The 60948-nt window shown below is 56.5% G+C and overlaps 3 protein-coding genes across 5 annotated transcripts in view; all 3 read left to right on the top strand.

Moving 5' to 3' along the window:
* Window positions 1-226, top strand: part of COQ4 (coenzyme Q4) — an 8341-nt gene extending 8115 nt beyond the window's left edge. The window contains exon 7 of the mRNA XM_080820508.1: window positions 1-226. This exon is cut by the window's left edge and continues 355 nt beyond it. The gene's annotated coding sequence lies outside the window, so the exon portion shown is untranslated.
* A 5396-nt stretch (window positions 227-5622) lies between these two features.
* On the top strand, window positions 5623-19251 carry SLC27A4 (solute carrier family 27 member 4). 2 transcript variants are annotated; one of them, XM_080820595.1, is made up of 13 exons: window positions 5623-5774; window positions 7097-7263; window positions 9422-9816; window positions 11043-11201; window positions 12292-12361; window positions 12452-12543; window positions 13572-13681; window positions 13891-14100; window positions 14416-14542; window positions 15192-15329; window positions 15496-15660; window positions 15755-15901; window positions 18418-19251. In XM_080820595.1, the coding sequence occupies exons 2-13, from the start codon at window positions 7103-7105 to the stop codon at window positions 18573-18575; spliced, it is 1932 nt and encodes a 643-aa protein (XP_080676721.1). In that variant the 5' UTR covers window positions 5623-5774; window positions 7097-7102; the 3' UTR covers window positions 18576-19251. The 2 variants fall into 2 exon arrangements, with proteins under 2 accessions (XP_080676721.1, XP_080676720.1); XM_080820594.1 differs by having other exon boundaries at window positions 5711-5793.
* Window positions 19252-26549: 7298 nt separating this feature from the next.
* On the top strand, window positions 26550-42382 carry URM1 (ubiquitin related modifier 1). 2 transcript variants are annotated; one of them, XR_013967728.1, is made up of 6 exons: window positions 26550-26633; window positions 30995-31065; window positions 39309-39390; window positions 40925-40973; window positions 41308-42047; window positions 42096-42382. XR_013967728.1 is itself a non-coding variant. In XM_080819620.1 (5 exons), exons 1-5 carry the CDS (start codon window positions 26599-26601, stop codon window positions 41374-41376), a joined length of 306 nt encoding a protein of 101 aa, XP_080675746.1. In that variant the 5' UTR covers window positions 26573-26598; the 3' UTR covers window positions 41377-42382. The 2 variants fall into 2 exon arrangements, 1 of the variants encoding a protein (XP_080675746.1); XM_080819620.1 differs by having other exon boundaries at window positions 26573-26633; window positions 41308-42382.
* The last annotated feature ends 18566 nt before the right edge of the window (window positions 42383-60948 follow it).

Here is a 60948-nt window from a genome sequence, read left to right on the forward strand (position 1 = left end):
AGGAGAGCCAGAAGCTGCCCAAAGAGCACCGGGTGTGAGCGAGAATCTATCATCCAGCCTGATGCTGGGGTGTCTCAGGTCCACTGCTCCTCTTCTGGACCCGTCCTTGCCAACGAGGGTTTTCTGAGCACCAGGCTTGGTGTCCTCCAGGAGGAAGGGCTCTACCAGTTCCAAAGACCTGAGACGGGCAGGTCTCCACTGTCTGAATAAAGTCTGCCATCAGACCAAGTGTCCGCTTCTCCTGCCTTTGCCCCGTGCTGCCCATGGCTCGAGCCCCGGGGCACACATCCCCTCCAGCCTGAGCTTCAGCAACGTGTCCTCTTTCCTTTGGTCTGAAGTCAGCCAGACTGGGATTCCGATTCCTAATTCCTCCATCGTTTTCCAGCAGAGGGACTTAGGGCAAGTTTGTTCCCTTTCTCTCAGCCCATTTCATCATCAGTAAAAGGGGAAGAGAACCAACACCCACTTCCTAGCGTTCCTGCGAGGATTTTGGAAGGGCTTCAGAGAAAGGGCCCCCCAGGCAGAAAGCGATTATCGCAACTGTGTTCACAGGTGAGGAGGCACCTGTGAGGCTGCTGGTTCATTCTGGAATGGCACCTGGGCATTTTCTCTGGGGCAGGGCCAAGAAGTGGGGACAGGCAGGGTGAAAGGATCATGGCAGGAGCAGCTAGCCCTGTCTGGGGATTTAGAACCAGACACAGTCTCAGGATGGCAGAGCCTTTAGCGTTTGGGGGGGGCCAGCTCCCCACTGTATGGATAGGACAACTAAGGCCTAGAGATGGGCAAGGAATTGCCTGAACTAACTAGAACACGGGCCACAAGACTTCCTGGTTGGGCTTCCTGTGCCTCAGTTTCCCTATTCATAATAGGGGCTACGGTTTTATAGCTGTACTATGTGCCTAAGCAGTTGAGATACGTTATTGCATTGATGCCTCCAACAACCCAAAGAGATGTATTACTACTTGTGAGGCAATAGGAGCAGAGCTGGGACTAGAACCAGGGACTGTCTGAGACCTGCCCCACACTGCCAGCCCCGTGCCTCAGCCTACCTTGTGCCAGCCACATCCCAATGGGGGCTCCAGTGACGGAGGTGGGAGGCTGGAGGCCTACCTCGGATCCAGAGCTTTTTTAAGAGGGAAGCCTTGTCCTGAGCTCTTTGAATTTCTGCAGAAAGAGGAGGGATGAGCTTTCCAGACCTAATCCATCTTTGCACTATGGACCACCTTTCCAGATCTGCCATGTTTCCACAGCTTTCCAGAGTCCAGGCACCTCTACCCCCATATCAGTTAAAGTCAACCGTGCCAGATGCGGGGGGGAAAAGTCAGACTCACAGCATGCCTTCTCTGCCCAGCTGGGGAGTTCACCTGCTCCGGCCATTTAGTGCCTGAATAACCCTGAGACTTTACAGCATCGGCGAGATGGGCACTGGGCATCATGGTTAGCTGGGAATGGATGGAGTCTGGTCTCCAGATCTGAAGGTGGCATTTTTGCCACAGACTCATGACTGGCAAAAAGTTCTACTGGCAGTAGCTACCGCTTCCTTAGTTGTTACCACAGCCCATAAGTCTCTGCCAACCTCTACCTAGAAACTTCCATTCTTCATCTCCATAAACTATATTGGTCTTCTTCCTATCTTTGGGAATAGTGTTCTGTCCCCTGGTCATCACACGGCCAACGACCTGTCATTCACAGTTGTGCTCAAACGTCACCTCCTGGGAGAGGCCTTCCCTGGCCAGTCACTTGAAGAAGTGCCCTGCCCCTTGCTGCACACACCATGTCACCTCGTTTTCTCTCTGGCACTTACCACTCTGAAATGATCTTCCTTATTCATTTATTCCTGAGTTCTGTGTCAGCCCCAGGAGGGCAGGGAACCTGGTTCTTTCTGCTCACTGCTGGGAATAGTGCTTGGCCCACAGTAGGGGCTCACTGCTTCTTTAGTTGAAAGAGTGCACGCTGAGCCCGGAGCAGAGAACCCCACAAGAACCTCACTTCGTGGTAAAGACCGTGGGTCTCAGGTTTGGGGCGTGGACTCTCAAGTGACACAGCTGGGCTGTGGTGGAGCTTGTCCCTGGGACCCACGCGTCTTGAGTCCTCTCCTGGTAGCTCAGAGAAAGCTCCCTTTCCCTCTGCCTGATAATAGCCATTGGTAGCTGGCCTCAGAGCAACGTTTGGGGGCACAGGCTCTGAGGACAGACAGACCTGGCCCTGGCCCTGCCCAGCACTGCACCCTTGCGGTAGTCCCGTCACCCCTTTGAGCCCCTGGCTCCCCACCTGAAACGCGGGGAGAGTATATACCTATCCCACAGCAGGGCCATTATGCGTGTGTAGTGACTGACCACATAGTACGTGTTCAGGAAGTAGAAGCTGTCATTTGCCAGGAAGTTCCTTCGCGGCCTCTGAAGTCACCATGTACGCAATGAGGCCAGAGGTGTTTGTTTTGCACACACCCAGAGTGGGAGGACTTCTGTAGTTCAGAGGTCCCAATGCCAAGTGTGACCCCGGATCTACAGGGTAAACATTCACTGCGTGCCAGGGGCCAAACCACTTCTGTCCCCTGGGGAACTCAAGCGCCTTCAAAGTGAGTCCAAATGGCGTTCTCTCATCTGGCAAGTCTGGAGGTTCGAGTGCTGGTGCTAATTCTCCAATGCAGGGCAGATGGGGGTCATGTCAGTGGAAAGGAGCCCACAGTGAGGTCAGCCTAAGCTCAGCCTGTCCCACAGACGATAGCACCCAACACCTGGCCTTCTCAGGAGCCCTCAGTGGCTCTTCACTGCCTGGCACGCAGAGGCATTTCCAGTCACGTTTCCCACCACACGGCCCTCCCCCGTCCATGTGTCCTGCTGCACAACGCCCCTGGTCTCCGGTTATTTCACAAATACCTCCTGAGTGTCAGCCAAACGGGAGGGGTCCCGTGGTGATGGAGACAGCGGCATCCCCGCCCTCTTGGAGTCGAGCAGTTACAACAGCCAACAGCCAACGGCCTTCGACGTGCCCGCCCTGTGCCGAGAGCCTGCCACGCGCCATCTCATTGAGTCCATACCCAGCGCAAGGAGGCAGGAACCATGATGACTGTATTCCCATTCTGTAATGAGGACACTGAGGGGGCACCTGGCTGGCTCAGTCTGTAGAGCACGGGACTCTTGGTCTTGGGGTTGTGAGTTCAAACCCCACACCGGGTGTAGAGATTACTTAAAAATAAAATCTTAAAAAAAGAAATGAGGACACCGAGCCTCCACAAGGAGAGGTGATTTGCCCAGTGCCTCAGGTGCACCTAGGAGTGAAAACCAGATGCACCTAACTGGGAAGGCAAAGAAGACAAGTCGTAATAGTGTGCGGTGGGTGTTGACAGAAGTACGGTGGGCACTTGCTGAAGGGCAACCTATTTAGTGATCTAACCTCCACTTGCCTCTCTCTGCGTCCATCTAGATTGTAAGCAATTTGAAGACAGACTGTTCTGTTACCTCTGTGTCACACCCCCCTCAGGCCAGGTCTAGGGGCTGGGTGGAGTACTGCTTTGGCTTCACCTTTGTGACCAGGCTGGGTGGAGGAGAGCAGCAGGGCTGCACACCAGCACCATCTTCCATCTCCTTTGCCCACATTACACGTGACCTCAGCAGACAATGTGGAAATGATCATGTTTATTATATCCATGGATCCTGGCCTGGATCAAGTCAGAGCCTTCAAGCCTGTCATTCATTCAACAAATATTTATCAAGCTAAGCCCTGTGGACATAATCAGAGATAATCTTCATATCTAGATTTTGAATGTGCTTTGTGGTCAGTACGCTTATAAATTACGATAGTAAATAAAATATGTCATACGCCAACTCAAACTCTGTAAGGTTTGAGCACTCGTAGTATGTCCTCATTTTCATACGTAAGAAGTAGAGACTTTCAGCTGAGAAGCTGTTCCGTATCTGTTGGACGCCAACGCAGAGGCCCATCACCACTGCACCACACTGCCTCTTGAATGTAATAGCGATGGGGTGGGCCAGAGCTTTAATTTACCTGGGTTCCCCAAATGGATGCACTCTATACTCTGAAAAGAATAAATCCAAGTACTTCTCAGACCAAAATTTCATTTTTCATTTCTATGAGGAGACTCTGAAAACTGCCCTTCCCCCCTTTACGGATTTCTTCCCGGATTAAGGAATTAGGGGATGTATTTAAGGATAAGTGGTGGGGGGGGCACCTGGGTGGCTCAGTGGGTTGAGCTTCTGTCTTCGGCTCAGGTCATGATCTCAGGGTCCTGGGATCGAGCCCCACATCCAGTTCTCTGCTCAGGAGGGAGCCTGCTATCCCCCACAACTCGCTATCCCCCACAACTCGCTATCCCCCCATCTGCCTCTCTGCCTACTTGTAATCTCTCTGCCAAATAAATAAATAAAATCTTTAAAAAAAAAAAAAAAGGGTAAGCGGTGGGGCGCCTGGGTGGCTCAGTAAGTTGAGCGACAGACTCTTGATTTCCGCTCAGGTCATGAACTCAGGGTTGTGAGCTCAAGCCCCATATTGGGCTCCAGGATCAGTGTGGAGTGTCGGCTTGCCCCTCTCCCTCTTCTCCTCCCCGACTTGCATACTCTCTCTTAAACAAACAAATAAAATATTTTAAAAAATAAAATAAAAGGATAAGTGGAAATTGTGCATGCCCAACATGTTTGATTATCAAGGAACCAAGTTTTCAGAGGCCCAGAACGACACAGCACTGGGAAGCTGGCCAATGTCCCGGGGCTTGGCAGGTGGGATGGCAAATCCAGTCCTAGGCTTGGAAGTTAGCTGATTTCCGGGTAAGGTCCAGAGCGATCAGAGGCCGGTTAGGTACAAGTCTACAGATCCGTACCCTTTGTACCACCAGGTGCACCTGCGTGCTTGCAAGATACCAAGGATGGGAAAGAATGCTGAGGTAATAGCCCTGACGTCCTGTTTATTGCTGTCGCAGATACAGAGGTCCCCGCCTCAACTCTGCACATCTTCTGAATCATGTGAAGGTACTAGAGTCCCTAAAATATCCACATGAAAGTGAGGGAGGAGCTATCAAAATTCGACTCTGGTGGGACTCGAACCCACAACCTTTGAATCACCACACCAGGATCGGCTAGAAGTCCAATGCGCTATCCATTGCGCCACAGAGCCAGCTACTTAACCTCTCTCTCAGCTCACTTCTCTGCCTACACCGCCCTTTCAGCGTTCTTTTGGCGTGGCGTCGGCCTTGGTGGAACCCTGCCCGTCTCTGCGCGCACACTCCGGATTCTCCGCCCACGCTGCGGGTGGGGGTGCTCCCCACAACGTGCCAACGCCAGGGGCTTGCCGGCTCCGGGCCCAGACCCAGCCCGCGCGTCTCCTTCCCTCCCGGGGGGCGGGGCGGGGCTGCACGGCGCGGACTACAACTCCCAGCGTACCGCGCGGGGCGCCGCCCGGGGCCGTCGCGCGCGCAGGGCGGGCTGGGCCGGGCGGCGTCGGGCGCGTTGGGGCTGCGCGGCGCCGAGGTCTCTGCGGCTCACGGGCCGCGGGGAAGGCGCGGGAGGCGGTGCTGCGGGCCGGCGCAGCCGGTTTGGGTTGCAGGAGGCGGGCGGGGGAGGAGCGTCGCGGACGGGCGGGGCCGGGCTGCGGGCGGGGCTGGCTGGGCGGCCGGGCCATGCAGGGCGCAGAGCCGGTGGAGCTCCGCTGAGACCCGGCTCTGCGCGCCCAGGGGCGGCTCATGCCCCCCGCGCTACCCACTACGCTGCCGCAGCCAGGCCGCATCTGGACGGGGCGCCGCGCGGCGGGGCCGACTCCGGGTGAGCATAGGCCAAGTCGGTGGGTCCCGGGCGGGGAATGTGCCCGGCTGAGGCGTGGGGAGGTGGTGGGGCTGGCTGGGGTGAGGGGGGCGCCCTGCTGCTCCGTCTCCTTGCCGGGCGCTATGCTGCCCTGGCTGCTTAGGAGCGAGGGCGGTTCACAGTGACACGGGACGGGGGCCCGAGGGATGTCGGCATCCCCTTCCCTTCTCGTCCCATCCCCCAGCCTTCCGGGACGGGTTCCTGTTCTCTGCCCTGGCCGGCTTTGGGAACCCAGGGGTCTGAAGACCTTAGAGACCTTGGCATTGGATACGGGAGCGCTGGTTTGGTCCTCCTCCCGGCTTTTGCTTTTTGTGTGAAGCGGGGAGATGGTCTGTAAGGACTCCCTGGGGTCCAGACCATGTCTTCATCCTGGCTTGGAGACCGTGAGGCTACATCATAGTCATGACCTTCAGCTCCTCCCCAGGAATAGGAGAACCCTGAGAGAAAACTGAGTCCCATCTGCTGGCTCTTGAGTCAGTCCCTAAAGCGCCAGGAGTAGAGACCAAGAGTCCTAATGTCAGTCCAGTCAGCCGTTCCCCTTCCTCTTTAGCCCAATCCCCAAAGAGTCATCGGAGTGCCTTGCCGAGTGTGTTTGTAGGGGGTGACTTCAGGGCCCTCCAGTGCTCCCTCAAACACCTTTCCCTTCTAGGCAGTCACCTCTCAGGCACCTCCAGGCTCTAACCCATTTGCTCTGTCGCCCTCTGTGGGCCAGCAGAGACATGACACTGTCTGAGTTTGCGAGCTGGGTGGGAGCCAGGCCCCTTCCCAGGGAGCTGCCCCTTTGGGTATTGTGGCTTGCCCTGTTCATCCAAAGACCCAAGGAGGTTCTTTGGATGAGGAATCAAGCCAGAGACACTTAAGTTAATACCACCCCCCAAGCCATTTTGGTTAGAGATCCTGGATGTTAGGAGAGTGGACTGTCCTGTTTTGGCTGGAAGGGCTTCCAAGAGCAATTCTCACTATACCCGTAATGTAGAGGGGGAGGCTAAGGCCTAAAGTAGGAGAGAACTAACTTATCCAAGGTCACAGGGACAGTTGGAGGAGGAGATGGGACTAAGGGGCTAGAACTCAGCCTCTGCCTCTTAGTCATGACACTCCTCTTCTCAAGGCCCATGCTTCTAGCCTGTCCCTTCAAGGCAGCCCTGGAAAGGGACCCCATCCTCAGCTACCTACTTGTATGACTAAGCCTCACTACAGGTTGACCCTTAGGAACATAGTGGCTGCCTGGACCTGGAGGTAGGGGACGTAGACATTTGGCTCCACTGACTGTTCTGTGCCCACAGGCCACAATGCTGCTCGGGGCATCTCTGGTGGGGGTGCTGCTGTTCTCCAAGCTGGTGCTGAAACTGCCTTGGACCCAAGTGGGGTTCTCCCTGCTGTTCCTCTACTTGGGGTCCGGAGGTTGGCGCTTTGTCCGAATCTTCGTCAAGACCATAAGGCGTGATATCTTGTGAGTATCTGGTCTGGTCCGTCCAGCCCTGGATGCTCCTATAACACAATGGGCTCCTAGTTCCCAAAATCTCTACAGACCGGGTCTCTACGAGCACAGGCCCCCTGGGCCCCAGAGGAGCAGCCTCTGCTTTACCCCCTTCCCCAGGCGCTGGTACCTGGTATCTCCATTGCCAAGGTGAAAGTTTTCTCCTAGGAGATCTCCCTAACTTGGTGCCGTTTAGCCTAGGGCAGATTTAGGGGCCCAGGACATACACTGAATACCAGGTGTGTCAAGAAGACATCTGCAAAGGGTCCTAAGGCTAAGCAGTAGCTTGTGAGAAAATGAAGAGGAACCCCGTGGGAAGGTCTGTGTCCGTAAGTCCGAGAGGGCACAGGGTTGAGATCAGGGCCCCATATCAGATGTCTGGGGAAACCTGCTCCCCAGAGAAAGTCAGGTACTGTCCACAGGGCTCTCCTGTACCAGAAACACCTGCTGCTACCTGCTGTGTGCCAGGCATTAGGCTGCCTCTGGGACTCAGGGAGGGGAAAGCCGACCTAGTCTTGGGCCCAGCTCAGACTGGTCAGGGAGATAAGGAGATCCAGTAAATCCCTAAACTAACAGTACTGTGTGGGCAGAGACCCTGGCAGCCTTGCTCACAGTGGTGTCCTAGTGCTCAGCACAGTGACCCGCACTCAGAACAGGCAGCTCAGCACCTGTCATCTGAATTAATTGTAAAAGGAAGTACTGAGTGGCCACTGCCGGAAGGGTGCTAGCAGAGAGCTGTGGGAGTGTAGGGCAGGGAGAGATGGCTTCAGGCCAGGGCCTTGGGGAATCAGAGAAGGCTGCCTGGAGACAAAAAGGTGTAGTTGAGTGGCATCTCCAGGTGATGGGAGCTGGGGATTCCAGCCAGAGGGCGCAGCATCTGAATAGGCATAGAAGTCAGGGAACTGGAAGATTTCAAAGGTCAGAGGAGGCCAGAGGCAGGGCAGGAAAGGGGATATTGCCAAGTGATTCTTTTTTTTTTTTTTTTAATTACTTATTTATTTGTTTTTAAATTTAAATTCCATTAATTAACATAATGTATTACTTGTTTCAGCAGTATAGATCTGTGATTTATCAGTCTTATATAATACCCACTGCTCATTACAACATGTACCCTCCTAGTGTCCCCCACCCAGTCATCCGATCCCCCATTCCTCTCCCCTCCAGCAGCCTTCAGCTTGTTTCCTTAGATTAAGAGTCTCTTACGGCTTGTTTCCCTCTCTGGTTTCATCTTGTTTCATTTTTTCCTCTCTTCCCCTATGATCCTCTGCCTTGTTTCTCAAATTCCACATATTAGTGAGATCATATGATAATTATCTTTCTCTAATTGACTTATTTTCCTTAGCATAGTATCCTCTAGTTCCATCCACATCATTGCCAATGGCAAGGTTTCCCTTTTTTGATGGCTGTGTAATATTCCATTGTGTGTGTGTGTGTGTGTGTGTGTGTGTGTGTGTGTATATATATATATATATATATGTATCCCCCATTTTCTTTATCCTTTCCTCTGTCGATGGGCATCTGGACCCTTTCCGTAGTTTTTGCCCAGTGATTCTACATTTGGTGAAGCTCTAGGCCTGGCACTGAGTTGGGGGTGCAGGGGACAAGGTGGTGAACAGGATGGAGCCTTGGCCTTGGTGGGTTCACAGAGAAGGAGACTGAACAAGTCTCAAACTTACCCTTTGTTTACTGTGGCAGGGGCCTGGAAAGGTGCAGTACAGGGCGGTCCCAAATGAGTTGGGACTTTGACTTGGACCCTGGAGTTCAGGAAGACTCTGACTTTGCAGCAGACTCAGAGCAGAGCTTCGAGGGTCGTAGGTGTTGAACTCTGGAGCCAGAGAGGACCGGGGTCCTCATCTCAGCCTGTGAAGCCTAGGCAAGCTGTGGTGCTGCAGACCCTCATTTCCTCCTCTGCACTGGGGGCGGAGTCATTGCCCAGGTGCCTGGTGTTACTGTGCAGCATTGGTGGGCCAGCACCTACAATAGTGCCCAGCACACCAGTGCTGGGAAAGGGGAGTGTTGCAAGTGATTGGGCTCAGGAGCCTCAGGCTTGTGGGACAGCCACCTGGGCCGGGGTATCGGGACCCCACTCCCAACCCCAGTAGTCATGGCTCCCTTGCTTGCTCCCACCTAGCGGCGGCATGGTACTCCTCAAGGTGAAGGCAAAGGTCCGGCGGTACCTGCGGGAGCAGCGGACAGTGCCCATTTTGTTTGCCTCTACGGTACAGCGCCACCCCGACAAGACAGCCTTGATCTTTGAGGGCACGGACACCCACTGGACCTTCCGCCAGCTGGATGATTACTCCAGCAGCGTGGCCAACTTCCTGCAGGCTCGGGGCCTGGCCTCCGGCGATGTGGCTGCTCTCTTCATGGAGAATCGCAACGAGTTTGTGGGCCTGTGGCTAGGCATGGCCAAGCTGGGCGTGGAGGCAGCACTGATCAACACCAACCTCCGGCGGGACGCCCTGCGCCACTGCCTGACCACCTCCCAGGCCCGCGTCCTCGTCTTCGGCAGTGAGATGGCCTCAGGTGAGTCCCGGGCTGTGGGGTCAGTGTAGGAGGCCCACAGGGTCTTGCACATACCACAGCCCCCCACACCGACTCCAGGCCTGGGGGAGGCTGTATGGCTCAGAAGCGAAGGCCATGAGCCCTGGTGTCAGACAGCCTGGGCCCTGCCACTGTAAGCTGGAGATCCTGAGTAAGAGACTGGAAATGTCTGTGACTCAGTTTCCTCACTGTAGTACCTGCCCCATATCATTTTCAAGAAGAGCCTTCGCCTGAAGCACTAACAAAGTGGCCGCTACTAGGTGAGCCCGCAGAGATAATGGTAACCATTCCTGGTGGCTAATTAGGCCTCATTTGCCTCATCTATAAAATGAGAGCAAGAACGTATTCTCTGGTCTCTGGCAAAGCTAATGTTTTCTTTGCTGCCACGTTGAGCACTGACTGAGTACTGAGCTCGGTGCTTTACAAAAGCAGCTCTCCTCTCTACAAAGCCTGGTGAGGTAGGGATGGCTCTCTTGGCTTTACAGATGAGGAGACAGACGTTCAGAGTGGCGACAGGAGCTCACATAGGGTCACACTGAAGCAGGATTTCATCCTGGGCTTGACTGCTGTGGTGGGGGATGATGGCGGGGAAGGTTACTGACGTCCCGAGAAGGGGAGAGGAAGGATGCTGCAAGGAGAAGGCGGAGGGTTGGACAAATCTAGAGGGAGGCAGAAGTGGAGCCGAGGGGCCACGAGTGGTCTGTGTCCAGTGCAGGTGAGTATCTAGACTGCTGCAGTGCACCAGGGAGCCTGAGGGAAGGTTCCCACCTTCTGAAGAGGCTGGAGGCTGCTGACCTCTGACCCTCCACACCTCCCTTCTAACCGGCGCCCGCAGAGGAGCGTGGTACAGCGTGTAAGGGTGTAGATGTCAGCATGCGGTAGAGCTGGTTTGGCATCCCAGCTCCAGCACATTCTAGCTGAGAGCAGACCCTCCCATTCTCGGATCCTTGTCTTCTCACCTAGGGGCTGCTGTTGGTGCCTACCTCCTGGGCTGTGTGAGCAGGAGCGCGCACGTAAGGAGCCCGCTGGGCAGCTAGGGAGCTCTTGCTCCTGTCAGCATCTAATAACCAGGACCCAGGTGCTTCACGCATCCTCCTCCCTGCACACAGCCCGTCCCCCCTGACAACACGCCAGCCCTGACACGAGCAGAGGTTCTGGGGACGTGAGGTTCTCAGCCTGCCTGCTGATCGCCCCTGTCTCCCCTGCAGCCATTTTTGAAATCCAAGGCAGCCTGGACCCCTCGCTCAGCCTCCTCTGCTCCGGCCCCTGGGAGCCAAGCACAGTGCCCGCCGGCACAGAGCACCTAGACCCCCTGCTGGAGGAAGCCCCCAAGCACCTGCCCAGTCGTCCCAACAAGGGCTTCACAGGTGGGTTCCCCACCCCATGGAGGGGTTCTCGGATGGGCCCAGGACAGAGTGCTGGCCCCACAGCCAGAGGCCTGGGTTCTTCTGCAAACTTGCTGTGTGACCTGGAGTGAGTCCTGTCACCTCCCTTTCTCCATCTGGGAAGATGAGGACAGTGACCATGGGGTCACTCTGAGGGCTAAAGAGCATGTGTGTGTAAAGATGCCAGGCACGGTGCCAAGTACTCAGGAGCTCACAAAACCCGATCCTTTGACTTGTTGAACAAGCCTTCGTGGCTGCCTGTCACATGCAGCAGGATCATGTGGAGCCCAGCAGACTGCTCGGTCTGAATTTCGGCTGGGGTCGGGCCAGAGGCTAGACCTCCTAAATATTCACCCAGCACCTGTCAGCCTGGAGTCCTCTCCGTGCATGGGCTGCCTTGCCGCCCCACCCCCTCCTCCAGGCAGCCTCTGACCCTGCAGCCTCTCCTGCGCTCCACCAGGCCCTGTGGAGCCCCCAGTTCACTGCAGTGCCCGGAGGATCAGAGCTGGCACTGAGTTCATGCCTCAGTCCCACCACTTCACTGGTGTCCTGAGCCCCTGAGCTCGCCTCTCTCTGAGCCTCGGTTCCCACAGCTGTGACAGCGGGGCCGGTAACAGAATCGATTTTATGGAGCAGCTTTGGGGTTTGAAAAAGGTAGAGTGGAAAGCTGGGGTGTGACAGAAAGTGCTCAGGAACTGGTCTTTGTTGGCATCGTGGTCATTTTATCTCTGTCATGTGTGAATTTTGTCTCCCTGGTGCTTTTGTAAGCAGCTCGAGGGCAGGGTCTCTGCCAGGGTCAGCCTGGTGTCCTCAGGCCCAGCCACACATAACATGCAGTCATCCCAGGGCGTACCTGGCTTCCTAGAACCTCCCACCCATTGGGGTGGGCGGCGGGGAGGTGGCTGAGCCTCTGCCTAACCGAACGTGACAGTCCCCGAGCTGGGCCACTGGGTGGTGTAGAGACAAGATCTGCGGTGCAGGAGCTCCGTGGATACAGCTCCCAGCAGCCAGTGTCTCCCCAGCCCTGAGTGGTCTCTTCTCACAGCCCCTCATGTGTCTCTCTCTTCTTCAGATAAGCTCTTCTACATCTACACGTCGGGCACCACGGGGCTGCCCAAAGCCGCCATCGTGGTGCACAGCAGGTAAGGGGCACGTGCTGGGGGATGGAGCCCGGGAGCCCCTCCTCCTGCCTCCCCAGGGGCTTGCGAAGTGCCCTGTCTGTGCCCTCCCAGGTATTACCGCATGGCCGCCCTGGTGTACTACGGATTCCGGATGCGGCCCGACGACATTGTCTACGATTGCCTGCCCCTCTACCACTCCGCAGGTAACCGGGGCCGCCCTCCCAGCCTCCCGCGCTCTGGGGCCTTGGGAAGCCCACCCCCTCTTGGCAGGCAGCATCTTGTGGGTAGAAGTACGTGAGCTTTGGAGTCAAATCTAGGTTCAGATTCAGATATGGCCATTGACTGGGCCTCTGAACGAAAGACGGCCACACCAGTTTCACAGTGTGTGTGGCTACGTCCCGCAGGATGCTAGGGCTGGTCCAGCCCGGCAGTTCGTTTCCTCAGGTGTACACAGCCTTGCGGCTTGGGAAGGGCAGCACAGAGGTAGAATAGTTTATTCTTGCCCTCAGGGTGCTTAAAGTCCCGTATGGATTTAGGGCAGGATGAAAATGGGAACTCACCTGACTTTATACAAGAAATGGCATGGTGGGGAACCTGGGTGGCTCAGTGGGTTAAAGCCTCTGCTTTTGGCTCAGGTCTTGATCCCAGGGTCCTGGGATCGAGTCCCGTATCGGGCTCTCTGCTCAACAGGGAGCCTGCTTCCTCCTCTCTCTCTGCCTGCCTCTCTGCCTACTTGTGATCTCTGTCTGTCAAATAAATAAATAAAACCTTTAAAAAAAAAAAAAAAAGAAATGGCATGGTGAATGTGGAGACAGGCAGGGAGCAGGAGCTCAGCTCAAGAGAAGAGCCCAGTGATGGTCAGGAAGGCTTCCTGGAGGAGGTGCTCCCTAGTCAGGCAGATGTGAGTTGCGGAAGTGAGGAGAGCTAGCTTGGTCCCCCTCTGCTGAATGGCAGCTTTCTAGGTACAAGAGCAGGAGCTTAGGGCCAGCTCCGGGGCCCCCGCGACCGTCTAAGGAGCATGCCCTCGATCCCATACTGGGGAGGCACTGGGGAACCATGGGAGGTATCTGACGAGGGGAGAGGTGTGATTAGTTAGTGCTGGAGGAACAGGACAGGAGAGAGGGCCTGGGAAAGGGCTTTTGAGGAGACGGGCTGGGCCAGAGGAGACTCTGGAAGGAGGGGTGTCCTGGCTCCCTGACCTCCATGTGCCCCTCTCTGCCCCCGCCTTTAGGAAACATCGTGGGCATGGGGCAGTGCCTACTGCACGGCATGACAGTGGTCATCCGGAAGAAGTTCTCAGCCTCCCGGTTCTGGGACGACTGTATCAAGTACAACTGCACGGTGAGTGAGGAAGCCAGAGGACGAGTATCCCTGTGTCCGCGTGACCTGTCGGCCTTGTTTGGGGACATCTGCCTTGCCACTGAGGCCAATCGTTCACCAGGGGCACCATTTCTGGTGTTCCAGTGGGGAGACTGAGGCCCAGGGCCCATGGGGTTAGGAGGTGAAGGGAGAGCGATTGCGGGCCAGCCTTACACCCGCTCCACCCCTAGATTGTGCAGTACATCGGTGAGCTGTGCCGCTACCTCCTGAACCAGCCGCCCCGGGAGGCGGAGCACCAGCACCGGGTGCGCATGGCACTCGGCAACGGCCTCCGCCAGTCCATCTGGACCGACTTTTCTAGCCGTTTCCACATCCCCCAGGTGGCAGAGTTCTATGGGGCCACAGAATGTAACTGCAGTTTGGGCAACTTTGACAGCCAGGTGGGCAGTGGGACAGTGGAGGGCGGGTGGGGTGCAGCGCGGAATGTGGGCGCTGGAGCCTCCCACTGTCTGGTCGGGGCAGCAGGGATGCAGCATGGAGTGTGGGTGCTCTAGCCCCCCGCGGTCTGGTCAGGGCAGCGTGGGTGCAGTGTGGAGTGTGGGCACCGGAGCGTCCTGCTGTCTGGTCAGGGCAGGAGGGGTGCAGCGCAGAGTGTGGGCGCCAAGCCCCCCACTGTCTGGTTGGGGCACTGTCTGGTGTGGGCACCAGGCCTCCTAATGCTGTCCAGTCTCAGGCCCAAGTCTTGGCCTTTGCAGGTGGGAGCCTGTGGTTTCAACAGCCGCATCCTGTCCTTTGTGTACCCTATCCGGCTGGTACGAGTCAACGAGGACACCATGGAACTGATCCGGGGGCCCGATGGCGTCTGCCTTCCCTGCCAGCCAGGTCTGCCCCAGGGTTGGAAGTAGGGTCAGAGCAGGAGAGGTTAAGCCGGGAGGGAGATGGCACTGGGCTGGGTGAGTGGGAAGCCCTTTTCTGACCAGTGGCCATCACTCCGCTCTACTCTTAGGACGACACATCATTTATTTTTTCTCCACCTGTCCTTCCATTCCTCATCCCTTCTACCCATCAGTCCGTTGATTCATTGTTGTGTGGAGGACCCCCGAGTGGACCCTGGCTTAGCCTCTAAGCTCTGTGGCCGAGTTCCCTCATGTGCCATTGAGGCTGATGGCAGCGCCACCTCCCGGAGTTGCCCTGGGGGTCGTGTGTGCTAAGGAACGTACAGCTCTTTGAGCAGAGCCAGGGGCCCAAAGGGGCGCTGGCTCTGGTCAGGCTGTCCACGTAGAGCTCGGCCACCCTTTCGTGTCATTCGTCTTGCCATCCGCTCCGTGACCAGACGTTACTGAGGGCCCCCGTGCACTGGACCCGCCAGGAGCAGCTCCCTGCCCTCGGGGCTCCCACCCCAGAGCTAGATAGGGTTTCTGTGGAAAGCGGTGTGACCAGAAGTCAGATCAAAATGCAGGGCACATTTGGGGGTGGGGAACGGGGAGTGGAAGCCACCAGGGTAGAGCTGCGCTGCCCTCTCTACCCCCAGGGGAGCCAGGCCAGCTGGTGGGCCGTATCATCCAGCAGGACCCCTTGCGCCGCTTCGACGGCTATCTGAACCAGGGTGCCAGCAACAAGAAGATCGCCAAGGACGTGTTCCAAAAGGGGGACCAGGCCTACCTCACTGGTGGGTGGGCACCAGCCCCTTTGTGGGGGGGAGGCAGGCTGGAGAGAAATGAAGGGCCCTCCCCCACCTTCCGAGAATACGGCCCCAGTCCCAACCCTCCCCGTCAAACAGATCCCGGGGTCCTGTGCGGCTGGCCCCCACCCTGCCTCATACTCCGCCCCTGCAGGCGACGTGCTGGTGATGGACGAACTGGGCTACCTGTACTTCCGAGACCGCACGGGAGACACATTCCGCTGGAAAGGGGAGAACGTGTCCACCACTGAGGTGGAGGGCACGCTCAGCCGCCTGCTGGCCATGGCCGACGTGGCCGTGTACGGTGTAGAAGTGCCAGGTACCCGCGGGCTGGTGGGAGGCACCAGGCATGTGCGGGGAGGCACCTCCAGGGGGCACGACCGGCCCCTCACGGTGCCCGCTGCCGCCCCCAGGAACCGAGGGCCGGGCCGGAATGGCTGCTGTGGCCAGCCCCGCCAGCGACTGTGACCTGGGGCACTTCGCACAGCTGCTGGAGAAGGAGCTGCCCCTGTACGCCCGCCCCATCTTTCTGCGCTTCCTGCCGGAGCTACACAAAACGGGTACGTCCCCTCCCCTGCTCCAGGTCCAGGAGGGTTCCAGGCCTGTGCCCCTAACTGGCTCCTTTTTGGGACCTGGGGGACTGTCATTTGTCCTTCAGCCACAGCATTGCTGTGTCATTGTACACAGACCTCCTTGCGTACAAGTGAGCGGACTGAGCCCTCAGACAGAGAAGGCTCACGTACACACGAGTGGAACAAACATTCACTGAGTACCTACTGGGTGCCTGCCAGGCTCCGTGCTAGGCCTTGGTGATTGAGGTGACTAATTCTGATGGGACCTTTGCCGTCTAGGGGGAGGTAGCACAGGACAAGGACTTCCAAGGGCAAAGAAGAGAATACAGATCGAACTGACAGAAAAGCAAATGAAGTGGGGTGCAGTGCCTGGGAGGCTCCCCGGAGGAGGTGACCTTTGAGCTGAGACCTGAATGGAGTGGGAGGCATTCTGGGCTGGTCCCTAAGACCAGAGGGCACTTGGGCAGGAGAGGAAGGAAAGGAGGTCCCTGAAGCCGGAGCCAAGAGAGCTGTGGGCAGCGGCATCAGGTGGGGCAGAGAGGCCAGCGGGGACCAGAAGACTCTGGGCTGGGGAGGGCCTGGGCTATGTCAGGGCAGCAGGGAGCCACAAGTGTTTGAGTAGAGCAGTAACCTGTGTCAGGTGCATGTTCCACACGGCCCTCTGGCTGCTGTGTGGAGCGCGGGAGAGGGCTACGGGCCCTGGGGGAGCAGGGAGACTAGCAAGGGGCTGTTACTGTTGTCAGCAGAGAGGTGAGTGGTGGGTCCACAGTCACATAGCTGGGTAGTGCCAGCCTTCTGTCTGTTGGACCACTGACGGGTCCCCTGATGGGCAGAAGTCAGTCCTTGCTGCCCTGTCCTGACCACCGCCCCCCGCCCCCAGCCTCTCACCAGCTGCTCATCCTTGGGCCACCTCCCTTGTGCTCATCATGTCAACCCCTGCCTTACTGAAATGTCTTCCCTGACCCATGTCACCCTTGCCAGGTGGTAGGCTCATAGGAGCACCTAAAGCAGTGTAGAGGGTCTAATGGGGACACTGGTGCTGGGCTCTTGCTCAAGGCTGGGAGCTCCTGAGGTTTGGGTGACACTGACTGTGCAGGAGAGAGGCAGGGAAGAGACCTCAGGTGTCAGAGGCTTTGCTGCAGAACAAACGTCCCTAAACTCCCTGCAGTGCTTAAAACAGCCGTTTTTTTGCTCTCGATTGTGGGTCAGCAGTTTGGGGTTAAGTTCTACCGAGCGGTTCTTCCGTCCGCCCCACCTGGTGTGGAAGAGCGGCCATTGCTCGTGATTTAGCTGGGGGCTGGAAAGGGTAGGATGTCCTTACTTTCCCGTCTGGCTCCCAGCAGGCTGCTCCAGCAGCGCCCACCTGCAGAGCCGTCTGCAATGAGGACGATGTCTGGTGTGTGCACTGAGCAACACTGCGGCCACTAGCCCCGAGCAGCCACTGAGCACTCCCCCTGGGGCCTGTGAGCCGGGGGAGCAGAATTTTACATTTGCCTTCATTTTAATTAAATGTATAGAGCCCCATATGGCCAGTGGCTATCCTACTGGATAGGGCCAGTCCAGGGGGGACATCCCTGGGCTGTCTCACCTCTGCTTTCTGCAGCTCCTCTCCCTTCGGAGACTACACTGGCGACAGGCACCCCACCTGGAGTGGAAGCTGCAGGGCCCCTCAAGGCCTGGGCTCTCCAAACACTCATGTTCTGTGGGTCAAAGCAAGTCACAAGGTCGCTTTGGATTCAGGTGGCGGGTGAGAAAGACCCCAGCTCTGGCTGGGAGAAGTGGCCAGGCCACCAGGCGGCAGAGTGTGCGTCCAGGGAAGGAAGGAATCTGGCCATTTCTGGCCATCTGTCGCACCCGGGTCCAGATCCCAGCTCCAGCGCTTACTAGCTGTGTGGTGTTGGCCCCGGGGTGTGCCTCGCCGCGCCAGTCTTATTCCTCTGTCCAGTGGGCTGATGCCAGTGACTGAGACGTGTGCAGTTTCCGTGAGCTACAACTGAGAAAACAGGGCTGCTGTTGAAACTGTTGCTCTAAACTATAGAGATGTTAAAAGCTGAAAACACGTGCAGTGTAGCAGACTCCATAAAATATGGTGGATACCGGCCCCTGGGATTTATGTGCAGCTGACGTGAGCTCACGCCTGTACCTGGGAGGTGCCCAAAGCACAGAGGGCCCGGGCTCTGGCCCTCCCTCTGCTGTCACGCAGGGCGTGTGGCCTTAGAGGGATAGTTTCCCCTCTTTGGTGCTCAGTTTCCCCAGCTGCAAGCAGAAGGCAGGTAGCGTGGCCCCCACCACAGCGCCAGGGCCGCTCTGAGCAGCGGTGCGTGATCTAATTAGCGGGAGTCACCTTTGCAAAGTGTCCAGGGCTGTGCACTGCTGTGCTCCGTGCCCCATTCCCAGGTTTTCCCCCACCCTCCTCCTCTGCCCCTCTTCAGCTTTGGTATGCGGCTTCCCAGGGCTCAGGCCCCTGCCCTGCATCCTCTGACCCATCTTCCCTGCTCCCTCAGGGACCTTCAAGTTACAGAAGACAGAACTTCGGAAGGAAGGCTTTGACCCAGCGGTTGTGAAAGACCCGCTGTTCTACCTGGATGCCCGGAAGGGACGCTACGTCCCGCTGGACCAAGAGGCCTACACCCGCATCCAGGCAGGCGAGGAGAAGCTGTGATTTGCCCCGAGTCCCTCTAAGGGCCAGCGGGTGCTGGATCCAGAGCCCCAGCTCCCACCCCAGAGGGGTCCAGGGCAATGCCAGACCAAAGCAAGCAGGGCCCGGCACCTCCACCCCGAGGTGCTGGCCCCCTCCCCCTCAAAACTGCCAAGTGACTCACTGCCGCCTCCCCCTGTCCCCCAGGAGGCTTTCTGTGAAAGCCTCAAGTCCATGTTCTGTCTTCAAGGCCAGGTGGGGCCTCTGGGCCCCTTATGATGATGTCTTGGGTAGGGCAGGGGCAGGTGGAAGGTTGCCAAGCACTCTCCAGAGCGCAGGGAGCTTGTAAATGGGACCAGGGCAGAAACCCCCAGACTCAGGAAGCCAGCAGAGTGGGCAGGGGCGGCAGGAGAAGGATCCTGGCCCCGGAGCTGTTCCAGTGTCATTCAGCACTGCCTGTGCCTCCAGGAGGATCGGAGGAGGACCCCGACCTGCAGCAGGCGGCCTGGATTGAGTGCCCTCCCCCGCCCCCCGCCATCCTCCTCTCCTGGGTGGCAGCCTGGCTGCCCCTCAGGCAGGACCTTTCTCCTTGTAGGTCTGTCCCCATCACTTTCTCCGTCGCAGTCCCGGGCTGGCTATGAGAGGAGGAGGGGTTGGGGGGGGGTCTTTCACGGGCCAATAAACTGCCTTGACTCCCCCTAGCCTGTGTGCGCTGCCTGAGCTCACTGCTCCTGCTCAGGCTCCACCTCCTGCCCGTCCACCCCATTCACTCACTCAGACTTAGGGACACAGCAGGTAAGACGCCCTCCACAAGTTGGCAGTGTATTTATTTATTTATTTATTTATTTATTTTTTAAGATTTTATTTACTTATTTGACAGCCAGAAATCACAAGTAGGCAGAGAGGCAGGCAGAGAGAGAGAGGAAGGGAAGCAGACTCCCTGCTGAGCAGAGAGCCCAATGCAGGGCTCGATCCTAGGACCCTGGGATCATGACCCGAGCTGAAGGCAGAGGCTTTAACGCACTGAGCCACCCAGGCGCCCCCCAGTTGGCAGTGTATTTAATAGCATGAACTTGAAAGTCCAGACCAGCTGTGTCACTTTGGAGTTTGCGCTCTAGGGCAAGTGACTCGTCTCCGCATCTGTGAAAGGGGGAATGATCAGGAGGATTCAGAGAGCACAGGTACCCATTTCAAGGAAAGGGCTGTTTAGAGCCTTTGAGGGAGAAAACCTTAACCCGGGGTCTGATCCCATCTCCAGACCCTTGCTCGTGCATTTCCCAGGGGTCTGGGGGCTGTGCCAGCCAGAGCTGAGCTGCCTGACCAGCTGTGGCAGAGTCCAGGAAAGCTTCCGGGGCTGCGGCGCCAGCTGTACCAGTGGAGAGGCAGCTGTCTCCGAGGCCCCATCGCTGGAGTCACACCCAGGCTGGAAACGCAGGGCGCGCTGGGCACGAGTCGGTCCCAGCCCCAAGCAGTAGGCAATGCGTGCCCCTGGGCCTGGCCTTCGCTCTTCAAGCTTCACCGCAGGCTGTCAGTCATTGGCTGAGGTCACACAGCAGTAGGGGGTGGGGGTTGGGGGCTGGAATGCAAACCCAAGCCCCTGTGGCTTCCTGCTCCCCCACCCCCCCTCCTGGTGTAAAAGGCCAGGGGAAAGCCCAAAGAGCTTCCATTCCACCCGTGCCTGCGGAGCCAACTGTGGGCCCCGCCCAAGACCTGCAGCAGATGGCCAGGGCGAGATCCGGGATGCCTCCTGGGGGAGTGACTCTGAAAGATAGAGGAATCTGATGCTGCCCTTGGGGGTAAATGGGGGGCAGAGCTGGAGTCCTTGGAGAGTGGTGCTGAGGGAGTTGTGGAGGGGGTTGGCAGTCACGGCTGCGGTGTCCCAGTGTGACCAGCAGAGGGCAGGCAGAGCCTGGAGAATGCCATCTTGGTCCTTCCCACTCAGCCTCCAGAAGTCGAAGGAGGGGCTGTGAATCCCACCTCAGGCCCAGGCAGGTACCCAGCCCAGAGCACCCTGTGTCAAGGCTTTGTTTCTTTTATCCTTAGCCCTGAGTGCTTCCCAATGGGATAGCGCGCCCCACTCAGGGGGCCCCATTCCTTCGTTGAGGTTGAGCACAGTCCCCAAAAGGCAGCATAGAGTGGCGGTTAAAAGCTCCAGCTTGAACAGGCATATGTTCAAGCTGCCAGGCTAAGCCTCAGTTCTTCCCCTGGACGGAGGTCTAGGATAACGGTGAGCTTGCATTGTGCCTGGAGGTCTCTTAACATGCGGTCTGGTGCTGATGTCTGCTCAGTACATAGCAGTTACAAGATTTTAAAAAGATCTATATTCAGGTGTTAAGACCCCAGACTAGGCCTGAGTTGACCACTTCCACACCGATCCCCCGAACCCCCTTGAAGGGCCTTGGGAGCTCTCCCATCTGCCTCCGATCTTCCTCACCACAGCTGTGTGAGTCATCACGCACACACACGCGGCAGATCTCAGTATGTGCTTGTGAAGTTAAGGGCAGCTACTGCTTATTGGGCGTTTCCAGACATTTATATGGTGTTTCATGGTTTACAAAGTACCGTGTAAGTTCATCTCTGGAGCAGACTGTAAAGGCGGGGTAGGGGGAGGGGAGTGGGGGGGACGGGGGGCGGGCAGAGGCGGTGCATGGTTTGAGCAAGACAGACGGGGAGCTGACTGGGGACAGGGGAGAGAGGGAGCTGGCGAGTGAAGAGGCAGAGGGTGTGTGCTGTTAGCTGTACCTCTGTTAACCCAGCACCCCGGTGAGGCGGGCAACCCTGTTTCCTGGTCAGGGAGGTTTTCAAGGAAGAGGTATCCAAAACTGGGGGGAGAAGAGTGTCCCAGACAAGAGGCCTGGGAGTGTGCGGCGAGCAGGGCAGATCACAGCAAGCAGGGAGGCAGGGAGTGCGGGTCAGGGGTGGGGCAGAGCTGAAGCAAGATATGTGGGCACTTGTCCTTGCATGCGCTTCCGGAGACCAGGCGAGGCTAGGAGGTCCCTGCATCGGGTCAAACCCACTTCCTTAGACTTGCCAACGGCCACCGTGGATGGAGACCCTCCTCTGTGCCAGGCGCTTTGCAACGTACTCTGTGCGTTGGTTCTTTACATCCATACCACAAAGCAGCTGTTTTCATCCCCATTCCACAGATGAGGAATGAGGCTCAGAGAGGCAAAATCTCTCCCTAGACCACAGAGCCCATGAATGGCAGCGCTGGGCTGCAAACCCCCTTCCCCGAGCCTCAATGTTGCCATCTGCCACAGTGCCAGGGGGAGGCTGGAAAGTGCCTGCCTCGAACATCCCCGGAGGTCCTGTCGCCCTCAGGACGGGCAAGTGGCCGACCAGGCCAGTGCTTTACGTATCAGTTTCAATCCCTGGGAAGAAGGTTAAATACCTCCGAGGGGCCCATTGAGGCGGTGGCAGTAAGGGAGGGGGTGACCAAGTGACTTTCAAAGGGGCCTGAATGCATGGCTGGCCCCTCCCCCCGAGGACGGGGCCCTGCTTCCTCCCAGCCTAATGATATTCCGGACTCAGCCCTCATCTTTGGCGGCAGTTTAACCCGAGCCTGGGCGGATTTCTTTCTCACTGATCTCAGCTTGACACCCAATTAGCACAAGAATGGGAGGAGGAAGCCTGCGAGAGGCGCCTCCCAGCCTCCCGGGGCGCACGAGGGGAGCAGGCGGGAAGACAAAGGGCAGTGGGCAGGGGGGCACCCGCGCCCTCGCCTCCCCCCTGCAGACCCTGCCATTGTCTCCCTAGTTGCTTCTGAGGGGCTGGAGGCCAACGCCTGGGCTGGCCGGCCTGCTGGAGGGGACTGGGGATGGGGCCCAAGCCCCTCTTCCGCATAGATCCCAGGGGAAGGCATTTGGGTGATCCGGACCCAACAGGAGGCCGCTGGGGTCAGGCGCTACAACCTGGGGTTGAGGCCTGACACTTAGGGCCCATGGGCAAACCACTGATTCTGAGCCTCGGATTTTCTCGTTTGGAAAGTGTGGTAAGAGTAGTCCCCGTGAGTGGTCAGTCAGGCAGCGCATGTACAGCACCTGGCAGGTCTTAAGGCAGGCATTCAATAAACACTCCTTGAATGAGTACGTTAAACTAATATTCTTACTAATTAAGAGGTTGAGTGGGTAGGGGCGCCTGGGTGGCTCAGTGGGTTAAGCCTCTGCCTTCGGCTCAGATCATGATCCCAGGTCCTGGGATCGAGCCCCGCATCGGGCTCTCTGCTCAGCAAGAAGCCTGCTTCCTCCTCTCCCTCTGCCTGCCTCTCTGCCTACTTGTGATCTCTGTCTGTCAGATAAAATCTTAAAAAAAAAAAAAGGTTGAGTTGGGTAGGCTTCAGGTCAGGAGAAGGACTTTCTGAGACCCAGGCATTCACAACACGGGCTGATGATGGTGATGATTTTAATTTTTGTTTATTTGAGAGAGGGAGAGGGAGAAGCAGACTCCCTGATGAGCAGGGACCATAGGGCTTGATCCAGGGACTTCAGGATCACGACCTGAGTGGAAGGCAGATGATCAACCAGACTGAGCCACCCAGGCACCCCTAGAACGGGCTGATTTACCCAGAAGGGAACTCCCATCTCTGGGACTAAGCAAGAAGATAGAGGAATCCCTGTGTGTTGAGATGTGGGGAGATGCCCTCTTCCTAGGTGACCTCTCCCTCCTACCATTCCTTTGGATTTGGGCTTAGGTGTGACTTCGGGGAAGCCTTCCCCTGACACCAGTGCTGGATTAGGGCACTCCTCCAGCTCCCCCAGGGCCCCATCCTCCCCGCCCCTTTAGAACACTGATCACACCGCATGGTCCATTTTTACATCTGTGTCTTCTCCTAGAACAGCCCCAGAAGGGCAGGGACCTGTTGGCTTTTTTCACTGTTGTGTTCCCAGCACCAGCACTGGGCCTGGCATTTAATAGGTGCTCAGTGAATGTTTGTCAGATGGCTGGTGCCCTTCAAATGCTCCCTAGCTCTTGAGTTCCAGCCCCAGGAGGGGACAGTTCCCAGGGTGAGAGGATACTCAATGCATAGAGGTGAGCTGAGATCAGAGGCTCAAGGGCTCTGAACACCTTCTAAGAAGGCCCTTATCTTGTTGGCAAAAAGAAGCCAGTGAATGACTGAGTGGGGAGTGGTATGTGTTCACTTACTCTCATCGTGCACTTACCCAACCCGTACAATTACAAAGCTCCTTACCTCCAGCCAAGGATCAAAGAAGACTCAAGCAAGATTTCTGCCTGCAGGAGCTGAGTCTAGTGGGAGAATCATAGAATATTTTTGCTGAAAGTATCTTAGATCATTTGGGCCCCAACCTTCTTTAAAAAGATTGGGGAAACTCAGTTCCAGAGAGGGAAAGTGACCAACCTGCACAGCATGGTACATGTGGGGCCTTTCCATTTACCGCAGGATTCCTTTGTGCCCTTTGAGGACCAGGGCTGTGTCTCATTTGTCTTCACTTTGCCAGTGCCCTGGAACGGTGCCTAATACATTGAAATGGCTCAGGGTTCTCCATGGAGTCAAACTGTACAGTGAGGCCAAGGCCAGAGTGAGGGAGGTAGGAGGCAGGCAGGCAGAGACGCAGGTACAGGTGCCGGGTGATGGTGGTGGTGGAAGATTGGCGGGGGGCGGGGGGGGGGTGCAAAATCAGCTTAGACAGGAGATGAATCCAAATCGGTGATTTGAATATGGGAGAGAATTAAGACCAATGTCCAAAGTTTCTTGCTTGAGTGTTTCAGTGGGTGGCAGTCGTATCCTTGAAATGGGGAACACAGGGGAGGACCTATTTTAGGGAAGGAGGCACTGTGCCTAAGACTCAGTGCTCGCTACAACCCTATGAGTTAGGGGTTGTTGTTATCCCCATTTTACCGATGAGGAAACTGAGGCTCACACATGTAAGTTAAGGGACTTACTTAAAACAGCTAGAAGTGGTGGGACTTGGGTATAAAGCTGGCAGGTGAATGCCTAGCTGCTGCTGTTTTTTTTTTTTTTTTAAGATTTTATTTATTTATTTGACGGATAGAGATCACAAGTAGGCAGAGAGGCATGCAGAGAGAGGAGGAAGCAGGCTCCCTGCTGAGCAGAGAGCACAATGTGGGGCTCGATCCCAGGACCCTGGGATCATGACTGGAGCCTAAGGCAGAGGCTTTAACCCACTGAGCCACCCAGGCGCCCCTTCTTTTTTTTTTTTTTTTTTTAATTAAGATTTTACTTATTAGAGCTAGAGAGAATGAGTGGGGGGAGGGCCAGAGGGAGGTGAGTCTCAAGCCAACTCCTTGCTGAGCACAGAGCCTGGTCCAGGATTCAGTCTCACAACTCCGAGATCACAGCCGAAGCCAAAAAATCAAAAGCCTAACTGACTGTGCCAGGCGGCGCCCTGAACTCCTTGCCCTTAACCATTATATCATTCCATTATTGACCATCAGGCTACCCCACTGTAGGCTACTAATGCTGAGTTCAATTTGGAAGTGTGGTTTAGACACCCTGGGACATCTGTGTTACTCCAATTCTCCCCTGGGCTTTTGTAACAGGCTCTAGTGGTCTCCTACCTTCTTTGTTCTCCTTCAAACCATTTACACTGCAGCAAGTAAAGATATTTTATTTTACTTTTTTAGTTTTTTTTCCTTTTTTAAAAGATTTTATTTATTTATTTATTTACTTATTTATTAATTGACAGCAAGAGAGGGAACAGAAACAGGGGGAGTGGGAGAGGTAGAAGCAGGCTTCCCACTGAGCAGGGATTTCGATTCGGGGCTCGATCCCAGGACCCTGGAATCACGACCTGAGCTGAAGGCAGATGCTTAATGACTGAGCCACCCAGGCGCCCCTGGTTTTTGTTTGTTTGTTTGTTTTTGTTTTTGTTTTTAAGATTTATTTGAGAGAGACTGCACATGAGTGGGGAGAGGGGCAGAGGAATAGGGAGAGTGAGAATCTGAAGCAGACACCTGCTGAGCTCAGAGCCCTACTCAGGGTTGGATCTCAGGATCCTCAGATCATGACCTGAACTGAAATCAAGTCGGATGCTCAAGGGACTGAGTCACCCAGGTGCCCCAGGTAAGCATATTTTAAAACATAGTTCAAATGTCACCCTTTCCCCCAAACCTTTCAGAGACCTTCCACTGCTCTTAGAATAGAGACTGAAATTCCTACCTGGCTCTCAAGGTATGATTTGGCCCCTGCCCCCTTTCTAGCCTCATCTCTTGCCAGGTCTTCTGCTTCCCAACTTCCTATTTCCCTTCTTGGGGTGCTCCAGCATGGTCTCCCACCCAGAGCCTTTGCATCTTCTGTTCTCCTTACTGGAATGCTCCCAGAGGTTTCTCAACCCCTCACATCCACCTATTTTATTCAGGCTTTAGAGCGCAGTTCAGGTCCAGCCCAGTGTGTTTTCTTTTTGAAGTTCGTGTCACTTCAGATCACTTCCTTCGGTTTGAGATTTTATATTTATTAGTATGATTAGTTCGTTTATTTGATTACAGCCAGCTTCGCCCACTAGCCTGTGAATGCCCTAAAGGCAGGAACCTTGCCCATCGCGTTCACCACCGCACCTATAGCCGTCACCAAGATGTTTGGTACACGGAGGACGGGCAAGAAATACCTATTGAGTGAGTAAAACCGAAATCGATAACCAAAGGGGCGGATGGACAGCGACTCAATAGCTCAGGAGAGATTGCTGGGCTGGAAATAAAGATTTGCAGTCGCTTATAATTCAAGTCAAGACGAATGGACGTGCTCCCCAAGCGGTGTGCGGACCTAAGAGAGATTTGTAACGTGGCTCACAGGTACTGTGCGAAGATGCCAGGGCTCCCGCCACGCTGTGGCTCGCACAAACCGCCGTCCCCCCAGCCCTCCGAACCCCGTCACTAAAAAGCAGAGGGAGACCAAGTCAAGAGCCTCCAGCAGCGCGGTGACCTACCCTCCTCCGCTCCTTGCTCCCGGCCTTCCTCCAATAGCTGCGGAGGATGGCTCCCTGGGTGCCGCCTCTTCCGTCCGCAGCGATCGGAAGTGGGGCGGGAGCGCCGGAAGTTGAAGGGAATTTCCTGTGAGCTTGGCTTCCTCAACATGGCAGCGCCCTTGTCAGTGGAGGTGGAGTTCGGGTGAGTCGCAGAACTGGGGCGCCGTGGGGATGGATTGAAGTCGTCGGGCCGGAACTCCCCTCCCTCTGCTTTGGGCCCCGTCACGACCGAATCGCTGAGGCTCCCGGCGCCTTCCCAGAGCTACGCCACCCTCCTCGGAGAGTCTGAGAGGCTCGGTCTCCCTTGGCGACGGGGCCGTATGTCCGGGAATAGAGGCGCAAGGCCAGGCGTGGAGGTGCCCTTTGGGCACTCCTCAGTGCCCTGTGCCCTGCCGGACCCAATAGGCGTGACGGTTAGCTGGCGGCCTCCTTACCTTCCTTGATAGTCCCGTTTTGGACCAGGCCCGTGTGTCTGGCATCTGAGCTCCTAGAGCCGAGAAGGACCACCCTTCACCCCCAGATTTCTTCCCCTGGGCAGCAGTTTCTTGCACGGTTACTAGAACCTGTTTCTCTTGGGATGTGTAGCCAAGACGGGACTCCTTCTCTTTTTCAAGATTTGGGAGTGTTAAACAGACCTGAAGCCCTTTCAGGATCTTCAGGATAAACTTGCCGATAGCCTTCTGCAGATCTTGAGTCAGGTGGAAATATGGGGATAAATAAAGAGCACAGTGGAGGAGGCTAAGTTGACAGTACAGCATGCGTGAGACGAGAGGAGCGGGATTGGGACACACACACCAACAGCTGAAGAAACCCAGATCAGGGAGGAAGTCCCCTCAAGCCACTATCTTCTGTCCCTTACAGACAGGTTTGTCATGTGATTTCAGAGCTGAGAAAGACCACAGAGCTTAGAGAGAAGGCAAAGAAACTGAGACCCAACAGATGGGTGGTAGAATTAGGGTCACATGGGAAAAGCCAGGACTAGATGTGTGTGTGCACGTGTGTGTGAAGATAAACAAGCCAAGGCTTATATGAAAGGGGAAGTCTGAAACGGGAATCTAAAACCTCTACCCGTAAATGCCTTTCCTTCCATTGGGTGCCCGCAGTTTCTTTCATGTTTTCCCTTCATTGGATAGTCCATTCAGTAACCATTTATTGAGTGCCTATCATGTGCCAGGCAGTGAGCCAGGCACTGAGGATACAAAGATAAATAGAACTCTGTCCATGTCCTCCAGTGTTCAGTGTTTCTGTCCGTTAGAATAAGGGAGTAGTCTCATGAATGTTAACTGCGTTTTAATTGACAATATTGTCTGGCCCCATGGGTCCAGTTAGAACGACACTGGTCTGACCTCCTGTCTATTTTGCTTCGCTGACCCTTGGCTCAGCTGTACACCCACCCTACCCCAGGCCTCATAGCTTGGATGTTCTAGGAGGATCCCTGCTGTTTTGACCTCTCCTGAAAAGGGAGAAGCTGCAGGCTGCCGGTGTTAAGGTTTATCTGGAGTGCGCTTACCTTTCATTCTTACTGAGTCAGACATGGTATTTGTTCATCAGGAATGCGTCTGCCAGGTACTGTGCCGGCAGCAGTGGTCAGTCCTACTATGAGGAAGATATGGTCCCCACCTTCCAGAGCTTACGGACTAACTTAATTACCCCTTTTTTTATCCTGAGTATCTCTAGCTTCAGCCTCCCTCACCCCTAAGAGCAAGAGTGAGCCCCACAACTTTCCTCCCCTGTCTCCCCATCTCCAACACCTCCTGTCACTGACACAGCATCCCACGAGAATGGCACCTTCTCAGGAAGCAAGAATGTCTAAGATGTATGCCACACCCAGTTTCCTTCTCTCTTTGTCTCAGTGCATGTTTCGCCTTTAGCTTCTCTTTCATTATCTACATTTCTTAGTGGATTTCCTTCACCCATCACTGTGAACCTGAGCAGATTTGCAAAGAAACTGCCTTGCCCGTCATCCTCTCCCTTCTGTCTCTTGAGTGCCACTCTGGTCCTTGAAGAGTCCAGTTAGGATTTTGCCTCTTTGCCCTGAGCAGATGTGGTCCTGTCAGTCCCACCAGCTTTGACAGACTCTCTAGAAGACCTCTCACACCTTTCACTCTCTTGTCAGGAACCAGTTCTGCCGTCCTTTGTCGTGCTTCCTGAACTATCCTGAGCAGCAAATCTTCTCCTATCACGCAAAATTCAAAGTATGCAGTGGAGATGTGTTGTGTGTCCCTGCAGTCCAGATGTGAGAGTCCCTCTCCCTCATCCCTTTTCTTTCTGGTCGGTGTTGGCAAAGGGACGCAGGGCCATCGAGGCCAGGGAAGAAGGAGAAATGGGCATTTTCATTTATTTGGCAAATATTTCTTGAGTGCCTACTGTGTGTCAGACCCTGTTTTAGGCAGAGCTTATAGTCTAGCAGGTAGAAGGGAAATAAGTAAACAAAACCAAAAATACATGAGATGAGCTGATGGAGATAAGCTAGAAACAGTGAGGGCAGTTTGGGGATCATCTGTACCAGCCACTAGTACCAACGAACACTCCCATCAGGAATTAGGGGGTGGAGGGAAGATGAAGTAGCTTCAGATGTAACTCCTTAGCTGAGTTTGAACAGCAGACCCTGTAGGACATCAGAATGTTTGGCTTTGGTTCTCTTCCGTGACCAAAACAGGCCCCTTGCCCGCCTTCCTGAATCTCTCCAGAGGCTGGGTGTCCACCTTCCTCCCCTCCAGATGCGCTGGCAGTAGAAATGCCAACCCCTCCCTTGGGGGCCCAGTGAACCCAGTGGTGACAGGTCACTCTGAGCGAGACTGCTTCTCCCATTCTCCGCTTGCAAAGGGAAAAACAGCCTTGGCCTCTGAGCCTGGTACCACCAGGTTTGGCCACTCTTGGTTGTTTGCCTGGGTCCCAGTGCCTCCAGTTCCCACCCCTCTTCTCTGACCCCCAACTCCTAAGCCCCTTGCCTGTCACCCTCCCCCACCCCAGCTGCTGCATGTGCCAGCCCCCACCCAGGAGAGAACGAGGCTCTTGGAAGGGGATAAATGGAGGCTCTGTGCAGGCCTGCAGCTGAAATGGCCCTGCGCGCGGCCACAGATGGGCCTCCTCTCCCCCTCCACATTTCTGCATCAACAAAGCGTGACCTTGTTTAGATGACAGTCGCCCCATGTTTCCCCCATGACAATGCTTGCCTTGCCTTTGCCTCCCAGTGGACTGTCTCAGGACATCTCTGTTCTCTGAAATTGGGAAAGGGTGGCGGGGTGGGAAGCGTCACATCCATCACAAGTCTGTTAAGGCCTTCTCAGTTAAGATCCACGTGAAGTCTGAGATGGGAATCAGGAGACCCAGAGGAAGAAGCACTATGGGGCATTGAAAGAGCCCTGGTGTCCTCATCATAAGCCGCAGCTTCTGGACTTGGCTCCAAGCATCTCTGTGTCCCAGCTTCCCCTTGGCCGGGTCCTGGTGTTCGGAAGTGAACCAAGATCTGCCTTCAAGGGGCTTTCTGACCTTTGGGGAGTCTGGTTTTCTTTCTGCCAAAGTTGCTGGGGCTGAGCAGAAATCAGTTGGAATTTAGATCTTACTTCAGCCACTGCCTGTATGACTTTGGACAAGTCAGTTAACGTCTCCAGGCCTCGGTCTACTTCTCCATTGGGTGGAACTGATGATGTTTGCCTCCCTTCCTCCTTACCTGGGATGCTCTGCGGATGAAATTAGATGAAGAGAGTTCTAGTAAATGGCAAAGTTATTGCTCAGCCCCGTGGAGCCTCAGCCTGCAGCACTGTGGTGTGCCCACCAGGCCAGCAGTGAGTGGCACAAGCAGAGACATTTCAGACCCACCCCTGGCCAGCAGAAACTCCTCAACACACAGGGTCTCCGTCATGTCTGATGCTGGTTCCTCAACACTTGTGTAGATAGAAAGAGATTGAGGCTTGGGAACACGAAGTCACGTGCCCAGGGTCTGGGCATCAGATAGAGGTATAGTGTGGTCTCCATCTCAGGGCAAGGGCTCCAAAGCTTGTGCCCCACACCCATATACTGAGCTGCCTCTTAAGAAAGCAGAGGAGTCAAAATGAGACTCTGCAAACTTGGGTGCCTGAGCGTTGGTAGAAATTATTTACATCGCACTTGTCCACATCAGGAAGTCACGTGTGCGAATCAGTCACATACTTGTACTCGAGCTGTCCCTGGGCCTTGGTCTGTGTGTCTCTTGGGCTTCTCATGTCAGCCCCCTCCCTCCTCAGTTCTCAGTCTCAGCTAGGGTTTGGTTTTGTTTTTTTAAGATTTTATTTATTTATTTGACAGACAGAGATCACAAGTAGGCAGAGAGGCAGGCAGAGAGAGAGGAGAAAGCAGGCTCTCCACGGAGCAGAGAGCCCGATGCGGGGCTCGATCCCAGGACCCTGGGATCATGACCTGAGCCGAAGGCAGAGGCCTTAACCCACTGAGCCACCCAGGCACCCCTCAGCTAGGTTTTTGCAGGAGCTCACCTGGCTGTCTTTCTCTGGCCCTCCTTTGCAGAGGCGGCGCGGAGCTCCTTTTCGATGGCATAAAGAAACATCAGGTCACCTTACCTGGACAGGAGGAGCCCTGTGAGTATGCGCTTCCCAAGCCCCTCTCTGGTGGCCACTGAGCAGGAGTCTAAGGGGTCACTCAGCCCTGTGCCGGAGGGAATGGGTAGGCTCTCCCTGGCCAGTGGGAGGAGGGTAAGGAAGAGACATCACCAGAGTACCCTTCCCCTGTGCTCTCTGGGACAAGCCCGCTTTGCAGGAGGGAGATAGCGTAGCTTAGTCCTTACAGATGCGGATTCTGTATTCAGACAGACTGGAGTCTGGATCTCCTTAAAACCTCAGGCCCGGCAGAGCCTCACCTCTCTGAGCGTTAGTGTTCTTACATACGCGGTAGGGACGGAAGTCCTTATGCGCTAAAAGCTATAGCATGCGTCTCCGTTGTTATTCGATGGCAGCAGAGCGGTGTCCTCGTGAAGGGGGTCACCTTTATCAAGGATGGAACATGTGGTCGGGCTCACATGGTGAGAGGATTTAGATGAGGCGGAAAGTATCCAGCCAGAGACGATGGGGACGTCGACTAAGGGAGACAGTGGGGTTTTTTCACTTGTCCATCCGAGCACTCGTTCATCTTCCTTTCGCAAGTATATACTGAGCACCTCCTGTGTGACAAACCGCGAGCCTGGCGCCGGGAAGACATGCAAACATGAGCCAGTTCCTGCCTTCACACTGGGGGTTGGGGTTTGAAGAGGTAACTTGCAGGCGTCCAGCTGGGTACATGTCCATGTAGCCCAGAGGCAGGAGCCTGGGCATCACAACCCCAGAGGTGCTCGGCGGCCCTGGCAGTGGGTCCTCGCAGGAACAGGACGCGTAGGAATGGGAGCCCATCTCCGCCTCGGGCTGAGATGCTTCTGGCAGCAGGGAGGGAAAATCAGTCCTATGAGGAGGCAGGGGACTGGGGTTCATGGAAGCGGGCAGTTGAGAAATGGTCGTGAGGCCTGACAGGGTTCTTCTGGAGCTGGACACGCATCTGCTGGGAACCAAACAGTTGCCCAAATTCACTGGCTTCCAAGGCTGTCTGTGACCCTCCCTTGGGTTGGGGAGCAGTGGCACAGTGGTGGGGAGGGGGTGTCTGTGTGCCACATTCCGAGCCTGGGGGACATTGACCAAAGCACAGGACGCTGCTGTCCTTGACCTGGAATTGGGCGTGAGGCTGGGGTAAAATGTCAGGACTGGGGGACAGTGTGCGTCCCCGCTGGGGGGAAGCCCGGGAAGATGAAGGTGACTGTTTCTTCGTTTGACAGTCGGCCACACACAGCCGGGAGAGGGGACATGGGGCTCTGAGAAGAAGCCTCTCAGAGATCCAGCCGTAAAGACCTGGCTGGGAAGTTAGAAGCCTCAGGAGTTAGGATTCATTTCCCGGGCGTTTCCCCCGTGGCGTGGACGGTCCCCAGGCTTAGTGACTCCAGCCGCCGTCATTCGTCCAGTGGCTGAACGGCTGCTCTGGGTCAGAGCTGGAAGAAGTACTCACTCCGAGGGTGTGGTTGCCAGATCTTGTTCTGGTGCCTTCTTTGTATCAGGCACAGTGCTAGCTGCTGGGCACACAGTGGTGAGCAAAACACTCGTGGTTCTTGCCCTACATGGAGGGTAGCAGAAGTGGAGGCGGGCTGCAAACCAGGAAACACCGAATGTGGTGGGCATTGGCGTGAGGAAAGCAGATAGGTGTTTCGAAGGAGAACACGTGGTGAGGGAAGGCTTCGAAAGGGGTGACTTTGAGGTAAAGGCCTGAAGGGTAAAAAGCAGCCAGCCTGATAAGTTGGGAGGGAGAGCAGAGGTGCAGGGGGCCTGTTGCAGACAGAGGGGGTGGCTCTTATGAGGGCTTCCAGATCAGGCCTCCGGGTGGCCTTCAGTCCGGGAACTGAAGAAAGGCCAGTGTGATGAGGACCACAGGCTGCATGGTAGGCACATCCTCAGTTGTTTGTGCAAATAATTGTCACAGATTCTTAGATGGTGGCCGCCACTATTGTTCCCATTTTAAAAACTGGAAACCCCAACTCAGAGGCGTCAAGGGTCATCTTAGTCCACACCATACAGTTATTTAAATGGCAGAGCTGGGATTTAGAACCAGATTTCAGGGTCTCCGAAGTCTTTGCATGGTGCCACAAACTCCCTGAGTCCCGTGACCTCTCACGCCTGCAGTGTATTTTCTGGTTTCTGCACTTTTCATTCGTTCGTTCGTTCATTCATTCATCCGTTCATTCATGCCTTCAACAGCTACTTACTTTATTTTTTTTTTAAAGATTTTATTTATTTATTTGTCAGAGAGAGAGAGAGAGAGAGAGAGCGCGAGCGAGCACAGGCAGACAGAGTGGCAGAGGGAGAAGCAGGCTCCCTGCGGAGCAAGGAGCCCGATGTGGGACTCGATCCCAGGACGCTGGGATCATGACCTGAGCCGAAGGCAGCCGCTTAACCAACTGAGCCACCCAGGCGTCCCAACAGCTACTTACTTTAATTTTTGTAATGACCCCAGTAGATATTATATATGATCAAGGAAACCAAACCTCAGAGAGAGAGAGAGAGACCTGTCCGGAGTTATCTGAGTAGGGAGGCGGGGCTAAGACCCAGGTAGCTGATCTCTCCTCCTCCGTTCACTGCTTAGCAGGTAGCTGGGGCCTCCCCTCCCACCTCTGGGATGGCAGAAAAGCAAGCATGGGAGAGAAGCTGAAATGGCCCCTTGACTTAATCTCTGGGCCGTTGGCTGTGGGTTTCCATCCCTGGTCCCATGTTTGCCCTGCTGTGCCCAGAGGCGTAGGTCACAGCGCAGCCTCAGAGCCGGCTGGCAGCTGCCAGGCATCACCCTGGCACACAGGAGCCCAGCGGGTGCCGCCGGCAGAGTCTTACTCTTCCCCCCGGCCCGTGCCCAGCTCTGTCGCCTGGCAGCCTTCCCAGCCCAGGGGCTGCCACTTGGCCAAGCAGGTCTTGGAGACTCCGGCAGAGAAAATAGCAACCATAAGATTATGGATTGTGGCAAGTCTCACAAACAAGGGGACTCCAGGGCCCTGGGTCCCGGGCCAGGGGAGAGCTTCTAACCCAGCCAACTTGGGAAAAGAGGATGGGCAAGGCCAAAGGGGGCGAGCCTGCCCGAGGAGCCCTGGCAGTACACGTTTGCAGATCCCTTACTTCTGTGGGTCTCTTTTTTCCCATCTGTGAAACGGGACGTCAGGCCAGAGTTAGTCTTTTTTGAGCTGGTTACCTGTCGGACAGCCACAGTTCAGAAAAGTTGCTTCCAGATCTGAGCACACAATTCTGGACATGAGGATGTGTTGTTGGTGAGAAGTGTGCTTATCGAGGGGGACGTCCCAACAGCCATCTCTGAGGAACAGGCCATCTCCTTGATTGGCAGGGGTTGGTAGGTGCGGACATTGTGGCCACTGGGGGCTGGTTTTTAGGCATCAAGGTGTCTTCAGTGCAAGGCTCCCAGCCCGTGATGGGTGAGTGGCCTGGAGCAAACCCAAAACGGCAGGGGAGACAGACTGTCCCTGTGTGGGCCTTACCTGCCCTGGTCCCCAGGAGGAGGCACTAGGCCTCACCTTGCCCTGCCCTTCTCCCTCTGCCCAGCCTTTGTATTGCAGGGTGGCTGGCCCCGGAGCTGGAGCTCCCGGCGCTTTAAACTGCTTAGCATGCATTTCACAGCCTCTCTGGGGCCAGCTGTTCCTTTCTCTGCTCTGGGGCCTGTTTGCTGATCCCCTCCCCACCGCCCTCCTCTCCCCCAACCCCTCCCAGTCCCTGTGCAAAATTGCTTTTGAAAAGATCCACTTTCTGCTTAATTAAACAATGAGGAGCGTCCCCTGCACATCTGTAAACCTCCTTCTGAGGCCAGTTTAGCCCACAAACTGCTCCATTCTTAGCCCCATTCACTTGTAAATGGACCCTCTGATGTTCCCTCTACCCTCTCTTCTCCTTTACTCCCCCCATCCCTGCTCTTTCTTCTCCCTTTTCAACTAAGGCCTGGGGTGGGCTCCCAGAAGAGCCTGGAGCCTGGTGGACTTGGTGGGAACTGGAGCAGTTTAACCTTATGGAGGAGACGACTTAGGGGAACCAGCTCTCCCAGATCTGAGTGGCGTGGGGAAGAGGGGCCGCTTTTGTTGGTGGGGTCCCCATGGACCAGCAAGGCTCCTTGCAGGGAGTGTCAGGAAGACAGATTTCTGGTTAGGAGAAAAGTTCTCCCTGGAGGTCGTCCAAGAGAGGCTGGATGTGGGTCTCTTGCAGTTGAGGTTCATTATCAGATAAGACCTTTTCAGCCCCAGAAGCTAGGATGGACACCGGTGGAGGGGCCCTGCCACAGTGGAGGGTCAGTATCCCCAGACAAGGACAGTCTACTGGAGCAGGCGATCCTGGCAGGAGCTTCTGTAGGTGCTCCCTAAGAGTGGTGCGCATGGTGCCCCTTTGCCGGCAGCTGGCAGCCAAGAGGATAAGGAGCCTTGAGTCACTATGGCCAAATGGACTTTGTCGTGTGTGTTGGACACTCCATAGGGCCTGCTGCTGCCTTGTGCCTGAACCAACAATGGCTTGAGGTTTGGATTGCTGTCCCCATTAGTCAGAGGCTGACCCTGAGACTGAAAGGCGGGGTGACTTCCTGCCCACGGCATCCGGCAGCAAGCAGCCCAGGGTCTCCCGGCTCCAGAAGCCCAGGCCTTGGCCACCCTGTCGCAGAGCAGGGGCTGAGTGCTCCGGCCAGGCTTCCTCACTGGAGACTTCATGTTGGGTGCTCATCTGGCGCCTGTGTTCTGGCCGCCCCCCAGCCTCAGAATGGGATTCCTTCTATCTGGGTTGTCAGGGAGCATGTTAGGGCTCTGAACATCCAAAACGGTGGGAAGGGGCCACCTGGCTGGCTCAGTCAGCAGAACATCAGACTCTTGATCTTGGGGTCGTGAGTTCAAGTCCCACGTTGGATATAGAGGTTACTTGAAAAAAATAAATCAATAAAACGATTTTTATAAATAATCAAATAAAATGGAGGGGAGGCCAGTGTCTGGGGCCCCCTCGCCGTTCCTAATCCCCCCATTCCTTCATTGCCTTTCCTGCTTCTGATGGCAAGGTCATGGGTCCCACGGAAAGCCCCAGCCAGTCTCAGAGCTATCCGCTGAGCGAACCCCACCTGCCAGGCTGTCCAGGCAGAATCCCCAGGGGGCCAGGGGCCTGTGCAGAGCCTGCAGAAGCTCAGGACATTGGGAGAAGGCAAAGGGTGCAGGTTTCTGCTCTGGATCACAGAACGATTACGGCACGGAGGTGCTGGGAGCCTCATGTGGATCGTCTTACTCGGTCCTCACGATACTCCTGTTATTGGCATTCTTACCCTTCCCACTTCCCAGGGAAGGAAGCTGAGAACCCCGTGGCCAAGGAAGGGTTAAGCAGAGTCGGACCGGTGGCTCTGGGGGATCTCCCGTTCACCTTCAGGAAGTAATAGCTCAAACCCAGAACCAGGACTATCTCTGTTCTCAACCTCTCCTCCCCGCTCTGCAGTTGTCCACATGTCAGCGGACATCACGGGCGGGTTCTTTATGTGAGACTCGGTGCCGTGTGCTGGGGGCCAGTGCCCGGTCCTTGGGACACACTCCGGTTCATAACGGTCATGTGTGCATTTGAGCTGGATCTTGATACTGTGCGTCACCAGAGAAACACGGAGCACATTTGGGGTTCACGAGGAAGGAGAAGCCTCTTCCAGAGCAGACCTATCTCAAGGCCCCTGCACGCCCTGCATGGTCCGGCCCCTGGCGGCTGCTCCCGCCTCCTCTCGTGCTGATCTTGTTTTCTCTGTTCTGTTACCTTGAACCTGCCAGTCCCATCTCGCCTCAGATCTTTATGTACGTTCCTTCTTCTGCCTGGGGTGCTTCTCCCTCCCACTCTACTCATCCTTCAGGCCTCGGCATCAACCCGAACATCTCAGAACAGTTTTCCTGCCCCCCACACTAAGGAGATAGCCTTTATGGCAACTAATTCAATCAGTGGTGGCCGTCTCCCCTGCTAGCCTGTTAACTCCCTGAGTGTGGGCTCTACGTCTGCCGTCTTCCTAGCACCTGGCACATAGTAGTTGCTCAATAAATATTTGTCTTGTGAATGACTGCATGGGATCCCAGGAGAGAAGCCGCCCTCAGTGGAAGTGGGAAGGCAGGAGGACCTAGAGGGGGAAGGTGGACGGGAGATCCCCCAGAGCCACCAGTCCCTGACTCTGCTTAACCCTTCCTCCTCCCCTGGGCGCCTTTGGAAGCCGACCATCTGGCTTGGAAGCTATTTGCATATTGTCTGGGCCCCAGCAAGCCTAGCAAGATGTCCCTGGGGGTGTGTTTCAGGCCAGGCCGAGTGGCCCTTGCAAGGCCTCCCTGCAAAGGGAGCAGCGAGTAGGAGTTCCAACTCTCCCCACCCCCAAATCCAGGCATGGGGGAACAATACGGCGACCTCACCATGGAAACAGGCTATCAAGAATGTGGGCAGGCCTGGGGGGCACAGAGGAGGGAGGGAGTGACCTCAGCAAAGAGGAGCATCATGATAAATGAGCCTATACCGACAGCAGACTCACCCCCCAGTCCACCCCTCTGGGACTCCATGATGGTGCCATCTCTCGGATGACCCCGACATGACCACTAGCCCTCCCCCACTTCCCCCAGCCTGCCCAGAGTGAAGCAGAAGCCCCCTCCTTTTGGAGGGAGTCCGGGCCCTTAACCCAACTGGGTCCTGATTCTGTACAGGCCAGCCGGGGCCGTGGAGGTGCAGCTGGTGGCCCTGGGGCCAGGCATTGCCCGGCGCCTCTCGGCTCCTCCACACACACAGGCACAACCCCGCCTGCCGCGGCTGGCTGATGGATGTGTCAGACCCCAGCGGCCGTATCGAGCGGCCACAAGATGTATGGGCTGGCGGCCCACCAGACAGTGCCAAGATGGAGGCCGAGGGGGAGCCTCTGAAACCAGGCCTCGGTGGGGAACCCAGCCAGGAGTCCGAATGGACTGCAGCTAGTTGGAGGCAACACTCCGCACCCCCTGCCCGCTCCGGGGACCATGAGGACTCCAATCTGCTTTGTTTAAAAGCAGGAATTACAACCGAAAGGCTGCAGCCTCAGATCTTGGACACTCTGCCCATGGCCCTGTGCTCCGCTGGCAGATGATCCGGGGAAGTTGGCACGGAGCAGAGTGATCGGGGCCATCCCGGGTGCAGCCTGCCGGCCTCCCAGGAAGGTGGCATGCAGGTCAGGGAGAATCGTCCAGAACCCTGGCCAAGGCCGGTTCTATGGTGGAGACACACCATTGGGCCGAGACTGGGGGGGAGTGGAGCTTCTCGGCCAAGCAGCCTTTCCCACAGCGGCAGGTTGGGGCTGTCGCTCTGTGCAGAGAAACCAAGACGCTGCCTGGGCCCTTCACCAGCTTCGCCCCTGAGCTCTGCTCATGCGTGGGTCCAGGACAGCAGACCCCTCTGGGAGACTAAGCCAGGATGGAGGTGGCTGGCCCCAAGCCCCTACCAGCTTCCCAGAGACTAGCTGTCTCCCCGGGGCCTGCAGTCCTCAAGTGGTCTCGGGGAGAGAAGGAACTCCTGCAGCCTCAGGGACATCTGTTGGGGACTGGCTGGTTGAGAGCCGTGGGCCTTGACGAGTTTGTGGAGGCAGACGTCAGTGTGCTGTGGTCTGGGACCCTGTTCCTAGGAAAGGAGAGGTGATCAGGGCACAGGTGGCTCAGAACCTCCAGGCGGTTGTGCCTAGAGCTCAGTGGCTGTCCCGGAACCCCCGAGGGGCTGATCTCAGTGTCCAGGCTGAACCTCGTGCCTCTTCAGGGTGGCCGTCCCCGGCCCGGGGGGGCTCTGTGAAGCTGGGGGTAGTGGGACAGTGATTTGTCAGCGGCTCTGGCTGGTAAAGGATCCTTCTGTCCTTCTGCCAGAGGAAATTAACTGATGTTATCGGCTCAGCAATTGTTTTTCTTCCCTCACAAAGGGAAATATATGCAGACCCCCTGAGAGCGAAGCTGAGTCCTCCCCATCTGGGACTGGCTGGAGAGAGAAGGTGGAGGGGTGCTTCAGGGCCCTTCAGGAGCCCGTCTGTCAGGAGGGCCCGTCGCCTCCTTCGGCCCTGAGCAGTACCACTTTCTCTGAAGGCCTCTCTGGCAGGATGCTGGTCCCCTAACCCCCTTCCTCACTCTGGGAATCTGCAGGTCCAGGGCCATGAGAGCCTGGTCTCAAGGCGGCCCCCTGCACCCCATGTTCCCTTCCTTCTGATCCAGGCAAGGCTCTGGGGGCCGGGAATCATTGGGGTTTGACACGAGTTCGTTCTGTACCTTCGTCTCTAGGGGTCATCCGGGACCTCCTTGTCTGGATCAAGAAGAATTTGCTAAAAGAGCGGCCAGAGTTGTTCATCCAGGGAGACAGCGTGTAAGTCCCTCTCTTCCCTTCCCTGAGGAGGGCAGGTGGGGACGGTGGGGGGGGGGTGTTGAGCCCCTATCCTTGGGTTCACCCACAGCCTTCTCAGGGACCTGTTCTCCCCGTTATCCTCCCTCCATCCTGGGCCTCAGCTACTCTCTCCATACAGGAAGTCCTGAGAAAAAGATGCTGCCCACAGTCCCTTGCATCCCTCGACAGTCTGGGGCTGTGGTTTTCCCATAGAACTGTGATGCTGGAAATGCTGTGTATTCTGTGCTGTCCCTCGTAGTAGCTGCTAAGCACATGAGTCTGTGGAGCCCTGGAAATGCAAATACCGTACTGGAGGGCACAGGTCTGAAATTCCAGGGAATCACTGTGCACATGTGCACCCACGCAGGTGCACACACACACGTGCACTGGGGTGAGCACACCCCTATCCCTAGCCGAGAGCTTCTTGACCTGTCCCAGACCTAGCCCAGCCTCCTGGGAAAAGAGCCACGCTCCCTGTGCCAGGAAGTCACTCTGCTTCTGCAAGAAGGCAGCCTAATGTGTAAGAGAGGTGGGCAAGGCACTTGTGGGTCCCAGTCATTATCCCCTTGAGGCAGAGGTCACCAGCCGGGGCTAAGGCTGCCGTTCAAGCCCTGGCTCAGGTCATGGTCCAGCCGTCAAGGAGGTCCCCCCCCCCCCGCCGAGGACAGTAGTGCTCCCTGGACTGTTGTGAGCAGAGGCCAGGAGGGTACCTGTCCGGTTGTCAGCTCCCCTGCCTTACACCAGGACGGGCTGCTCTCGGGCTTGTGGGTGCTTGAGGCCCCGGGCAGCCTTCCCTGATTCCGAGGAGCCAAGAGAGCCTCTGCTCCAGGACAGGCCTGTGGGAGGCCCCAGAGAGTGAGGTGAGGCCCCTGGAAAAATATGCTGCCACTAGTGGTTACCAGCATAGACACAGGCGGGCAGGTGCCTAACACGCATTGTCCCGGCTCATCCTGGAGCAGACCTGGGAAGATGGCTGTGTAATTTGTGCCATTTTCAGATGAGGAAACTGGTGCTCAGAGAATCAAAATGAGTTGTCTGTGGTCTGGGAGGTGATGTTGGAATTTGTACCCATTTTCCAGATCATCCCAAAGGCTATGACTGTCTGGCCTGGTTTCCTTTAGATTCAGTGTCTCCTCCACTTTCTGGGTGCTTTTTATTTATTTTATTTTATTTTATTTTTTAAAGATTTTATTTATTTGACAGGCAGAGATCACAAGTAGGCGGAGAGGCAGGCAGAGAGAGAGGAGGAAGCAGGCTCCCTGCTGAGCAGAGACACCCCCCCCCCTCGCCGATGCGGGGCTCGATCCCAGGACCCTGAGATCATGACCTGAGCCAAAGGCAGAGGCTTAACCCACTGAGCCACCCAGGTGCCCCCCTGGGTGCTTTTTAATCCGAACCTCAGGAGGACAAGGTCCCACCACATTGTCCTCCAGCCCAAGTGTCTCAGCCTCTACCCCCCTGCTGCCTACTACCTCCCATCCTTCCCTCCCTGCTGCTCACACCCTCTTTCCCACAGGCGGCCGGGAATTCTGGTGCTGGTTAACGATGCGGACTGGGAACTGCTGGTCAGTACCTCAGGAGACGTCCCTCCCCTCACTGCTGCCCCAGGACAGTCTTGGGTCTTTCATCAGGCCCGGCGGGGGTAGCTGACTAGCTCTCTGTCCCACTTGGCTTCCAAACCGGGGCCACTGAAGTGTCCCACCCCAGGGAAGAAGGAACGGGGAGCTGGGGGAAGTGATGCCCTCTCCTTCTTCCTGAAGCTTTGCAGCTTAATGTGCAGAGCACCCATTTTTCTGGTAGATTTTTCTCCTCCTCTCTCGAAGTGGCCAGGCCCCCTCCTCCCCTCCCGACAGCTGAGGAGAAGCCCCTAACGGTCTCCTCCTCTCTCTCCTGGACCAGGGCGAGCTGGACTACCAGCTGCAGGACCGGGACAGCATCCTCTTCATATCCACGCTGCACGGCGGCTGAGGACCCCGCTCTGTGCCCGGGCTCCCGTGGGGTGGGGGGGAGAAGAGCACAGTCAGACATCCTCTGGGGCCCCGCTTCCAGGTCTCCCTGTCCCCCTTGGCCACTTTCTTCCCGGCTCTGTCCCCCGAGCTCCCTCCAGGCAGGGAAAAGAGGCCAGGTGCTAAAAATGAGCCTTTCTCAGGCACGTGAGTGGGGGCAGGCGGGCTCAGCCCTGCCTCCCTCCCCAGCAGCTGAGGTGGGGGAGGGTGCCCCTCTGGTTTGTTGTAACAGGAGGGGGCTCCCTGGCCAGGTGACCCAGCTGCCTTCTACTCCTTGTGTCTCACTCCAAACACCGAGTGACCACTGACAAGGCGCTCCAGCTCCCGGGCTCTGATGTCTTCATGGGGAAGATGAATGGACCGGAATAGCTGATAGGAGGCCCCTCCCTTCTCCAAGATAGGAGGAGTCTCTGCCTCAGTTTCCCCATCTAGACAGCAGAGGGCTCTGGCTGTCCCCCACTGATATCATTATGGAACCCCAGCTGGGGTCCCCTATTCAGTGCTGACTCCCCCCTCCCAGCAGCTGCTCTCCCAACCACACCCCTCCTCCTGCTCCCCCATCCCCAGCCCTTGACCCTGGCTGGCCTTCCCCCCCCCACAGGCCACCAGATGGGCTCCTAAGACCCTCCCCCAGCAAAAGGCTGCCTGCAGCTCGTTCTGGAGAGGGAGAGCGAGGAGCAGGCAAAAGCTTGGACTGGCACATAGAGGCCTGGGGGGTCAGAGGGCCTCAGTTTCCTCCTCAACAGCAACTGAATATTTATAAGTATCTGAAAGCAGGCGTGATCCTCGATGGCACAAATGTAGACTTGATCTCCTTTTCCACCTCCTGCAGGAAGCAGGATGGGGGCTGGCGGCACCTGGTAGGCAGGGTGGTTTACCCCTCCTCCCTCCATGCCTTCTGGAAGTCTTAGGGCCTCAGTGCCTGCAACAGCTGGCCTTGGGCAAATAAAAGACTAGGTTGTTTACTAGCTTTGCCTGGAGTTTCATCCTTAGAAACCAGTGGCACCCCAGGACCCCCCAGCCATGGTCCCTGGTCCAACCTCTCTGCCCTCAGCCTAGGGCTTTCAGAGCTGCCCTTCACCCAAAAAGAGGGCAGGGGTTAAAACCCAGACTACACAGACGGTCTGGGAGAGAGTGGTCTGATAGAGCCATCTGGAGAAGGGGATGGCAGAGCCTGTCCGTGCTGACCAGTCTGGGCCCAGGACACTTCTCTACTTGTCCAAGACCAGGCTTTGTTCCACCAGCTGCAGCCTGCAGCCCCAGAAACGAGACTGGGGGTGTCCTATCAGACTGCTGAACCTCCCTTCCCATGATCTGGAGAAGAAACTTCGCTAGGGGGAAACCTCAAAAAAAAAAAAAAAAAATAGGGCGTTAACATCATCCCACCCAAAACATTGCTTTTCATTAAATGTCAATAATTTAAGGTGTAACCTCCCTCCTTCTGTGGAGGTAAAAGTGCCAGATGATTGCCTCTGCAGTGCCCGGGGGGGGGGGGGGGGGGTGGAGGGGATGTGTGCACGCATCATTCTCAAGGCCTAGAGGACACACGACCCCTGGCTTCTGGGCTTCTCTACAGCGGTCTGTGGGTAGAGAGCCTCTGGGTATGTGTAGGCAGGGGCTAGCTAGGTTGGGGTTATGGGTAGGAGCTGGTCTGAGTGCAAATTGAGGCCAGTGTTGGGTCTGAGTTTTGTCTAGAAAGGCACTATGACCAGCGGAACTTGGTGCTGAGGTCAGGGTCTCCGTGTTAGGGCACGATGCAAGGGATTTGAAATGGCCCCCTACAGTCACACTGATTCCTGTAATCTGGAGGTCCCTCCTTGCCTCGAGTCCCACTGGAGTGGCCCATTGTCCCACCTGGGAGTCCAAGTTCTGGAAACTGGAGGAGAAAATTCCTTTCCTGCCCGCACTGGGAAGAGGGAGAGTAGGTTCGGGATATCCCTTCTGCCAGGCCACCCCAATTAATGCTGAGGAGTAAGGCAGGACCCTACACTAAGAAAACCGGGTTCTCCGCACCGTCGCTGAAACTCCCCCAAGCCCGCTCCGCAGCGTTTTGGGTTATTTTCAGTCCCCAGCAGGACAGAGGTCAGGAACAGGTGACCTGGGCTCAGCCCCAGCAATGCCCAGCTGCCCCCCACAGCTCCTGAACCCCCACTTTTGAGGAAATAAACGAATAAGTAAACCCCACTATCTCCGAAGATTTGTCTTTAATGAAAAGGATTCGTTTGTCCAAGTTGTTTCCAAAGCCGAGGGATCGCCCGGCTGGAGCGCATCATTCCCGACGCTTCTCGGACTCCTGAGTCCTGCAGCGGCTGGAGGAGGCTTAGCCCATCGGTCCGTCTGGAGGGGCTGGCGGGAGGGGTCGGTTTATTTGGGATTTAGGGGTTGGTTTAGGCTGTTTTGTTTGGGGGGTATTGGTCGGGGCTAGGTTAAAACCAATTCAAAACGAATTAGTGAGCGTTTTCTGCCGGCATCTTCTTTCGCCCCCGACTTGCTGCGGCTCGGGCCGAGGGCAGGCTCCCCGGACCACATTCGTGTCCCGCCGCGGCGTGCCAGCTTCATTCCCGGCCGAAATTTGAAAAAGGGAAAAACGACGCTATCGACTGGAGGCCCCGCCAGCCACGACTGGTCACCCGCAGAGGAGGAGGAGAAGGAGGAGGAGGACGACGACGACGACGACGACGAGGATGAGGATGGCGGCGCTGGTGGCGGGGACCGGCGTTCCCTCCTTTGCGCGCCCGGCTGGGGCCGCGATCGTCGCGCTGGAGCCAGCCAGCCGCCTCCCCCGAGGGGTCTCGCCGGTGCCGAGCTTGGTCCCTACGGCTTCCGCCCCTGTTGCGCCCGGAGCTCAGCCACAGATGTCCAGCCACAATTCTCGGTTGGCCGCAGACTCGTACAAGAATTGCGTTTGGACAATCAGTGGCGAAGCCCCCGAGTTCGGGGCCCCGGTTTCCTGCGTGCGGGGTTCCGCTTGGCTCCTTAAAAGCGCCGGACCAGGAGATCTCCGGAGCTGCGCGTCCGACCACCTCGCAGACGCTCCGCGGTCGCGGCCCATCCCCGCGGTAAGGTGGACGAACAAGCACGCGGATCCCGACCCTGCGTGGGGATCCCCATCGCCCCTGGCGTGTGTCTCCTTCGATCGCGGCCCGGGGTCCCTAGAGTAGCCCGCGTTGGGTCTCTGCGCCGCCCTGAGTCGGGGGAATCTCCTCTGTCAGGCCCGGGGAACCCTAACTCCCCTCTCCCCGCCCCCAGCCTGCGCCCCCCGGGCTCGCCGGGAATCCGGAAAGCAGGGGCCCGAGGCCGGGTCTCCGAGCCCGGGGTGCGGGCTGCTGGACTCGTGGGGTCCCCGCCCCCGCCCAGCCCCGCGCACGCACCGGCTCCGGTGCTCTCCGCTTCCCTGTGGCTGAGTCGCGGCCGGGGCGCCAGCGGTAGCGGTGGCGGCGGTGGCCGGGGCGGCGGGGAGCGCTGGAATGCGCCGCCGGGTCACCTGCAGCGCCCGGGGAGCCGGGCTGGGAGCCGGCGGGCTGGCGAGGCGTAGGGCTGAACCCGAGCGGGCGCCTCTGGCGGCTCGGGGCCGGGGCGGGCTTTTAGTGGGCCGCTCCAACAATACGGGCCTGGCGCGGAGAAAGGGGCTCGGCTGCAATTGGTACTGGATTTGAATAACGCCACGGGGCCATCAATGGTCATTGTGTCGGCGGGTAATGAATCTCCGCTGTCTCTCGGGCTGGCCAGGCAGCTGCAACCTGCGCTCAGGCAGCTCTTAAAGACATAGCGTGCCCCTCCCCGGGGGCGCCCCCCTCCCCTGCACCGGCAGGACCCCTCGCCCTCCCACCCCCACCCTGCGCCCTAGACTCCCAATGCCCTGCCTGCTCCCTAGGCCGAACCCTTTGCCCATCGCCCCCTCCCTCATCCTGGGCCAGGCACCCGCATCTCGGTGCTGCACTCCCATGGACCTGACCCAGGGCCCCTGGCCTTGGCTGAGCTCCCCAGGAGTGCCCAGGGGACCCCAGAGTCTTTTTCAGGCCCAACCCTGGCCTCCCATCTGCAGCTATACCTGAGGGCCTCCAGAGCCCTCCTTCTTTAAGCTGCTGCCCTAGGGGCTTCTAGCTAGAGGGTGAGGGGGAACAGTCTGGAGGTCAGAGGGTCACCCCCTTAAAAGGCTCTGTTCAGGGGTAAGGGAGGAGGGCATGCAGTCCCAGCCCCCAGGCTGAAGATGCCATCTCCAGAGACCACACCCCCACTAGGGATCTGGAGACTGCCCTCTCCCCAGACCAAGGACAAGGGCTTGATTCCCAGGATACCGCCTGCAGACTCCTGGACACCTCAGCTCCGCGTGGAGGGGGCTGGGTTGGGGGGTGGAGGAGTAGGGGGAGGGTGAGAGGGGCATGAATGCTATTAATGTTTATCTTGTCTCTTCCACTGGACAGACCACTGGTTCGGGAGGGTTGGGGCTCTGTCTGGGTCTGATGTGCCCCCCATCCCCAGCCCAGCCAGGTCTGGCGCAGAGAAGGTTCTGTCAGCTGGGGGAATGCATACCAGTTCCTCACCCACACTGCTCAGCCTGTCTTTCCCAGGGAATCCCACACCCCGGGCCGGGAGAGTGTGGCCGTTCCGCCCATACATCCTGCGGTCCTCCGTCCGCCCCAGGGTTCCCCAGACACTCAGAGGACCCCTGTCACCGCCCTGAAATCCTCCCCTCTGCCCAGCTGGCCACGTGCACCCACAGGATTGCGATCATCAGTTTGTCTGTTCTCACCAGACAAGAAGTGGATCCTGCTACTCTTGCCTCTGGAGCCTAGCACGGTGCCGCCCCCCACACACCCCTCCCATCCCTGAGTGTCCGTTATTATCCGCCGCTGGCTTACACGTGAATCACAGACGCCTCTTGGAGTTTCTTACAAGAAGTTGAAAAAAAAATATGGCTTTTGGGGAGCAGTACTTCAAGTCAGGGTTTCATGGAGAGAGAACCCTGCTAACCAGGTCCCAACTCTCGGGAATGAGCCATCTAATAATAATAATAATAATAATAATAGCCACAACAAATACCTGAAGTGCCAAGAACTAAGCGCTTTGAAGGCAGTAGCCTGTGGACTGTCCACAACAACCCTGAGACGTGGATACTGTTAGCAGCCCCACTTTACAGATGAAGAAACTGAGACCAGAGGCCGTGAAGTTTGTAGCTGCTAGCCGGCAGGCCACCGAGCCAGAGCTGGAACTCACTGGCCGCTGGTTTCCAGCCTGCACTCAGCGGGGCAGAGATACTGACGGGACTTGTGGAAACGCACACGCAAAGTGGTAAGACCCAGAAGACACCCACGCCTTAGAACTCCAGTCCCAGACCCGGTCCAGTCTGACAGGAACACAACCTTGACGGAGCTGGCCAGAGTGGTCTCTGCGCCCGTGCGGAACTCCCGGGGCCTCCTCCTCAGAAAGCCACATTCTACAATCTAATCTACATTTTCCACCTCCGGGGTATGTCAGAGCTATTTAAAGCCATCAGTCCTGGGCAGAGAAGGGTCAGTTGGCCTCATCCTCATCCTCAGGGAAACTGAGGAGCCAGGAAGGGTCTTATCACGCGAGTCATTGGAAAGATATTTCTGGAATGCCTACTGTGTGCTGGTTGGGGATTCAACCATGGGCAATGTCCCCCCCCCCGAAGGCTGACCTGGGGGGGGGGAGGAGACCCCAGTCCCCCTGGATCAGGGAGTCAGGTGAAGGCGGCGGGCCGCTGAGGCGGGCACTGTTCCAGGCAGAGGCCATGGCACGCCCCAAAGTTGACAAGCAAGAAAGAACTGGGAGAGTGGGAAGGGAAGCCATTCAGCGTGGCTGGAGCACGGAGAGGAAGAGGAAGTGCCAGATAAAGCTGGGGTTGACCCTACCGGGCCCTGTAGGACACCGGGAGGATTTGTGATTTTATCCTAAACACAGTGGGGATCCTGGAGGGTCTGACGAGTTCAGATTTACATTTTTAAAGGTTTGCTGAGGCTGTTGTGTCGAGAATGGGGGTGGGGTGGGGGATGGGGCAAGCTGGATGACAGGAGACCCATTGAGCTACTACTGCTGTTTTGCAGGTGACAGCTGGTGGTGGCCTGGGACTAGAAGATGGCAGAGCAGGGTCCCAAACTGTGTTCTTGACAGGCAGGTGACCTCAGGAAGGTCACCTGGCAATGAATAGTATTTAGTGGCTGTCTGAGGTGTACTCTGTGCTGGAGACTGGGGGGAGGGCGAGGAGGAAGATGAACCATCTGCTGTTGCCTCTCCAGAAGTATCCATCCAGGGGACAAGTGGACAAGCACACAAACAGCCAGCCAGCCCCCGTGAAAGGAGCAGGAAAACTCTCTAACTGAAATATCAGCAGAGTTATTGGAGATTATAGAAGACCAAACAGTTCATTCCAACAGGACCTGAGGAATCTTCTGGAAGAGGCAGCATTACCTTGGGCAAGTGAATAACCGATAGACTGAACTCAACTCCGGTTATTACGTCTGTGAAATGGGGCCTTCAGGCCTGTCCTGCCTCCTTAGAGATGGTTGTGGTGTTGGGAGGGTCCAAACACATACCTTGCGTTTGCTCGCAGTAAGATTTTATCATTGCCTTCTAACACACACACACCCATGCACACGCACACACATGGATACTAGTTCAGGCTCCTGCATGATTCAGCTGTTGTAACTTCTGCTCTACCTTCTGCCTTATTAAGACCAACACAGGGGCGCCCTGTGTTGCTCAGTCTGTTGGGCATCTGCCTTCGGCTTAGGTCGCGATCCCAGAGTCCTGGGATCGAGCCCCGTGTCAGGCTCCCTACTTGGCAGGGAGTCTGCTTCTCCCGCTTTCTCTCCCTCTCCCTCTGTGTGCTCACTTGCTCTGTCTCTCAAATAAATAAATAAAATCTTAAAAAAAAAAAAAAAAAGACCAGCACTTTAGGAAGGAGGCGACAAAGTTGTCCACACTGCCCATTAAGCCTGCTTTATGCCCCAGAACTGTCATGATACCAAACACTGTGCCCAGGACAGAGGACATGCTCAGTAAACACCTGTTGAAGGAATGACTGAATGGGCAGGTGCCTTACTGGAGTAATAATTAGATGGACAGGTGGATGGACAGATGGATGAAAAAAACAGGTGTTGGAACACACTTGGATGAAAGGCGACTAGAGCGCCTGAATGCATGAATGTAGCCAATCAGCTGAGGTTCTAGATACGAAGCAGCACACGTTGCTGGGAGTGGGCACAGCGAAGGCCGGAAGAGACTTCCCGAGGCAGCCTGGCCTCTGTGCTTCAGAAATAGGCCCAAGACGTGGAGCAGGGCAGACGAGTGCCCAGGGACCTGGCTTGGGGCGCGGGAGTCAGCTTGTAGCTCTGGGCACGATATTTCCAACCCTGGAGTCCTGTCCCCGAATGCTGCTATCGATGCCTGTTTCAGGGTGGCCTGGGAGGAACTAAAGAGCCCTGTCACAGGTCATCGTGCCTCCCCAGGCCAGGCCCTGCCGGTCCAGAGAGTTCTCTAAGAGCAGAAGACCGCCCGGGCTCCTTACATGCTGGTGACCGAGGGGGCTGCCTTCATAAATGAATTGCCAACCTGGCATGTCCCCATTCGCAGAAGATAACGAAGCCAGGCCTTCGTCCCCACCCAGAGGGGATCCTAAGAACCCCTGTGACCTGCATAGCATGTTCTAGTTTGTAAAAGTTAATGTTCCTGGCTGGCTCAGTGGGTAGAGCATGTGACTCTTGATCGCGGGGTCGTGAGTTCAAACCCGATGTTGGGTGTAGAGCTTTCTTAAAAAAAGTTCCTCTCCAGGAGATGGTGACAGGACAAGGAAGCTTTCCCAATGAAAGCGACCTCCACCCACCTGGGGTGCTTCATCCCATCACCTGTGCTCTCGTCTTCATACAGGCTCTGTAAGCCTCTCCACCCGCTGTCTTATTTGCCCCTAGCCTGTGCCTTGCGGGCAGGGATCACGTCCTGTTCATTGCTCTGTCCTTGGCGCCTAGAGCAATGCCTGAGTCTTAGAAAGTGCTAAACTTTATTAAATGCCCCAGTAAAGGGTTAACTAGATACATGGATCATTGTGAGCCAGTCAACAACCACTATACGTCAGCACGGGAGCTGGGCTGAACACTTTTTAGGATCTTTACGGCTTTGTGAGAAATAACCATTTTACAGATCAGAAACCTGAGGCCCGGAGAGAGGAAGCCACGCCGCCGCCGCCGCCCCCCCCCCCGCCCCGCCCCGGATACAGAGCTACTGAGCGGCAGAGCCGAGTTTTAGACCCGAGTCTAACAGCAAAGCCCACATTGTTCACCCTGATACCTGGTACTCAGTGGCCCTAGCACCCAGTGAGCTTGGGGCCATTGGAAGTGGACTGGGACATATTGTCTGATTCCATTTATAGAAATATCCAGAACAGGGGCGCCTGGGTGGCTCAGTGGGTTAAAGCCTCTACCTTCGGCTCGGGTCATGATCCCAGGGTCCTGGGATCGAGCCCTGCATCGAGCTCTCTGCTCAGTGGGGAGCCTCCTTCCCTTCCTTTCTTTGCCTGCCTCTCTGCCTACTTGTGATCTCTCTCTGTCAAATAACTAAATAAAATCTTAAAAAAAAAAAAAAACAAGAAATATCCAGAACAGGCAAATCTATAGAGACAGAAAGCAGATTAGGATTGCCTAGGATGGGAAGCAGGGGGAGTTAGGGGGGAAGGGGGAAGGAAGGCTAACGGGCACAGGGATTCTTCTGGAGATGACGTGGCTATCCTAAATTGATTGCGCTGATGGTTGCGCAACTCTGTGAACATACTAGAAACCATTAAATTGTACGTTTTAAACCTTTTTTTTAGGATTTTATTTATTTATTTGACAAAGATCACAAGGAGGCAGAGAGGCAGGCAGAGAGAGAGAAGAGGAAGCAGGCTTCCCGCTGAGCAGAGAGCCCGATGTGGGGCTCGATCCCAGGACCCTGGGAACATGACCTGAGCCAAAGGCAGAGGCTTTAACCCACTGAGCCACCCAGGTGCCCCTAAATTGTACAGTTTATTTGGGCAACCGCATGGTGTATGAATTATACCTCAGGAAAGTTGCTGTTAGAGTCGGGTCGGGGCGCCTGGATGACTCTGTCAGTGGAGCTTCGGACTCTTGGTTTCAGCTCAGGTCAGGTTCTCATCAATCCTGAGATTGAGCCCCACGTGAGGCTCCCGCGCTCAACAGGGAATCTGCTTGAGATTCTCTCTCCCCCTCCCTCCATTCCTCCCCCACTTGCACTTGGGCTCGTGCTCTCTCTCTCTTTCTAAAATAAATAAAGACTTGAGTAGAGGGGAGGGAGGTGGGGGATGGGCAAAATGGGTGAAGGGGTGTGGGAGGTACGAGCTTCCGGTTACGTTATGAATGAGTAAGTTGTGGGAATAAAAGGCACAGCCTAAGGGACACGGTCTATGATACTGTAATAGTGTTGCATGGCGACAGATGGTGGCTGCCCTCGCAGTGGGCACAGCATAACTATGAGACGTGGAGTCACCCTGTTGTACACCTGAAACTAATGTCACAACTAAAAAAAACGTTTCTTAAAAAAAGAGTTGGTGGGGAGAAGGGTGCCTGACTGGCTTGGTGGTCCGTAGACCATGCAACTCTTTTTTTTTTTTTTTTAAAGATTTTATTTATTTATTCGACAGACAAATATCACAAGTAGGCAGAGAGGCAGGCAGAGAGAGGAGGAAGCAGGCTCCCTGCGGAGCAGAGAGCAGGGAGCCTGATGCGGGCTGATCCCAGGATCCTGGGATCATGACCTGAGCCGAAGGCAGAGGCTTTAACCCACTGAGCCACCCAGGCGCCCCAGACCATGCAACTCTTGATCTTGGGGTCATGAGTTCGAGCCCCACGTTGGGCATAGAGCTGACTTTAAAAGGAGTTGGGGCTGAAGTGTCTTACTGTCATTTACCGGCTTGCTTGGCAAGTCACTTCCTGTCTCTCTGAGCATCGGTTTCCCAACCAGTAAAACGGGAAAAATAAATGTCTCTTGGGATCTTGGGATCAACGCGAGCATTAAATGAGATAATAGTACACGTCATTATTCCCATTTTGTCGAGGAGGAAACTTAGACCCAGAGGTGGGAAGTGACTTAGCCTGAAAATAGAGCTGGTGGGCGACAGGTGAGGGACTCACGGGGGAGGGGGGACTTGGGGAGGGGCTGGGGCTGCTTCTTTCAACATTAGGTAGACTGGATCCATGTGTGTGGACCCCGCCCATCCCCCCATTCCCTTCCATTCTCCACCTTCTCTGGGGCTCTGAGTCTCCCCACTGTCCAAGCCCAGAGCACACCAAGGTAGTGAGGTTCCCCCCAGAATACGGGACGCCCTCTCCCCAGCCCCCACCCTGCTCCCCTCTTGGGGCCATGATGCTGTCTTGCTTTTGCTTGTAATAAAGAAAATATCTCAGCTACCCTTCCACAGTTGCTTGGCAACCCCAAAGGGGGGTTGGGGGGAGCCAAGGGGAGGAGGGAAGGGGGAGGACTCTGGAGCCAATCTGGAGACAAAGAGTAGGATTTCGGTGACATGGAGCCAGTTCTTAGTGCTAACCTGGCCTGGCCGGGGAGGCGGGTGGGGAGGGGGCTTCCTCCCACCCCAGCGGCTCACACCAATAAATATGCATTAGGGAAGTGGGCAGAGTTTTTCCCACAGACCTGAAAGGCCACAGCTGACCTTTCTACCCCCTTTATGTACCAACGTGACAGTCAGAGAGAGCAAAGAGCAGGACCCCCTGAGATGCCTCCCCCGTGGCCTTCTGACTTGGGGAAACTTTTCACCCTCCTCCTTCCCCTGGCCTCAGACCAGGTCACAGCCTCACCCAGGCCCCTGTCCCAAGGATTTCAGGTGGGAGTCAGGAGCACCCAGCCTCAGGGGCGGCCTCAGGCCCTTTCCGCCCCGGGGCAGAGAGCCAGGCATGAGGCCCTGCAAAGGCGCTTCCTGCCTCCTGGGTCAGTCTCTGCCTGTGGCTCCCCATACTGTGCTCCTCCCCACCCCACCTCTCCTGGGGCCTCCTCCCTGAGGATCCCCTTTTTCTGGTTCTCTGCCAGTCCCTTCTGTGGCCTCTCTTCCCCTTTCCCAGCATCACTTTCATGCCCCTCTTTTCCCTGCCACCCCCTTCTCTCTTTCCCTCTTTCCCTCTTCTCCTTTGGGGTGGGCCCTTTCTTCCCCAGCCCCCCTACTTCTGCAGTGCCCCCTCCGAAAACTATGAAGTCCTGGGAGATGCCATTTCCCTGAAGTGAAGATGGCATGTGGGGGGGTGCATTTTGCAAAGGAGGGAGTGTGGGGGTGGTGATCTCTCCCTGGTGCCCTGGCTTGCTGGCCGCTGGCCGGGGGTGGAGAAAGTCTGCTCTGAATGGAGTCAGTGTAGAGAGAGGAAAAGCAAACACCTCAGCCTGGGCCATGCTGGCCCCGTTTCGGGGTGGAGGGGCCACGGTGGGGTAGGGGCCTGGGCTCATCTCAGTCTCTCCCGGATCAGCCCTCTCCTGGCTCCTGAGGGCCTTGGCTCCCTGGACCCCTGGCCCACAGCATCCACAAAGGAAGTGCCTTTAGGGGCTGCAGACAAGCCCTCTAGGAGACAGGAGACGCCTTCCCCCAATCTTTCCCTGCCCCACTGTCCCACTTCCTGCCAGGCAGATGCCAGGAAAATTTGTGCCTGGGAAGGACGGTCTGGCACCCGAGGGCCTGCTTGACCAGCCCTTCCAGCAGCGGGAACTGGGGGGTAAGTCACCTGGTGCCAGAGATGGCCCCAGTGGTGCCATCTGTGTCCCGGGCCGAGGGGACCCCAAGATGCTCTGCCCAGGTAAGTTCTCCTCTGGCCCCACAGCCAGACCGTGAGGGAGGGGGAGGCTGGAATCACCCCTCAACCCCCAAGAATCTATGACATTTTCTGCTGGGCTGTCTCACCCTCCATCCGTGAGGCTTGTGTCGCTGGGACTTGGGTGAGGGGAGCTGAAGGGAAGGATGGCTTGAGAAGCTGGAGGTGAGGTCTGAGGTTGAGGGGAGACAGCAGGGGCTGGAGTCTGGGAACCAAGACTCCTGGGCTCCAAGCCAATGTTTTGATTAGACTTGTAGAATCAGAGAGGCTCCTGTGATAGTCTCCCTTGAACACTTTGGATTCTAAAAGACTCTTGGAATGAGCTCAGAGAGGGGTAGCAACTCATCCTGGGTGACACAGCAAGTTGGCAGAGCTGAGCCTCAGACCCACCAGGCTCCCCTACCAGGCCGAGGGCAGTACTGTTGGCTCAGTGAACACCACGCTTGGCCACCTCTCCTTTACTTTCCACATATAGTTTGGGCCCTCTGCATTTAAGGGGTGGAGAGGCGCAGACTCGGAACAGGACCTCCCAGGGCCCCCTTCCCTTTCTGTCCTCTCCCAGGGTGGGGCACCTTGCCTAGGGCTGGGCAACCCCTGCCATAATCATCTCTGACTGCCCCTGGGAAACCAGGATTGGCCTCTGCCTGACAGGTGCCAGAGAACAGGCACCCCCTTTGCTCTGGGTGTCCAACCATCAGACCCTCCTCCTGTAATCAAAACACAGCCATTTCCTGGAAAGGAGGGTCAACAGCGGACTGCATGCTACCAAGCCCTAGCAGTGCCCGCCTTGAGGCGTCCTGGCCATTGGACTTGGCTACGTGGATCCTGATGAATAGAAACGGGCATCCCTCGCTGCGTCAGGTGCCATTCGGAGACCTGTGTAGCTCGCTGAATAGTCAGCACGCTCCCACGGGGCGAGTCCAGCTTTACAGGTGGGGAAACTGAGGCACGGAGTGTTGCAGGAACTTGACCACCACGGACCTACTACCAGGAAAAATCAGAGCTGGGATTGGAACCCATAGCCTGGCTCCAGACCCAGGAGCCCGTAGATGTTCCGGCCTGCTTCTAATTCCTAGGAAGTCTCCTTTAGAGGTCATTTCGACCAATCCCCTGCATCTGGGTGTCTGCCCAGGCCAACCTCTGTTCACAGACAAGAATCAATCTCGGTTTTTAAAAGCACCTGCTCCAAGGGTGGAATTCCCCCTAGGGGTAATCAGACATTTATTTATTCATAGCCTTCTGGCCCTGAGGAGAGGCCCTCCCACCCAGAACTCTCCAGGGTCCAGCTGCCTCTCTGTCTCTCTCCTTCTCACTGCAGTGTAATCAGAAGTGAGCCAGCCCTGTCCTGTGTCTCGGCCCCACAGACTCCAAGCTGTGTGGCCCTGGACAAGTGACTCAACTTCTCTGAGCCTCAGTTACCAACTGTCCGCTGGTGTTCACGATGCGCCTGCTTTGGGAGGTTGCTGAGAAGGAAATGATCCAAGGGGAAGGACAAGACTGTCTTTTCAGGGATCATTTCTATAGTTCGTTACGGGAGAAGTTCCTCAGAAACCGTGAGGAAGATGCAGTGTTCCCTCCTGAGTGGGAAGCCAGCTCTGCAATGGCCATTTGTCATCCACAATTGTCCTTCTCTTCCTTTGGGAGAGCGAGAGGGAGAGGGTGGCACGGAGTGGTCTCTGTCATTTGAAAAAGAAAAAACAGGGGTGAAGGCCAGAAGGGGGTCAGTGATCATAGTGCCTGGCATCTGCGAAGTGCCCAGAACTGAAGGGGTCAATACTTCTCCCTATCACCATGTTGCCATCATCATCATCAACGTCATGGAAATCCCTCTCCTTGCAAGATCAGAACCTCATGCTTTTGGCCTTCTAGTGCATAGCCTCCTTATTACAGATAGGGAAACTGAGGCCCAGAGTGGGGAAACACTGGCCCAGGGTCACGTGTCAAATTGGTGGCAGAGCAGGAAGCAGCGCTCAGACCCTGCCCCGCTGCCCCCAAGTCCCCCGTGAGATCCCCATCCCTTCTCCTTGGCTCCCTCCCCAGCTCAGGTCCTAGTCTGGGGAGCTCAGGGTCGGGGGCCCTGGCACCCAGTCCCGCCCAGGCAGAGCCAGGGAGAGAAGAGGTGGCGGTGCCTGGAGGTGTAGGCACAGAAGCCCGGCGCGTTCTCAGCCCCGGCTCTTTGTCTGTGGCTTTGTGATGGTAAGTGCCGCTCCTAAATCAGTTCTGTGACACCGTTATTGTTGCCCAGCGCGCAAAAAGTCTAAACTTTTCCCCTGAGGTCAAGAATGTGGCCGGTCCCCAAGCCGCCAGGAGCAGGGGCCTGGGTGGCTGGGGGTGGGGCTGGGGCCTCACCCGGAGCCGGGGCGAGATGTGGAGGGGAGGGGGTCAGCGGGAACAAAACGCTTTGAAATGCCTCCTCTCCATCACTGCCAACATTGTCCGCTGCCCGCGGGGGGCCTGGCACCGCCTCGCCGGGGCTCCGGCCCCCAGCCCTGGCCGGGCCCGGCCCGGCATCTGAAAATGGACAGAAGGTTATTGTCCCTCTTCGCAGTCCTTTGTCTGCCCCAGTTCCAGATGTCTAGGCTGGGACCAGGGAGCTGACCCATGGTGGGCAGGGGGGAGAGGACAAAGGGGGAGAGCACGGGTCACTGCATCCTGAGGGGTCGTTCCCAGACCCTGAGATCCCACCCAGCCAAGGCCCAGTCACCTTCTGGGCTGTCTCAGCCCTGGGATTGTCCCTGTTCCCTTATTCCTCTTCCCCCTCCCACCAGACCAGGTTCCTGGCTCAGGAGGGAAGGCCACGGGGTGCAGGAGTTAAGAGCGGGATGCCTTGGGATCCCCACTGCTCTACCCCAGTCATTGCGATCCTGGGCAAGTCGCAGCCGCCTTGCAGCCTGCTGTGCGCGTGGAGGTTCCACTGACCAGGGTTCACTGATTCACAAGTAGCGACAGAACCCTCCTGCGTGCCAGCTCTGCCCTGGGCGTGGGGGGACACGGGGCTAGGTGGGCCGCTCAGACCCTTCCAGATTGCGCTTAGTAGTCCTAACAGAAAAGGGGTGATAATCCGCTCCCCTCCTTGCCAGGTCCTGGGCCAACCACCTCACCTGTATCATCTTATCCTTTTCACAACAAAGTCAAGGACACAGTATTTTCCAGGTTTGGACGCTGAGACTGGGATGTCAAGTCAGTTGCCCAAAGCTGGGTTGCTGGAAGCAGCAAAGCCGGGATTCCAGCCCAGGCTGACCCGTAGCCACGGACAGGAATGATCTGCTAATAAGCACTTGGAAGGTACTGAGCGCAGAGCCTGGCCTGGCTCCAGGAGCTGGTGCTGTGAACTCCACCACTCAGTTACCCCATTTCACAGATGGGCCTCCTGATGGATGCCCAGACCCGGGAAAAGGAAGTGGGGGTGGGGGGCAAGGAGCTGGGGGTGGGCGGAGGACTGAAATAGCACCACCACCAAGGGCTCCGGCTTGGGGAACCGCCAGGGCAGCCCAGTTTATAACCCCAGCTCTGGGCCGGCTTGGACAAGGCACTTAGACTCGCCACATCTCCCCTTCCTCATCTGTAAGATGAAAATCTTCCCTGCTTCACGGAACGTTGTGAAAATTAAATCAGTGAATACGGTTAAAGCAACTAGCACAGTGCCTAGCGCGCAGTAGGCAGTTCATGATAGCTTCTATTATTATTATTACTATTACTATTACTATTTTATTGTTCTGAACGGGGCTCCCATTTGTCCCCTTGAAACTACTCTCACCTGGGGTCACCTGAGGACAAGGCTCTGCGGAAGGGAGGGGGTGTCAGGTGAGGAGCTTTGGGGGGGGGGGAGAGCGAGGCTTGGTCTTCTTGGGGTCTCTGGAAGTCTGTCCCCAGGCTGCTCCCTGGGGGCGGGGGCAGTGGAGAAAGGAGCTGGGCCCAGAGGAGTTAACAGCTTGCAGGCCCCGGGCCCAGCCGCCCTGCCACGCCGCAGCTACAGCCCGGGCAAGGATCTGAGCTGAGAAGCCAGGCCTGCTCCCTGATGGGCAAAACAGCTGGCTGCCCGGGGAAAACAGCTGGCCTTGCCCCAGCTTCCTGAGGACGGAGGCAGAACCTCAGAGGAGGATAGCTCCTCATCTGGGGTCCTGGGAGACAAGGGCATGGGCAAGAGGGAGAGAGAGGGTGGTCCGCTGGGGTGGGTGTAGGCGTTGGGTGGGACCCCTGGAGATGAGGGGTTGTGGGTAGATCCCTGGAGCAGAGGCCAACGTATGCGAGTTCTCAGCGGGATGTGCAGAGTGACTCCAGCTGGGCGAGGGGTCTCAGTCTCCCCTTAAGGAGGAGAGATGAGGGGCAGGGGAGTCGAGGGGAGGTCAAGCCTGCACTTGGCCGGCCCTGGGTCCTCATGGAATGGGGCTTGGAACCTGAGCTAGGAGGGAACCCAGGCGGGTCTCCTGGACTCCTAACCGCCGAGCTGCACCCAGGACCAGGAGCAAGGCATGGGCTCCTCCTCTGGGCAGGATGCTGGGCTCCCTTGACCACAAAGCAGGACAGGGGCCCAGAGAGCCCCCAACCCAGGAGACGTGAAGCTGGCAGCTGGTAAGAGCTCTGTCCACGCATTCTCTTCACTGTGGGCCCCTGTTCCTTGCTTGCTTGGCTGCCAGGCTGTGAGGACCCCTAAATTTGGGACCCTGTGTGGGCCCCCAGATACCTTCTGGCTGCCCCCGTGCACGGGCAGAGAAGCAGCACCCCCACACGAGGTGGGGCAGGATAGGCCGGGGATAAACGGGTATAGCCAGAGTCCCCGCCTGCCTGGGCTCCTGGCCCCCCAGCCCCACAGGCCAGACACCCCTAATTTCTTTCTGACCAAGGGGGCTTCTCTAGCCCAACTTCCTAACCTCCAGGAAGAGGGGGTCGGCCCCTACCTTGTGTGCACCCCCTCCCAGATGAAAGCCTCCCCACAAAGCCTTTGCCAGTGGGCAGGCCTTGGAGCAGAGGCTCCCAGCGGGGGTAGAAGGCGCAGCGGAGGGGGACAATTCTTTCAGGGTCTCTAGTGCCCAAAGCCAGACGAAAGCCTGAGACGCTGGCGCCACCCCCTGGCTCTGGCCAGAACCACAAGGGCGGAAGGATGGCAGCGAAGATGCCGTTTTGGGTGGGCTGGGAGTGACCCAGAGCCTAGTAACATGATGGTTCAGGGGTGGTCCGGACCTGTTCAGCCACATGGGCCCAAACCATCATTTTTTTCCAGGCATATAATCCACATGACCTGGAGAATGAGGCCAGAGTCCCCAGAGAACAGCAGCTTCAAACCTCAGCCTGCATCACAATCGCCCAGAAGCCTTGTTGGTTTAACCTCCACTCCCATGGCTCGTCCGGTTCCCTGGGTATGAAGAGGGGCCTAGGAATTCGCATTTCTAGCAATTTCCAGGTGAGGCTGATGCTGGCTGGGTCCGGGGACCGTGCTCCGACAACCCCGCTTCTGCATTTCTGTGAACTTGGGCCAATATTACCTCTGTAGAGTATTGCCTATTCTTATATTTTGAGGCAAAAAATGAGTGAAAATGGCCGCACACATGCATGATCAGTCCACCTCAGTCAGTGACCCACCGTACTTCTTTTTTTTTCTCATATATATATATAAAGACTATATTTATTTGGCAGAGAGCAAGAGAGCACAAGCAGGGGGAGCTGCAGGCAGAGGGAGAAGCAGGGAGCCTGATGCAAGGCTCGATTCCAGGACCCCAGGATCATGACCCACGCGGAATGCAGACACTTACCCGACCGAGCCCCCGAGCGCCCCTCTACCATATTTCTAGTGAGAGCCCACCCTATGTCTGGCTGGCCCTGCTCTAGGGCTGGGCATAAAATGGTAAATCAGGGTCCCTACCTCAGAATTCACAGCAAGGTAGATCTGGCATGCGATCCCCCCCCTCTGCCGGGAGTCCAGAGGGTGGCTCAGAATAAGGTCCGGAGAGACCCCGAGTCACGTTCCACCAGCTTCTTCTCTGGTCTTCCCGATTCAGTAACTAGCCCACCAGCAGTCCAGCTGCAAACCCCATCACCCTGGCTCCTCGCTCCGTTTCCCACGTGCAGTCCCACGAGGCCGGGGGCTCTGCCCACCATCATCTCTCCCTCAATGTGGATTTCCTGCCTCCATCTTTGCCTGCATGGACCACCCTCTGTGTGGCAGCCAGAGCAATCTTTTTTTTTTTTTAAAGACTTTATTTATTTATTTGACACAGAGCGAGAGAGAGAGAGAGAGAGAGAGAGAGCGCAGAAGGGGGAGTGGCAGGCAGAGGGAGAGGGAGAAGCAGGCTCCCCGCTGAGTAGGGAGCCTGATGGATGCAGAGCTCCATCCCAGGATCCTGGGATCATGACCTAAGCCAAAGGCAGATGCTTAACCGAGTGAGCCACTCAGGCACCCCCAGAGCAATCTTTTTAAGACAAATCCCATCACTTCTCTGCTAACCGCCCACCCGCGGTGTCTTCCTATTGCACTTAAAAAAAAAAAAAAATCCGGGGCGCCTGGGTGGCTCAGTGGGTTAAAGCCTCTGCCTTCAGCTCGGGTCATGATCCCAGGGTCCTAGGATCGAGCCCCTGCATCGGGCTCTCTGCTCACTGGGCTCCAACCACCGGCCTCCTTGCTTGTTCCCCTCGCAGGACCTCGGCCAGACCTGTTCCGTCCCTGTGGAACACTCTTCCCCCAGAACTGCCCCAGAACTGCTCTCCTTGCTCCCTGAAATAGCTCCACTGACTTTTCTACTCAATGTTTCCTCCCAGCCCCGGCTGCTCCCTGTTCGTAACTGGTTCGATGTCGCTCGCAGCACTTACCCTTCTTGGAAACTATCTCTTAACGGTTTGCTTGCTTGCTTCCTCTCCGTCCCCTCACCCGAATGTGAGCCCCCTAGAGGCAGAGGTCGTCCCCCTTGTGCACCTTCTACCTGCACAAGGCAGTGAGTACATACCTACTCTAGTGAGTACGTGCTCAATAAATTCTTTCGGAATGAATGGGATAATATAGGATATATAACGTCAGGGTATGGGCCCTGATATGGCACGCAAAAGGCTTTCCAGAAGAACCAAGTTTAGGCTGATACTAGAGGGCCTGTAGGAGTTGGCCAGAAAGACCAGTTCAGGCAGACGTAAGCAAAAAAAAAAGTGGGCGGGCACCTTGGTTCCTCAGTGGGTTAAGCCTCTGCCTTTAGCTCAGGTCATGATCTCAGGGTACTGAGATCGAGCCCTGCATTGGGCTCTCTGCTCAGCAGGGAGCCTGTTTTCCCCTCCCTCTCTGCCTACTTGTGATCTCTGTCTGTCAAATAATAAAATCTCAAAAAAAAAAAAGGATGTGGGACGGTCCTAAAGCATGGAATGTTCAGGAAACTGTACCTTGTCCAGACTGGCTTGAGCAGGAGATTAGAGGGGAAGGGAGGGGGAGGGGAAGGAAGAGGGGTTGGAGAAGGCCCAAGTGGGGCCTCCGTGCTCCCAGTGGGCAGTCCCTGTAGGGTGCTAACCACAGGCATTTAGAAAGGGTGGCTACGGGCAGAACGGTTTCCAGGGAGAACACTTGCGGGGCAGGTCTCTGGGAGACCCCGTAGGCCCCGTGAGTGGTGCTGGTGCCCTGAGCCAGGCAGGAAGGAAAGAGCTGACCACATGTAGGAGATACAGAGAAGGCCGGCCCGCTAGTGTGGGGTGATGGAATGAGCTGAGAGAGGGGGGTGTCTGTCATCGGGGACACCGGG

This window comes from Martes martes, assembly GCF_963455335.1.
Source record: "Martes martes genome assembly, chromosome: 12".
Lineage (NCBI taxonomy): Eukaryota > Metazoa > Chordata > Mammalia > Carnivora > Mustelidae > Martes > Martes martes.

Excerpts from the sequence above, each read along its gene's own strand:
- URM1 (XM_080819620.1), top strand. The coding sequence starts at position 26,599 with ATGGCAGCGCCCTTGTCAGTGGAGGTGGAGTTCGG. Across the intron at positions 26,634-30,994 it reads TCAGTGGAGGTGGAGTTCGG|AGGCGGCGCGGAGCTCCTTT; the intron begins GTGAGTCGCAGA and ends CCTCCTTTGCAG. Across the intron at positions 39,391-40,924 it reads TTCATCCAGGGAGACAGCGT|GCGGCCGGGAATTCTGGTGC; the intron begins GTAAGTCCCTCT and ends TCTTTCCCACAG.
- SLC27A4 (XM_080820595.1), top strand. The coding sequence starts at position 7,103 with ATGCTGCTCGGGGCATCTCTGGTGGGGGTGCTGCTGTTCTCCAAGCTG. Across the intron at positions 13,682-13,890 it reads GTATCAAGTACAACTGCACG|ATTGTGCAGTACATCGGTGA; the intron begins GTGAGTGAGGAA and ends CTCCACCCCTAG. Across the intron at positions 15,330-15,495 it reads GGACCAGGCCTACCTCACTG|GCGACGTGCTGGTGATGGAC; the intron begins GTGGGTGGGCAC and ends CCGCCCCTGCAG.